This window comes from Bidens hawaiensis, unplaced genomic scaffold (assembly GCF_021521415.1).
Source record: "Bidens hawaiensis isolate Kalapana, Puna unplaced genomic scaffold, B.hawaiensis_p1.1 tig00001087_1, whole genome shotgun sequence".
Taxonomy (NCBI): domain Eukaryota; kingdom Viridiplantae; phylum Streptophyta; class Magnoliopsida; order Asterales; family Asteraceae; genus Bidens; species Bidens hawaiensis.
Genome location: NW_027491062.1, coordinates 1,835,055 through 1,907,143, shown reverse-complemented (window position 1 = coordinate 1,907,143; position 72,089 = coordinate 1,835,055). Strand labels below are relative to the sequence as shown.

The 72,089-nt window shown below is 39.6% G+C and overlaps 2 protein-coding genes and 1 pseudogene across 2 annotated transcripts in view; all 3 read right to left on the bottom strand.

Moving 5' to 3' along the window:
• Window positions 1-468, bottom strand: part of LOC143557199 (WRKY transcription factor 72A-like) — a 3,824-nt gene extending 3,356 nt beyond the window's left edge. The window contains exon 1 of the mRNA XM_077046330.1: window positions 135-468. Coding sequence (XP_076902445.1) covers window positions 135-221 — 87 coding nt within the window. The 5' untranslated portion in view covers window positions 222-468. The remainder of the gene's footprint in view (window positions 1-134) is intronic.
• Window positions 469-42,370: 41,902 nt separating this feature from the next.
• LOC143557757 ((+)-cis,trans-nepetalactol synthase NEPS2 pseudogene) lies at window positions 42,371-54,653 on the bottom strand (annotated as a pseudogene).
• A 274-nt stretch (window positions 54,654-54,927) lies between these two features.
• LOC143558527 (plasma membrane ATPase 1-like) lies at window positions 54,928-61,665 on the bottom strand. The gene is made up of 21 exons (XM_077047356.1): window positions 61,457-61,665; window positions 61,224-61,343; window positions 61,047-61,145; window positions 60,794-60,931; window positions 59,801-59,935; window positions 59,529-59,708; window positions 59,220-59,426; window positions 59,009-59,128; window positions 58,790-58,909; window positions 58,597-58,719; window positions 58,408-58,512; window positions 58,180-58,324; window positions 57,604-57,768; window positions 57,265-57,503; window positions 57,151-57,183; window positions 56,967-57,048; window positions 56,712-56,872; window positions 55,891-56,076; window positions 55,621-55,803; window positions 55,360-55,538; window positions 54,928-55,244 (listed from the first exon to the last, which is right to left on the bottom strand). The coding sequence occupies exons 1-21, from the start codon at window positions 61,511-61,513 to the stop codon at window positions 55,148-55,150; spliced, it is 2,874 nt and encodes a 957-aa protein (XP_076903471.1). The 5' UTR covers window positions 61,514-61,665; the 3' UTR covers window positions 54,928-55,147.
• Window positions 61,666-72,089: the final 10,424 nt, after the last annotated feature.

Sequence of the window (72,089 nt, the reverse complement as noted above, 5' to 3'; positions counted from 1 at the left end):
ATCTTTGAAGGTGCAACAAGTTTAATATTGAAATTAAGAACAACATATTCATAATTCAAAAAAAAAAAAAAGAATACATATGAACAAGATTAAACTTGGATGAACCATACTATGAACACTAATTAGCCACTAACCTCTTGTTTGCAGTCATCGCGATCGTCGAGTACTTCCTTTTGCTGTTCCTGCTTGATTTTGGTGGTCTTTCTTAGATCAACTTCCATGGCTGCCGTGTGCCAAAAGTATACTTTTGAATGAACTTATAAATAGAATTATAAATATATGAGGAAATATAGCAACTTAGATCTGTTCTTATAATGAGGGGGCCAGCAATGTTTGACTTGTATGTATATACGTTTTCAGCTTTCATTCAATATTTCCTTAATAATCAAACATGGAAAAATGTCAATGCCCTGGTTGCATGCCATCACCTACAAATTATTTTACTACTACTAGTATCCTTTTTTTATTCATAAATATGACTTAATTTATTGCTATCAACTAATTAAAAGTTTAAGACAGTACAAATATATAATTATTCATTGAAATTTATACTGTAGATCTTGAATATATAAACCTTAATTTTCCCATTTATTGATCAATATGAAATATTTCACCTAATATTAACCAAGTTTCCTTAGTGTTTCAACCAAAACATTCAAGGTACATTTAATGTTAGTTGATTTAAAGAAATATATATGAACTTGGTTACGGTTTAGTGATTATTATTCCCCATTTTGACTTAAATATATTAACCAACTATTAAACTTTATTATTTAGTGAACTCTTTTTTCACTATTGCCCTTCATTTTTAAGTTGATTTTGAAAAAAAAAATAGTAATTACTAAATATTAATCAATATTTATATACAGTCTGTTTATTCACTTATTATTATTATTTTTTCAAAAAAAGAATTGCACAACCTTGATACACATACTAGCGTTGAATTAATTTTTCCATATGCAATGCCAATTTCATCAAATGATAATATTATCAAAGGAAAACATAAATAATTTTTTAACAGTTATTTGGATCATTGGCGGACCATAAATAACCTACCCGATCATTTCCATTCTACCCCAGAAGAATCCCAGCATATGAAAACCCTATGATCCAGCCCGATCGAAACCGTCTATTTTTACTTATTATTGTCAATGATCACTCTACATAAGATCTAATTAAATTGTAATATTGTTTTTGCAAGGGGGAGAAATAATAATATTAACTAGATTATATTAATATAAATAGTAAATAAAAAAGTAGATAAGACGTGAATGAAGAACTTGAAGAATTCAACTTAACGTTTAGGTCTTTTAGATTATGGATGTTAGACCCGCAAGAAACGGGCCTATTTGCTGACTGCTAATCCATTATTTTATGTATTTTCTAATTGTTTATAGCCAATTAACAGCTACATATCATATGGTTGAAGTTTCCTGCTACAAAAGTCAAAGATATAAAAAAATTAAAAAAGAAAAATCAATCACGGCGGTCAGAGTTACGTCACCGTCGTTTATATTTCCGTTGGTAATTAGGGTTTCGGCTTCATACGCAAGTCAAGTTAATTTAAAAAGGCTACTGAAGAGACGTGGATCGACTCACTGGTAGACGATCTACTTTCCTCGGGTGTGATTATACTATTTCACCGATGGTTTTCTTGGATCTGTGTTCTTCCACCTACAAAATGAACAGCACCGTCAACTTACCCCTCAGAAAGGGACAGAGGGGTCCTCTTTGGGGTAACCCTCCGGTGTGAGAATAAGTATTTGTGGGAGAAGATAATAATATCAGAGTAAGGAAATATGGAGAGTATTGCTTAATAGCTGAATACTCTGTAATTGGATGTGATTGGATGTGATTGTGTATGTTACTGGCTGTAACTGTCTGTGATTGAATGTAATTGAATATGATTGAATGTTTCTCCTTGTGGAGTTGATGTGGTATTTATAGTGCTAGGGTTTCCACTGATTGGGCTCAGCCTTGTTGGCCTCCTCCAATTGCCCTGCGCCACGTGTCCTCTGGGACACCTGGTGCTTTCTCATTGGTTATAATAACGTGGTAGCACATGGGTTATGCTGAGTTGTCCACCTTTCATTTGGCAGCTGTCAACATCAGCATATTCTTATTCCTTAAAAAGATACCTTCTGGAAGGTTGTCTGACGTGCACAATCAAGGTTGCCCTAATCCTGATTTGGATAAGGACGAGGTTGATTATGTGCATGTGTGATATGCGCCTATCCTGAGGATGCGCGAGGTCTTCTCTTTATTCTCACGCGCAGATGTTTCATGCGCAGATGTGATATGCACAAGCATGTGATATGCGCCACGCGCGGATGCGCCACGCGCAGATGTGATGTGCGTGAGCATATGTGATGCCTGAGCATATGTGATGCCTGAGCATGTGATGCATGAGCATATTGTGATGCCTGAGCATGTGATGCCTGAGCATATGTGATGCGTGAGCATATGTGGTGCCTGAGCATATGTGATGCCTGGGCATGTGATGCATGAGCATATGTGATATGCGCCATGCGCATAGGTTTTGGCTTTGCGCCTTCATAATGTCTTGATTTCAAGCCTCTTGTCTATATCTTTGTGGGTTGACCCGCCTCGCTCGGTGTTGAGGCGGGTACATACCTCTTCAGCTACAACCCAAAACAGCCTGTGTTTTTTCTTTTGGACTTTGTTTTTGACTTCTTTTCATATCATTTACACTTTTTTTCCCTACATGATATTAAGGACTTTAAGATATGGTCTATATATAGATATATACTCTAAATATGATAAAAGATTCAATACGAAAATTGTTTATCGTACATTACGTACGCGGCACCCTTAATCTTAGATTTCAAAAACACATGGTGGCAACTTTGTAAATTATTTCAAATCGTTTCCATCCTAATTAACCGTTGCATCGATTCAACTATCGTCACCGGCGTCATTTGCAGACACATACTTTAATTGATTTTGAATTGAAATACGTCATTTGCAGAAACCCAGTTGCAGACGTTCCATATTTTGTTCATATGATCGAATCGATGATCAAATTGACGGTCGAATGATAATTGTTTGATGATTACGAGATTATATGAAGTGATTTCAGTGTTCAATTTCATGTTACAGGTATTTAATTTTTTTTGTTAGTTTAGAAGTTCTATTTAGAAGTTCAGAACTTCTAAATTTTTTTAAACACTCAGAACTTCTTAGAACGTATTATAACGTTTAAAGATGTTCATTTTTTTAACACCCATAACTTCATTGAATGTATTAGAACGTTTAAAGATGTTCATTTTTTAACACCCAGAACTTCATTGAACGTATTAGAACGTTTAAAGATGTTCTTTTTTTGTCAGAACATTTAAAGGTCTTCATTTTTGTTTCAGAACGTTTAAACATAATATTTTGAACCTTAATCAGAGCTCGATTGAGTGCATTATTTCTGCAATTCCATAATCAATTGATGAATCTAAATACTTCTACACATCAATTCGATTGATTAAATCATCATTTTTTGATCAATTTTGAAGATTTCTTAATGTTCAACGCCGTTCGATTTTGATTTGGTTTTTGACTTTAGAGATTTCATACTTTAAGCTGTGATTAGAGTTTAGAAATTGGATTAAATTGAGCGACGAGTTCCGAATTTGGATCAGAGTCGATTTGTAATCGACGAATTTTGATCGCGAACTACCGTTGGGGTATTTGCGAAATTGCTACTACCGCGTGTTTTTTAATCTAACGCTCTAGAAGGTCGCATACGTAATGTACGATAAGCTATTATTGTACGTTAATCCACCCCCTTTAAATATAACTACATTAATAGGTCTAATTTATACTTGTAGAAATCATAGGGTAAAAACTAGTTTAAAAAACTTAGGCACTCTTTGAGTATTTTACGAGGCCTAATTAAAAGGTCAGCTACACGAAATCATGAATATGATCTAACAATGAACTGAGTAAAAAAGAAAAATTAATACAAGAAGCCAAGGAATAAAAAGACGCAAGTTGAGTCATAAGGAACCATCGGAATTCGGAAATCAAAATCAGAATTGTGACAATTGGTAGAATCGAGGTTGCCATTTGCAAAACCAAAATCAAGTTCGATATTGTAGGTTCGCGATATTATTTGTTTATTTCTATCATTCAACTTGTTTTGTTATTGTTCTATTATTAGATGGGTTTATGTGCATTTGTATTGTTTGATAAATTTAGGATTTTGAATTTTAAATGTGAAATAACAAGGAATAATAAAGAAACATTATAAATTATTTTACTTTAGGGGTAGAGGTACACGCTTGACTTTCAAGTGCAAAACGAATCTCACTGTGTTTTTAAGAAAAAAGAATGTACCAACTTTTCTTGTTAAAGTTACCAAAATCAAGTAAATGGTCTAGTGATCATTCATCTATACTGTAATCAATTAGATATATACTTGTTGAAAATAGCTTATGTTATAATTCTGCTCAAACAAATGCATATAATGCCAGGGGCGGATTTATATAGTAGATGGGTGGTTCCACGGAACCACCCGAGTTTCGAAATAATAGTTATTTATATATATAAAATATCATAGGAACCATCTTATAAATTATGAATGAACCATCTTATTAATAATTCAAGCTCTTGTCCAACCGGTAGTTTGTTGGTTTTGTAACCTGATGGTCACGGGTTCAACTCCGTGTTATGGTGGTTTTTTTGAATTTTTTTTTTGTGCTAACTCAGCTTTATTATTAATTAGGGTTTTATAATAAACTAATAGAAGACAAAAACGACTGTATCTCCTTTACAAACTCAAGTTGCAGGCTGCCTATCTCCTTTTCAATTAACAATTAGGGTTTTATAAACGGATCACCCTCCTTCTCCGACCACCACCGCAACGCCGCTGCCCGCTACTTTTCCGAGCCTTCCGACCGACCACACTGCCACACACCTCCGCCCTTCTACTCTTCCTTGAAGCTCGATTTCTCGAATCCTCCCACTTTGAAGGTAAGTTTACATTCATTTGTTATATGTTAATTGTTCTTGACTTCTTGTTAATTGTTCTTGATTGCTAATTACCTAATTGTTAATTTATTTGTTAAATTTAGTTTTAATTTGTTAGTTTCTTAGTTTCTTAGTTTATCGTATGTATATTATGTAATGAACTTTTGCTCGAACCATCGAACCGACCAGAACCTCAAACCAACTCAGATTTTTTATGCCCGACTCTATGATATCGAAGCATCTAAAAGTAGTGCACCACCTGAAAAAAAATCCTGGATCCGCCACTGTATAATGCTTTAGTGACACCATAATTTGTGAGATCAGCTAAAGCATTTAATTTTTCGTTGCTAAGTTAAAGCATTTAATTTTTCGTTACGGTTTTATGGATTCCGATTATTCTTCAGATACGTTTTACAAATTATGTGTTCTCTATATGTTGATTTGTTGTTATGATGATAGCATCTAATCTTGTTTTCCATTATAACACAAAACATTTTGAGATATATCAACATTTTATGCGAAAGCACCGTCAGTTGTTTATTAAGAATAATGTTGTTACTTTTCCCGTTTCATTTGTGGTGTTCTTGCTTTGAGTTTATAAGAGTAGTTGTTAATCGTATGAGAGGCCTGTAAAATAAAACAAATATTGCTAAACATGCTGAACATTTATTTTATCTACGTGTATACCACATAAAATTATATTGTTTTAATTATTGTAACATACAAAAGCATTATGTTTAGATTTCTCAAATTTATATAATAGCATTAATTATGTGTAATATACACTAACATTATCTCAAATGCGTAGAATATGTAAATTTTATCATTTTATGTACTGTATACTTATTGATTTGACACGTTAAATACTTAAATATAACATTTTAATAAATTACATAGATCTACAATAATTTATTAAGTTTAAGAATATATGATATATGTAGTTGGCTCTTATCTTAAATTAAGATCAGTCAATATATATTACAAAAAGTCATCAAGAAAATTATACCAAAACTTGAAAATTAAAATTTCATACGATGATTTGACTTGCATTAATATGTTTAACTTGTTAGGAAATGACGACCTTGTATATAAAACGTTTGTTTTTCAAACCAAAACAATGTATAAATCATTGTAGGTATGTACGTAAGACCGATTAGTCTTACTACTTTTTGGAGTCATTATATATTTCAATCAAGTACTCCAAATAACTAATCACTACCAGCAAAAATATATGGCAATATATATGCTACTGCCTTCACAGCAAATTAAATAAACTAAAAATAACAATTTAATGATTCATTTATTTGTCGACTTGTGAAATATATAAAAAAAATGCATTACATAATCAATTTCTTATTTTTTTTATACATGGGTACCTTTTTCTTGGATCATGAGCGTTGACGTTTTTCTTTTCAAAAAAAGGCAATGCATTGGCAGACTTCAACAGTTCAAGGAAGGGTCGAAGGACCAAAGATGCCGAAATATACGTGTTCATATGCTTTTTATTAACGTTTAAAATTTCAACAACAGTAAACGAAACAAAAACCTAAGATGCATGTACCTACAAAAAATTCACCAAACTAGCTCGCTATAAGGCTAAAGAGTATTCATCAGTTGGCAATCCCCCACTGGTCCTGATGACAGCCATATGACTACCCACCCCTAAGCATTTCGTATTGTTTTATTTCTCAAAGACACAATTAAACTGAATATCATATAAATTAAAAAAGAAATAAAAATGGAGAATGATAATAAGTGGCGTATTTCCTTGATTGAAGAATGATGTTGAATGATTGGGGAAAACTGACGTGGTGAATGATGGGAATTGTGTTGAGAGGTGTGTACCTTTTAGCCTAAGAGAGAACTAGGCACCAATATGGGTAGGGTGTATGGCTTTTAAATCTATGGCAACGACGTCGTCACTCCATGTGGTTAAAGTGCATGGCTTCATTACATTGCAAAGATTTGCCATATAAAATTGATTCAAATTTTACATTTATTGTAATTGAAGAACCGAAAAACAAACAAAAAGTTATATCTATTTGTGGATAGGTGTTGTCAGTGATTTTATGGTTTGTGGGTACTTGAGATAGAAATGAGGCGGGAGTGTAGAATTGGGCGGTGTATGGGTAGTACCCATGAGTGCCAATTCCCCACCTATATTTCTATATTTCTAGTGCAGAATTTTCAATCATTAGGAGGTGGGGTGTGATGATTAAGATTTGAGATCTTATGATGTTTGAAACCTCATTTAAGAAGGTTGTCCCACGATGGTTTCCTTGATAGTGTTTCTGGATAAGTCAGGCATGGAGCGTCAAACTTAGCATTAACCGTTTACATCCCGTATCAAAATATATTCACTCGGGTATTAGAGGTAACGTTGTTAAAAAGAAAGAAGGTGGGTGTTTTACGGTGACTCCCTCTCCCTCTTTTAACAATATCACAATCTTTCTTAATTCTTTTTCTAAAAGCATGGTGACATCCCAAACTTTCTTAATAAAAGTTACAAAACAAAAGAAAAAGTAGTAAATAAAACCATATTAATTTAAAAAAATAGATAAAATTAGTCTCAACCCCAATGTTTGACGATCTTTTCTTTCATTTTAGTTGGCACGTAGAGATTCATAAATCTTCCTGTAATAAATCATTTAAATTCTACTATGTTATGCATTGATGCAATTTACCAAACACGTTAACACGTACTTATTAGGGTACGTATGTACGTATGCAATTTTTCTCAGATTTGAGACAAGATGGGAAAAAATGTATGATATTTGTAATATGCGCAATTACCCGACCCAATTATCCACAAATAATGTGTAGATTGTGATCTTAAAAAAAATAAAAAAATTCATGAATTCACACTATGAATGGATACTATTTTTCACATGTATTTTATGAAGAATGGCAGAAACTCAATAAAAAAACAATAGAAAACTATTAGACATGCCTCAAACCAAAAGCACGATCGATGTCATTTTCTAAGTTCACACTATGAATGTATATTTCGCCCAATAGTAACGAATCTTTCTTAGTAAGTCCTTCTAGTTTATAAAGGTTTAAATTAGATATGAAATTTTTACAGGTGTTACAACATAAGCATGTCTATATAGCGCTCGAAAAAAATGTTAGAATCCCATATATTTAAAAATGGTTTAAAATAGTTAATTTCATCTTTGAGTTGTTCTTCGATCGTATCTATTCTCTCCTGAGTTCATGAAAAATATACAAAATGTGTATATACGCTTATACATGTTCATATAGTGTACATGTTCATATACTGTATGTGTACATGCGTTTAGACAAAAGACTCTAAACATTATATTTGTTATAGTATAAATCTAAAATAATTAAAATCTATACGTAACTCAGTTTATATAAAAAGTTAGTACAAGATATAAATCGGTTTTTACAATTCTACAGTTTGGTTATGAAATATATGAAATAAATGTGTGTGTGTGTTTATCATTTTCATTAAGAGATAACGGTATGTTGACAACTGCACGGACCACATAATTTACTTATACATAACAAAGAAGATAATCAAAATAGTAAGAAAGAGAAGGTGTACTAGTTTTGTAATCGTCTTATACATCAGCACCACGCGATATTATTCGGTTCTCAAAATATTGTTGGTTCAAAAATAAGCGTGTGTATGTGTGCCATATATACATATCTTAAAGAATAACATAACTTTTCATCATTTTTGTAGTTTTTTACATAGGTTAGATTATTTCTCAATTATTATATATATAGATAAATAATGGTGCTTGTTGTCGTAAAGTTTTTATTAGACCATGTGTAGTCGTAAAGCTCCACATTCATGGGTTATGCGTCACGTGGCGCCCAGTCAGAGTTATGGTTTTATACAAAAACAGGCTGTAGTCATAACTCTCCACATCCAGGGGTTATGCGCCACGTGGCGCCCAGTCATTATAATTTTATTTGTTTTTTATAAATAATAATTCATTTAAATAAATTAACATAAAATTAAAAATTACATTAAACTTCCAAATAAAAATTACATTAAACTAAATTAAAAAAAATACATCAAATTAAAATAAAAAAACATAAATAATACTAATAAAACTAAAACTCATTTATATTTTTCTAAAATTTTCGCTCGTCGAGTGGCTTTTAGAGATTGGACTATTGGGAACCCGAACCCGCAAAAATGTTTGTCAATGGGTTTTGGAAACCGGGCACCGCATTTGGCATAGAGTTTTGTAGAAGTGCAAAGTACGTGGCCATTTGCGGGTCATACATTTGCGGGACGGGTACGGTTGGCGTCGGGGCGGTAGATTGGTTCGGTTGTGGATTTTGGTTGGCTTGACGGGCATATTGACCGAAACCGAGAATATTTTGGTTGTTGTTTGGAAACATGATGGTAGAAATATTAGTGTAAAAGATATAAATATTTGTGTAAATTGGTAGATTGGAAGGAATGTGTTAAAAATATGAGTTTGGTTTGTTTATATAGTATAAATATAATTAATTTTTTTTAAATCCAACGGCTCCAACCAATGGTAACTTTTTTTTATTCGCGTGCCATTCTCGCGTTTTAGATACAACACGCCCAAAAAAAACTTCAACATAACGCAAGGGGGGCGGTGTACCCCCCGCGTTATAGCCCTTCACGCTACACATAACGCACCCATTACGGGTGGTCTTAGGCAACATGACAGCATCACACGTGCCACGCTATCCAATTTTATTTTTGGCTTTAAATATGTAAACCTTTTATTTTAGTTCAATACCGTAAAAAGGCTAACCGATAAACTGACTTGTAGTTTTGATTATATAGCTATTTTTTTATAAGTTACACGTGTATCGTTGTTTTCTATGTTGATAGATTTCGCTATCGTAACGAACTTAACTCATATCAACTGGATGCCCATTAATGTACCATCGCAATGCAACAAGTACAAACATAGTTCAACATTAAAATTGCATAAGTTCATGTACTATCAACTTTTTTCTTGATCATTAGGTTTATTTTGGTGAAAGTAACAGTTTATCGTATCTTTTTTTAACCACGAATATCTTTTAATAATAATCGTCTTTTATCTCAAACCCAAATGTTTAAAATGCTTTATCCACAAACCCTAAATCAAGTTGCCAATTTTATTACCTTAAATGTGTCTTTAAGCTATCCTTAAATTCTTGACTTTGATGCATGTAAAAGACAAAAATATCCCTTCATGAACCCTTAAGGGCCCATACACACTTTAAACAAATAGGGTATTAAAAAAAGAAGAAAAAATTGAAATAATAGGATGAAAAAAAGGACAAGAGTTGAATTTAGAAAGTCAACTTTTGGGGTCTCCAAAGTCTATAAAAATGTATTATATGTTTTAATATTAAAGTGAGGTAGCATGTGACGACTGTCTGGCTCTGAAGGTTTGAACTCCCTGTTTAATTAAGCATGTGCGCATTTGTATTTCATTCATAAAGGTAACATATAATGGGTCGTTCATATTTGCTCAAATAACTTTTTATTGCCCCTAAAGACAAAATACCTCATCCAATAGCAGGATTCAATTAAAAATGTACCGTAAAATATTGGTGTAGTTAGACCGTCAGTTTTAATTTCACAGTCACATTTTAAGTTCTAGAACCATATCTAATGGGTTTTTGTTAGTTTGTTTGTGTTTGTGGACTATGCTTAGTGGGTATTTGGGATTTCCTTATTTCAACCTACTTATAACTTATTGACCTATTCCTCTTACAAATTTAAATTTATCCAACACCTAATTACTTTTTAGAAAAGTTATGTCATAAGTAGGGTAAAATATACAATCCCAAACACCCCTTTAACAAATATGTTACCTAAGGGCATTTGGATTATATTTCATACATTTTAACCTTCAATTTGTGTTGTTTAGTTTTTATGTTTTTTGACATGTATATATCACTAATATAAGCAAATACCAAAGAACATTTGGTCTAATAATATTGGTATATTGGATAAGACTTAACTTTGTATGTTCAAATGGTAACGTTTCAAGTTCCATGGTTGTTAAAATATGTAATTTATAAGTAGAATTAGAGAGTGTGTGTGTTGTCATTAATGAGAATATATATTGGAAAAACCTGAGTAAATTGTGTCATGATATTATTTGATTTGCCTCCGATTGATTACTTATCAACTCACAGTTTTGTTTTCACCCAATGAATTAATTACTCACCCATGCAAAGTGTATCCTGGTAGAGAAAGTTTTCTATCACCCTCTTATACGCATCCCATAACGCAATGGCATATTTCGTGGCATTCCGTGACCAGCTCTACAAATGAGGGATACCGATCTGACTTATAGTCCACATATGCTCATGGACACGACCACTTACATTACCCTATACCAGCCACACACATGTTGTGTGTTAGTCCATGACTGCCTTAAAGCATAAGGAATACCATTTCATGACCCCTTTCCACAAATAATTATCAAATGCACACATGCTTATAACCTTTCCTCATTCACATACTACCATATGCACAAAATACGTAAAACATATCACATTCTCTATAGTTAACCATTATACCCAACATTACCATTGAAGAGGTAGGTTCCCGCAAAGCCCAGTTGGAAAGACTCACCTTGAAAAGGTACGTCTACGCAAAGACCAACTGGATCCGCAGAACCCACCATGCTCAGAGAGATGAAGACCTTACACGCAGTAAGCCAGCTGTTCCCGCAGGAAAGCCTCCCTTGGTATAGTAGACTGCTTGTCCCCGCAGTTGTGGGTACAAGCCAAGAAGGAAGGCTACCCGCACTAACAGTAAGGCTACACGCATAAGGCACTAACTCTTATATTTCAGTAATGTCACCTGAAGAAGGAATGAGCAGGGCGGGAATATTCCCGCCCAAAAGAGCCAGTCCGTACGCTTCTAGAAGATCTTTTGTACTATACCTACCAAGGTATGGACAAATAGACAAGATCTGACAAAAGCAACCCATGAACCAATCACAGGGTGACAGCTCACTGACAATAGTATGAGGAGGAGCACGCTCCAGTACAAAATGTCACTATCAGCCGCTCCTACCCACCAACTCCCATCGTGGCACGAACGTAGCCCATAGTTGGTGGAAAAGGAATATTATATACAGCTGGCCGTACCTGCTTGGAAACCTACCTTCGGCTATAAATACTCCAACACCCTGGAACGGTATCATCATCTTCTCTCTAGCTATTTCTCTCTATATACACTTATATTCAGAGCAACCTAGTCTGATTCTCACGCCGGAGGGTGGTCACAAGGAGGAACCCCCCCCCCCTTCTCAGTGACGAGCTTACGGTGTCTGTTTTGCAGGTTGAGAAGAATAGCCATCTTTGCCGGACCTAACCCTCGTGGGAAACATTTACTTAACCCTAAGATTATCCTTAATCTGTCGGGGTCACTTAGTGTTTCTTCATTGGCGCCATCCGTGCATTAAGCTAGAACTCTTCTTTTTCTCAGTTTTTTCAAACTTCTGGAAAGATGGTTAAGGTTACTCCGATGCCAAAGCCACCGGGTAACCAAGAAACTCCGGTAACCACAACCCCAGCTACTGAGGGGAACACCGGTGAATACACGATTGTTACGAACACTACCCCAGTTACCCAAGCCGGGGCAAGTGCAGTAAACAATCCTCTCCTGGGATTCATTGATACCCAGTTGGGGAGACAACAGACGAGACTTCCCCGACAAACACCAGAACAAGTTAAAGCTTGGGCGGAAGCACGTCAAAAAGAATTCCAAGCCGAGTTGGACGAACGTTTACGTTCACTCCAACAGGCCAATGACAAATTCGGAAGCACTCGACAACAGCTCAACATGAGCAATGATTGCGAGTATGTGGATGATGAAGATTGGGAAGAATTGACAGTGACGCAAACCCACGTCATAAGGCGAAAGGGAAGCGTAAAGAAGCAGACTTCCACTCGAGAAGAAATTTCGAAGAAAATTTCAAACCAAAGAACACGGGGGGAAACCCACGTGACTTCTCCAAAACTTTCAGACCAACTGTTGCGAATGCGGGAACGTCCAAATTTGCAAGGGACATTGCGGAAGCAATCGCTCCAAGGAGTGCCAAACAGATGTCCAACATAGGCACTTACGATGGCATATCTGACCCGGACGATCACATGAACAGATTTATAGCGGGGGCAACCGTCAGTAATTGGACGGAACCCACATGGTGTTACATGTTCCAAATGACGCTCGTCGGGGCAGCCAGAGCGTGGTTTGATCGTCTACCGGTCCACCACATCTACGATTGGGCAGACTTCCAGCACAAATTCAGCCAGCACTTCAGTCAACAAAGAAAATATACTGAAGAGCAATGGACGATCCTTAACTGCATCCGAGAAGAAGACGAATCTTTGCTAGACTTCATCACTCGCTTCAACTCAAAGAAGCTAAGTCTGGGCACTATTAGCGAAGATCTTGTTCGCGCCGCTTTCATCCAGGGCGCTGAGTACCCAGAGCTCATCCGCATGTTGATAGGTAAAGACGGCATGCCACCCACGTGGGATGCCATCATGACGGCAGCTAAACGCTTTGCGGAAACGGAGAAGCAACTGGGTAGAAATCTTCCCCATAGCACAAACCTCTACACTCAGAGAACAAGAGAAAATAACGTCCGTACCGCCCGACATAACAAAAAGAGGAAGCTTGGTATTTGGCACTCAAGGGTAAACTTTGACACCTCATCCAGCTCCCGCCCTCTCTTAGGCGGAAGGGACAACATGCAGTCGTCGAACCGGAATCCCAGATGGACGCCACTCACCAAAAGCGTCACCGAGATATTTGCCACCGAGAAACTCCCATGGCCAAAGGCTCCAATAATCCGACAGCGTCATAACGCTGATCAGAGCAAATCATGTGACTTCCACGGGACAAAAGGCCACACCACGGAGGAATGCACATCCTTGAAGGATGTCGTCGAAACATTCGTCAAAGATGGGAAACTCACACACCTCGTGGCGTCAATCAGGAACGGAGGGAGGAAAGACAATCGGTACAAGGGCAATGGACGGAAGCCCGTCGACATCAGCATTCACATGGTTCACGGCAACATCAGAGAAAGAAAACGACGAACAACAGAGCCAAGTGTGTGGAAGGAAGCAGAAGTGCGCTTCCCGCGTGTGCCAGGGGGGGGCCCAACAAAGAAGGCCCCATAGTCATAAAACGCCAGCTGGGGCACTACATCACCTCCCGCACCCTTGCTGATAATGGCGCTTCATCAACGGTCATGTATAGGCAGTTCTTCGACAAGCTAGACGACGAAGACAAAGAACGCCTAGAAACAGTTTACGCCTCGATGGAAGGGTTCGACGGCAGCACAAACACCCCCTTGGGGATCATATCTTTCCCCGTCACTCTCACGGACGGGAAGTACTCCCGCACAGAAGACGTGGACTTCGTTGTAATGAGGAAGCCACACCACACATACGACATTCTCTTCGGGAGAGATGGGATGGCAAGATTTAATGTCGTGGTGTCTTCGGTCCATGGGATGATGGGATGGCCAACAGCCGAGGGCGTCGCTATGATCATGGGCATTCCCCAGGTATGCATCGCATCTGTCTCATCTAAACCCAAACCAAAAATGGCTAAACCAACCACCTATGAGCCAGAAGAATGGGCTTTCAATGGCAAATACCCTGACTAGGCCGTTACCATTGGCCCAACGATCACTAATCCCACACGCACCTTACTCAAACGCTTGTTGCAAAAAAATGCCGACATCTTCGCGTGGACACCAGCTGACATGACTGGTGTACCTCGAAGTAAGGCTGAGCATAAGCTCAAGTGTGACCCGGCGTTTGCGCCGGTCATACAAAAACGTCGCGTAATGGGTGCTGAGCAGGCTAACGCGTGTAGAACCCAAGTCAAGGAACTCCTTGACGCAGGCATCGTACGCGTTAGTAAATATCAAACATGGGTTGCAAATCCCGTCATGGTACCAAAATCCAACAAACAATGGCGCATGTGCATAGATTTCAAAGACCTAAACAAAGCATGCCCCAAGGATTGTTACCCGTTACCCGAAATCGACCTGAAGGTAGATTCATTAGCACCGTTTTGCTTTAAATGTTTCCTTGATGCGTATAAAGGGTACCATCAAATCCACATGGCTGTTGACGATCAGGATAAAACCGCATTTCGGACGCCCGATGGCACATTTTGTTACCAAATGATGCCATTCGGACTAAAGAATGCCAGATCCACATACCAACGCCTGATGGACAAAGAGTTTCATGCCCAAATCGGGAGGAACTTGGAAGTTTACATGGATGACTTGGTCATCAAAAGCCTCGAGCCAGAAGCGATGTTGAAAGACATCGAAGAAACTTTCAACACGCTCAGAAAGATAAACATGATGCTCAACCCGAGCAAGTGTTCCTTTGGGATGGAAGATGGAAGTTCTTAGGAGTCATCGTCACCAAAGATGGCTTTAGAGCGAACCCTGAAAAGGTTGAAGCCATTATGAAAACGGAATCACCTAATACCATCAAACAGGCTCAGACACTGAATGGACGACTAGTCGCACTTAACCGCTTTTTGGCAAACCATGCGGATAGGTCGTTCCCATTCGTGTCAACATTGAGAAATTGTTTGAAGAAAACGCACTTCCGCTGGACACCAGAAGCGGAAGCAGCCTTTCAAGAGATTCGGTCACGCTTGATCGAACTCCCAACACTCACAGCACCAGAAGTGGGAGAGGAATTAATTCTCTACCTCTCCACCACAGACAGAGCAACTGGGGCAGTCTTAATAGTAGAACGAAGGGCATCCAGATGCCCATCTACTATGTAAGCCACATCTTAACAGACGTGGAAACCCGGTACTCCACCCTGGAAAAATTAGTTTTAGCGCTTGTACAGGCTTCACGCAGGCTAAGACGATATTTCCAAGGCCACCCAATCACCATTCTCACCAACTTCAAACTTGCAAACGTTCTAGGAAAACCCGAGTTTTCAGGGCGCCTAGCCAAATGGGCAATTGAGTTGGGAGAATACGCGATAAAGTACAAGCCAAGACCAACCATAAAAGGCCAGGTCTTGGCCGACTTTATTGCAGAAGTCCTCGCTTCGCGGGAAAAAGAGTGCCAGGAAGAGGCTCAACCCTCTCCAGCACAAGACATTAACGATGTCTGGCGACTCTATACTGATGGAGCAGCCAACAACGAAGGTTCAGGCGCATGGTTGAAACTAACTAACTCAGCTGGCCAGGAATACACTTACGCTATTCGGATGGATTTTCCAAGTACGAATAACGAAGCGGAGTACGAAGCATTCTTGGCCGGATTAAGAATTGCGCGTAAGATGGGGGTGAAAAACTTGGAAGCCCACGTGGATTCCATGCTAGTAGCCAACCAGATAAACGGGACGTACACGGCCGTGAACGACACAATGGCCCTGTACCTCGCACAAGCAAAAACCCGTATGCGCGATTTCAACGATTGCAAAGTTGTGCACATCAAGCGAAGCGAAAACAAATCTGCGGATGCGCTAAGCAAGCTTGCATCGTTAGCCTTCACCCACTTGGGAAAGGACATCCGCGTTAAACTTCTGGAGCACCATCAGTCCCGCACAAGGAAATTTGTGTCATCCAAACCGGCATGGAAACATGGATGACGCCAATCATAAATTACCTTGCGACGGGTGTTCTACCAGAGTCAAAGACACATGCAAGAAAGATACGCTGTAAATCACTAAACTATCAACTTGTTGATGACATACTTTACAGGCGTAATTTTCTTGGCCCACTCCTCAGATGCGTTGACGACCAAGATGCCGACTACCTCCTAAGGGAAGTACACGAAGGCATCTGTGGAGTACACGCAGGTCCACGCGCAGTTGTAGCTAAGCTAAACAACGCGGGATACTTTTGGCCGGGGATGCACACGGATGCGCTGGCCTACATCAGAAAATGTAGGTCCTGCCAGCTCTACGCACCCAACACGCATCGCCCGAAGAACGAACTTGTTCCAGTCACTTCTTCATGGTCATTCCAGAAGTGGGCCATCGATGTTACAGGCCCATTAATCACAGCAGCAGGGAACGTTCAGTTCCTAGTAGTAGCCATCGACTATTTCACCAAGTGGATAGAAGCAAAACCCCTAGCCCAAACAACCGCAAAACATATCAAAAAATTTATTTGGGAATTTATTATTTGTCGTTTTGGACTTCCACAGAATTTGGTGAGCGATAACGGCACCAACTTTGCTGACCAGAAGCTACAAAAGTGGCTGAAAGAGCTTCAAATCACCCACACCTTTACCTCAGTGGCACACCCGCAGGGTAATGGTGAGGTGGAAAGAGCAAACAAGAGCATCGTCGACGGCATAAAGAAAAAACTCTTGGAGCATAGATCCGGCTGGGTGGACGAAGTCCCACATGTCCTTTGGGCAAATAGAACGCTGAAAAAAGCAAGCACAGGCGAAACCCCATTCAGCCTCACCTATGGCACTGAAGCCATAGTTCCAATCGAGATTGGTCTACCCTCACCAAGAGTCATAACTCAACCAGAAGACAATGATGCGGAAAGACGGTTAGACCTTATGCTGACCGAAGAGCGCAGAGACTTAGCCGCAACGCGTGAAGAGAACTACAAGCGACAAATGCAAAAGTACTACAACACACGGGTGAAACTCTGCAACTTCAATATCGGAGACTACAAACTGCGTAACAACGAGGCTTCGAACCAGGAGCACCCAGGAAAGCTGGCCCCGGTCTGGGAATGGCCATACATTATTAAAGAAGTTCTGGGAAAGGGCGCATACCGGCTCGAAAGGCTCGATAGCACCCCCATCCCAAGAACATGGAATGGAGCTCAATTATGCAGATGCTACATGTAGATCAATTCCAAACTTTTAACGAACAGGCCTAGAGCCACTTCTAATGGAAATGATTCTCCTTATCACATTGATGCTGATAGCCTTACCTTTATACTTATGATCTGACCACACTGATATGCCGGTATTCACCGCATAAATAAGTGAGGGAGGAAGTAAGTCGTTGCGTGTGGAAAGCGGCACAACCCGCATAAACACAAATAAACAGTAAAAATTTTTATATGTGATTGTGTTCATGTGTCTTGTTTTGATTGAAAGATGTATTGATTGTTGAATTGATAACTAGTATTGGTGTTATTGCATGTTAATCGTTTGTTTCTTGATTTTGAGTTCAAGTAAAACCCTAATCATGGATGTAATGTGTATTTTATGTGCATGGATAATAATTATGGTGTCTATAAGGTCATATGAACGGATTATGGTCCATAGATAGTTAATATGTTGAGTTTGGATGCAAACAGTTTCTGGACAGATTGTGTTATTGATGTTCAATTGACTGTACTGGGGTGTGAATGTGAAAATTGGTCGAGATAATTGATACTACAGTAAACTAGGTTGAGTCTAGTTTCTAAAGAATATAAATTTGCAATTTTTGAACGTGTAAAAGTTAACTTTTATGATTTTACAAAATCGTTGTGCAAATCTGAATTCTGAGACCTGCTGTTAGGTTGTCTTGTAAATATTATATCTCATGAACTACGAGACCAATTGGGTTGGTTCTACTTCTGGAAGTTGACTTGTTGAGTTAGGAACCTAACCCAAGTGGTCTTGCATTTGTTGGATTTTTCGTTTAACGGGAATTTCAAATAACATTCTGTTGCACATAAATTTGACTGTTGTGAGTTTGCTGTGGTAAATTGATCATTGTGAAAAATATATATGGAATAAAAATACAAAAAAATATGTTCGGGAAACCTAACACATACATGCTTTTGTTATGATTTTTGGTAAATTAATTGAGATGCTATGATCGGTGGAATAGACTAGTTTTTCAAGTAGAATTCTGTCGATAAGAAAACTAGTTGCTGAATTTTGCAAAAGTTGCATGAAACATGGTAATTGCTAATTGATTGTCGTGTTTTGACCAAATTGCCCTTGCGGGGAATAATTGCTAGTTAATTGTTATAATTTGACCAAATTGCCCCTGCGGGGAATAGTTGCTAGTGATGTACATTATTAATACATGACACGTAAATAATTGTTCACACATGTATCGTATCACAAATGTACTTGTTAAGTCACACACGATTCACAAACGAACACGAAACGTATCTTGTGCTTAGGAATTATGTGCCGGGTCTAGAGACTCGATATTAGTTCCGATACTTAGAAAATCTCCTTGTTGTTTTAGAACGCTAGAGAGAGTTTTCTGTGACGCGCATCACTTGGTGATTTATTTTGGGAATTCTTCGCAAACAGTGAGTTTCATTTACCCCTTTAAACTGTTTTTAAACGCTTTTCACTTGGGGGAGATAACATACTCCGAAAAAACGCATTTAAGTTTTTGTTAGTAGATTATATATCACTTGTAAAGGCTAAGTGGCAAACGAAACAATTGAAGTCCTACACATCGAACCGGTTAATATTTGGATAATAGCGAGTCACTGTTGAGTAGTACTACTGGGTTTGACAAACCCCACCCAACGCTAAACCCGACTGGAGGTCGAGTGGGTGTAATTTTGGCTAACACATTACCATGGTCTGGATGACCTGGTGGCAAGGCACTTGATAAACAGTCAGCTTCGGTGTCGAACACTTAGTAATACTTGTTGTATAGGCTAGCTACCTATCGATATATAATTGATTTAACACTATCTGATAACGCAAAACGCTAAACCCAAAACGCTGAACGCTGAACGCAAAACGCTAAACGCTTTATTTTATATAAACTTGTGAACTCACCAACCTCGTGTTGACACTTTTAGTATGTTATTCTCAGGTAGCCGAGGCGGGCGCGCGGTATAGGATCATGCATTGTTGAAAACGCTTTTGTTTATGCAAACTGATTTTAAACTATTGTCATTGGATTTTAAGTTGTCCTGCGTGACGCGACTTTTGTCTTTTGGTTTTTACGCTTCCGCACTTATTTTCATTTAAACGTTTTTATGGTTTGATTATAACTAATGATTCCGAGCCTATTAGTTCACTCCCTCTGACGGTAAAACTCCGTTAGTGGATTTTGAGGGTGTGACATATATATATATATATATATATATATATATATATATATATATATATATATATATATATATATATATATAAAAGTATAACGACGTCGACTTTATTTCGATTCCATATATCTTTATAGACATGATACAATCATTTACTAAGAGCTCTTTCTTTACATGTACCTGAGGTTTTTCAAGAACCATCATGTCTAATGTCTTTTAAGAGACCTTTTTATTGTACCTCGACTTGACCATCTTTATTACTTGCTCCAATTTGCGAGGAAATTTTACCTTTGGAATCGATTGGTCTACCATGTTACACGCGTGTATTAGACACATTATCAATATGCTTTTGTCCTTCTTAGACAACTTTAATTGGAGCATTAGCAGTTGGTATATGTGTCTTAGATAGACACTCTATTTTGGTCAGTGAATTGTCTGGTAATTGATTCATTAAGTTGTATACATGAATTATACTTTGAATTTTCTATTTATATAATTTAGTTTGAGGATCAATGATAATTCGTTCCAACTAAATTCATTTTCCAACTGCCTTATATCTCCCCCTGATGTTGGGAACATCGATTCACTAAAGTGAAAACCAATGAGCCATAAGCAAATATCTCATTAATAGCTCTAAGTATGTAATCATATATAATATTTAATACCGGCATAAATTCCCAACTTCCTTTGTGGTCTCATCTTTGTGTCTTGTGGTGGATTGATACCAGTATATAACACACACTAAATATTAGATGAGAAATATTTGGTTACTGACAAAAAACCAATTGCAATGGGGAGGAAGTATCATAACTTGTTGGCTTGATGTGAATTAGTTCAAAGACAGTAAAATCATATGTACTCAAATACAAACATGAACCCTTGCTCTCGTGATAATTGCCTTTGCAACGAATTATAGACGTTGAGTAATCGTCTTTAACAATACAATTTATGTAAGAACATAATATGTTATGAAGTTCAACACTTATTCCAATGATCATCATTAACTTGGGAATCAAATCCATTATTATAACCGAATGTAAATATACCAATTTGGAATAATATGCTTGCTATCTTATTAGCTAAGCCATAGATCATGCAAACATGAAGTTGCGATCTTCATAACCATTTAGACGATGCATCGATTTTCAAAACACCAAATGGTATCATTTTAGGATATACGTATCCTATCTCAATTCCATAACATCTAGGGATTTACGCCCACCTTCAATTGGTAAATAAATGATTTCCCTTGAGAGCAATATACATGTATAATTATTATGAAGAATAATTTGGTTCCTCAATATATTTCACATCATTGACTCAGTGTGGTCTAACCGGTCGTGCCATTAGATAATCATGATCCATAAAATTTAGGTTTATGATCGTATATGTAGTATGCTTCTTTAGTGCAAGATTATAAATATGAAAGAACATTGTATTATCGTTTCAAACGATCATGTGATTTCACTTTTGTATTTTCACATATATAATCAATCTTTTTGCCACATGTGGTGGTCGATCTCATTATTACTAATTATTAGCATGAACAACGTTATAATTCCAATAGTCGATCTCATTATTAATATAATCATTGTTACAAACTTTCTATTATGTCCATGATCGCAGCAATCAGTGCGTATTCACATTCACTTCTGGGAATGATATCAAAACAAACACTTTTCATCGTTTATTCATAATTTTCTCGAACGTAGATATAAAATCACTTCAAACGTTTCATACGTTTTAATGATATGCTACTTCAGGAGCATATTTGAGGCTTGACAAATGAAAATGGTCTTATTCATGTTTTTCCTCATAATTAATTTTCTCTTTATATAACAAGTATTGAGAAAGTAATTACATGAATGAGTCATGTAAAATATATCATGCAAATATTTTATAACCTTCAATAATGAGATTTGATGAGTGTGACACTTCGAGTGTCATATCTAAGCACGTTTATACTCGTTCATGACAGTCATAATAAGTATTAACTTTAATTTGGCTGTGCATATAAATAAACAATATATCAAATTACACATGAATACATGATGCACTAATATATCACTATATAAAACGAGTTATAATAAAGTTTATGAAAATGTTGTTCCTTAGATTTTATTGATAGATGCAAGGGGCAAATAAGAGAAACAAATCAAGAACTTACAAATTAATTTAAAAAAAACATATACACAAGTCTCGTGAAAATAGAGCATACATATACATACGTGCTACATCCTTTAGAAACTTAAAAAAAAACATCTTATTGGTTGCTTGAAAAAGAGTTTTAATCATAGAATTAAATCTGACCCATAAACAGGATTAGAAACAGTTGATCAAATTTTCCAAAAATAATTATTTAGACACCAAATCTAAATTTTAATCAAATATTCACATTTAATATCTAAATAAAATTATATAAGTTTCAGATTTAAATTTATCAAATCGTTAAGTCATCTTCAAAAAATCAAGTCATTAAATCTATTTTTGTAGATCTTTTATCAATTTATAAAATCTTCTGCAAATAAATATATTCATCTTAAGGATTCGACCTATTTGATTAATATAAATCTATGATGAACATATATATACATATTTTACTAAATTCAAATTTATATACAAAGAAAACTTTGTTTTTAAATCAACCACAATAATATATGTATTATTTAATGTGCTTTGGGTGTACTACATAACTATAGATATGACTAACTAATAAGTTGTAAACACAAGTAGAAAACGATAGTCAGTTTACAAGTAGAAAACGATATTCGAAAAAAAAAAACTAATTTATGTGATCACATACTCAACTAATAAGATTCAAGAATAAAAACGTTTATATGATCACCATAGTCAATAAAAGGGCTAATTTACACTATTTGTCCATAGTTCTTGAACAACAAAAATATTAACATGAAACTTTTGTAAAATACGAAATCAATTTTCCGAAGCTAATGGAAGAAAAAACGAATACTATATAAAAAGATATTACCATATAACTATCATATAATTCAATTGAAGAGATATTACCACATAATTGAATAACTATTTTAAGTTATGGGGTGGTGCAATTGAAGGAAACTACCACCTCCGCTATCTATTATGTACAACTATTTTCAAATAGTTGAGGAGAAATTCCACGAAGTTCTCATAACGCCTAGTTATATTATATATAAAAGAACAAAATAAAAGAAAAGTTTATTAATTACGTAACGACAATTATATTTCAAATAACATTATGTTATTTTAATAAAGAGCTTATAATCGCTTAATTAATAAGCGTATTGACTATTGAGAACATACATATAAATGTTGAATACCCCAAACCCGTATAGATTATAATATAATGAATTTAAGAGAAAACATAATGAATCTTTAATGCAACCCAAAATTACATTAATTATAATATGGTTTATGTTTGAGAAAATAAAGAACAATGATAAGTTAATATCGACATACCTTATGTTGTGTGATCTAACTTCAAAAGCAATTCGTGCTGATAACGTGTTGTGAAACTAGCCTAATAGCAAACCAATAGAGATGAACATGTAGGAAGACAGATAGAGATTTCATTAATTAGGTGTGTGATACAGGGAGGTACATTGAGATGTATATATAGAATAGGAAAACTTGGAAAGAAAGCTAATCTATATTAGGTATTAATAACCATAATATTAATATATTTATAACAGATCAATATATTTTTATGGATTTCCACATGAGCCAAACAAAATAATTATAAGCTTATCTAATATTAACCTTAAGCCCAAGTAAATTAATTACTTATAAACCCAAGTGTAAAATCCAATAATAAATCCAAAATAACATTAAAATTAAATCGAGCTCGCACTCCCGCGTCACCTAACTCGTTTAATCTCTAACGTTATTTCCTCGATCGACAAGTTAATTTAATAACATTAAAATAACCAACAATCCTCCCCCATTTTAGTGATATCCATGATTAACTTAACCATCATCACAAAACACAAACGCTACGCATAAATGAAAATGCCCTATGGATTGAATTTTCATCTTAGTATTTACGCGTTACAAATATTAAAATATCTTGGGTGTCACTATGGATTGAACCAAAGTTATCCATTTTTAATACTTGTAGGTAAATACACATGCGTTTTCAGATCCAAAATCCACTTGACACTATATTTTACTAGCCTGTGTTCTAATCCTTCAAAGAATATATCAAAGCTCAAGTCCAAAGCTTCTTGTAGCGGCTAAACTTCATATTCTTATAGGTAGTTCATTATTCTCGCACCTGCACTGCAATCGATCAACGAACTATTAAGAAGCTACACTTCAACCTCCTTTATCTCGCTGTCCGAACACATACCTTGGGATGATTATATTAATGTGTTCCAATATCGTGATAACAAGCTTGCTTCATTGAATTCGGCATCTAACGTTGTATTATATGTGAATTGGGTGTCTTGACATAAAATATTAAAATGGACATTAAACAGATCCTCATAGCTGATTTATTCACGGGATCTCTTCATAACCTTTTAGTTAGATCATCAGCAAAATTATACTCAGATATTATAAACTCAACAGATATCACACCTTGCATGATGAGCTTATGAATCATGCTACGTATAATATATAATCGTCTAGACTTTTCATTATACACCTGACTATAACTCTTAGTCAGCGTTATCACACCAAATAGATTTTGGTGATATCGGTTTATCATAATGGAATTTCTTAGTCATTCAACCACTTTTATCAATTGTTGCAAATGCTAGAAACTAGTATTCCATTGTCAAGTGATGCGCATTCGTTCCTTAATTACCTAAGAACTGAAACCTCCCTTTATGAAAGAATACATAGGATAATTTCAACTTCCCCCAGATCATTCATATCAAACTTAGAAGACAATATTTGTTTTGTCTTATTAATCACTCAAACCCGAATAAGATAACAAGCAATTGACATTTTCCGTCTAGATTCTATTTTTCTTTTCAGTCACACCACGCTTCTTATGGTATATATGAAACCTTAAATGGTTTTCTTGTAATTTTGTTAATTCACAAGTATGACAATTCTTTTAATGCGTATCAAAAGCCGGTAGATATTAAATTCATTTTAGACGTTACTTTTCACATGACCTAACCTGACATGTCACAATATATAAACGTAATATACCCTGCTTTATGATGATATCGTGCAAACGGATTCAATACCGAACGGGACATTAAAACTAATTTTAACATTTCATTATACAAATATCCAAATCCAAAAGATCTCATGTGTAAGATAAAATATCCAAACTAATTTTAACGTGTTTCTTCAGATATTATTTAAAACAACCCAGACAAGAGATTCTTTTTAATTCATAAAACGTACAACACATAATCTAAAAAAAAAGTTTTTCAAAAGTCAATACAAGTCAAACTTTTACATTTCACATCCTAAGTACAGATCCATCTTCATCTGATTTGAATTCTTCAAACCATCTCAGATCCTTACATACATGACTCATATCACTGAGTCTATTCACCATGCAAGCATGTCATCCTATACATAATAGGATTAAGGATTAAACAACAAATAATTCTCAACTGAATTATTATTAGAATCCATTGAACTTTTGACGTCCAATAACAAACTTGAAACTGGGCTTGGTTCATTTCACACCCAATGGGCTTTCCTTACTTGTGTACTTTTAGTGATTGATTCTTTTATTTCATTCAAATTACAAAATAAATTTTGTTTCCTTAAATCCAATCCAGTTTTTTTTATTTCACAAATAATTAACAAGTCCCTAGTGACTTATTGAATCAACTGCAAACTCATAGGTTATGTCAAATTTAAAGTAGAATTAATAAACATACATGTTGTAGCATGCGGGTCTTTTGACCCACTTCATTCGACAATCTTTTGAGAAGTCCGGGTTTGTCACATCTCCAACAAAACTAGTTAGGCTTCTTTTGAGATAATATTATCCGGGTTAAAGTTTCGTTTATTTTTCGTCGACCATACTCAATTTAATCCAAAAGTCAATAACCAAAATTAATATACGTTGATTAAAAACAAATTGGAACTCAAAGCCAATATGATTAAAAATTGAAAATAGGTTCGTTGACTTTCAAACAAAACTAATATTTGTTGAAATCTCCAATCAAAAGGCAGAACAAAACATAAATTATATAATGATAATTATAACCACCATTGACCAAAAAGTCACCATTGATCCACAAATGCTTAAATGCAAATGATGCTTCAGAATATAAATATATATTTGTTGTAAGCACACTACTCGGTAACCTTTTCTGGCCAAAAGTTTTAGTTTGATTTTGCTTTCATTTATTTCTTTCTTGCAAAATAATATTCGTGAAGAATCACTAACCAAACAAAGTACTTATTCTTATTTTTCATACACTTGGTTAATAATATTCGTGAAGAATCACTAACAAAACAAATAATGTAACTGGCTGGAAGTTTGGGCTTGAAAAATTTTTATTGCTTAATAATTTTTTACTAAGAAATTTAGGCTTGAATAATTTGAGCTTTATCATTTGACATTTGTAAAACTTCCACTAAATCTTGGTTATGGAACGGTTAAAAGGTAGTAGGCTAGGTCATTTAACCATAGTTTATAAAATCGTGGGTCGGTTTGATTTTGTCAGGTAAGTAAATGTGAATAACTATAGCCAACCTACTAATTTTGGTTTTCTAAAAGAGACAACGTATCCATAAGTTTTTTGTTAGGCTCGGTTTTAGCGGCGAAGTTAATTAGGTTATAGGTCGGATGGTTCGGTTTTAGCAATGAAATCTATACAGATTTATATATGTTGCAAAAAACGCACCAAACAAAATAAATTATATATTTTTCAATCTTAATAAATTAATAAGAAATGAAAATGATTACAATACATAATTAAAAATAATTGAAAGGACACAAAAAACTAGTTTAATAACTTTTTATTTATATACGGGTCGGTGTCATTGTCAATGATCCAAATGACCGTTAAAAGAATTCAATTGTTGTTGATATACGAAAACAATAATATATTTATAATAATCTGGATTTTATAGCATGGACATGGTGCTTAATCGAAATTTCTGGCAATCTCTTTATATCATATCTTCTTTATAAACAGTTTTCTCAAATGCCAAACGCATTATTAAATGATAATCAAACTATTTATAATTTACTATAAAACGATTACAATAAAGTGGCAGGCAAACGGGCAATAAGCTGCGCCGCAACCCCCTTTTGAATAGGAAAGCCAATCCTGCCAAAAACGAAGCTTTGAGACCTAGAAGCTGAGTACGGCGCACTGAACCCTACTCAAAAATTTCACAGCCTCTGGGGCCAGAAAACCAAATGTATTAAAAGCAAATGGTGAAAGACATGTTGATTATCTAAACAGTTTTTACCCTTTAAATACACACATGGAACCCGAATGAGAATTTCTAGCACGTCAATTTCGGGTGAGAATTTCTAACTGGTCATGTTAGAGGTGAGAATTTCTAACACCTCACAACTTTATAATTATTCATGTAGGTTTTAGTATTATCTAAACAAAGTCTAGCTAGAATGCTAGATTTGGGTAAAACTCATAATCATGTTTATTTTAAACGAGTGGTGTTCAAATTTATTTTCAATTTGTTCATTTTTATAATCTACAAAAGGATATGTTCTCTTATCTCATAACTTAACCGACCGAGTATTTTATGTCAAATATGAAAAATTGGTAAAGCTTCAAGAATTAGCTCCAGTGAAGATTGAAGAGGTATGCACCCGTCTTAACATCGAGCGGGGCGGGTCAACCCACAAGATATAGACAAGAGGCTTGAAATCAAGATGTCATGAAGGCACAAAGCCAAAACCTATGCGCATGGCGCATATCACATATGCTCACGCATATCACATATGCTCACGCATCACATATGCTCACGCGTATCACATGCTCACGCACCATATATGCTCACGCATATCACATCTGCGCGTGGAGCATCTGCGCGTGGCGCATATCACATATGCTCACGCATCATATATGCTCACGCATATCACATCTGCGCGTGGCGCATCTGCGCGTGGCGCATATCACATATGCTCACGCATGAAACATCTGCGCGTGAGAATAAAGAGAAGACCTCGCGCATCCTCAGGATAGGCGCATATCACACATGCACATAACCAACCTCGTCCTTATCCAAATCAGGATAAGGACAACCCTGATTGTGCTCATCAGACAACCTTCCAGAATGTATCCTTTAAGGAATAAAGAATATGCTGATGTTGACAGCTGCCAATGAAAGGTGGACAACTCAGCAAAACCCATGTGCTACCACGTGATTGCACATGGGTCAGGTGAAATACCTTGGTCAGAGAATAATCAATGAAAAAGCACCAGGTGTCCTAAGGACACGTGGCGCGAAGCAATAGGAGGAGGCCAAAAAGGCCCTAATGGGATCTGAGCCCAATCATTGGAAACCCTAACACTATAAATACCACACCACCTCCACAAGGGGAGGTAAGCAAGAAAATATACTCTAAATCCTTACTCACTCTCAGATTATTATTATTCTCCTACAATCTCTTATTCTCACACCGGAGGGTTACCCCAAAGAGGACCCCTCTGTCCCTTTCTGAGGGGTAAGTTCACGGTGCTGCTCATTTTGTAGGTGGAAGAATTCATACTCCGGAGAACCATCGGTGATATAGCATACTCATACCCGAGGAAAGTTGATCGTCTACCAGTGAGCCGATCCACGTTTCTTCATTGGCACCATCACCTGTTACAACGGCAACAAAACCACTATCTCATCAGTTCTCTCTGAAAATCTTCACCATGGTTTCCGGTGTTCGAAACAGCGATCAAGTTCTGGAGGATAATGAGCTTGAGGATGTTAATGAGGGACAGCAGTTTCTGAGGGCGCCGCGTGATACTGCGCGCACCACCAGTAACCATCCCTTCATCACAACACCTCATAGCCAGACTGAAACTCCTCCAGACAATCTCACGTTCCAGAATCTGACTGGCGCAAAACAAAAAGGACCAATGGGTCCGGAAGTTGAAACCAATGACCCTAAAGAATGGCTCATAAACGAACAACGGCGTTTAATGGACAAATACAATGAGCTGGTCAAACACAAAAAGCTAGCCGACTTAACACAAAGGCTCGCATTTGATAAGTAAACCATTCAGGGAACAACAAAAAGGGCGCGCGCGCCGGAAGATGGTCACTCTGTTCACACCGAACACACTGATTTTAGTGATGAAGAAGTGCACAGCATGAGGAAGACGCGAGATACTCATGCAGGAGGCTCACAGCTCCGCGCGCACATGAACATAGCGCCTGGAGCCAAAGCCGATATGGATCTGTACACACCGTACAACCCACCAGCGAGAGGGCAAGTGGACGTAACCACACCATACAGGCCAGCCATCTTGGTGAAGCATTCAAAATTCACTGAGCGCATCGCGAAGGCTCCCATTCAACACAAAACCAAGATGCCAAGTGGTTTGGGCAAGTACGATGGCACAACAGATCCAGACGATTTCTTACAAGGTTTTTACAACACTGGAAACCTAGAAAGCTGGATGATGCCAACATGGTGTCATATGTTTGCTCGCTGCCTCACGGGCGCAGCGCGTGTCTGGTTCGAAAGCTTGCCGACTGGACAAATCGATGGGTTCGAAGAGCTATTGGAGAAGTTCCAGGCTCACTTTGTACAGCAGCGCAGACACACGCGCGACCCCGATGACATCATGCACTGCGTGCGCAGGAATGATGAAACCATTGAAGACTACATAACTCGTTTCAATCAAGAATCTCTTGCAATTGGAGGTATCACTGAACAACTCTTGCGCGTGGCCTTTATACAAGGTGCGCGCAGTGATCAACTCCGCAGAGCTCTCGTGAGCAGAGATGGCATGCCAACCACTTGGGCTAAGCTTATGGAAGCATCGCGAGTCTTCGCGCGAAATGAAAAACAAATTGCCCAAGATAGAGCAAGAGATAGAGGGCATAAAACAGAAGCACCACGCAACAATGAAAGGAGGGGCAAACAAAACTCCGTATAGTCTAGGTTGCAACAAACCAGTTTTTCTCCCGCAGAAAAGCAGGCGCAACCAAGTTCACCCCAGCCCCAAAAAGACATTTGTAATCGCGGAGAAAGTGACAAGAGGGAAGGCGGCAGAGAGCCTAACAGACCTCTACCAAGAATATGGACTCCCCTCACTAAAACGCCTTCACAAGTGTTAAGCATAGAGAATGTCCAGTTTAAAAGCCCCAAGCCATTACTCCATAAGGGACCACCAAACAGTGGCAAGTATTGTGAGTTTCACAAGTCCACAGGGCACAACACCGATGCATGCCACCATTTGAAGGATGCGATTGAAAGAGATGTGAAATCAGGCAAGTTGGCTCACCTGGTGAAAAACCCAAGACCAGAGAATGAACAACCAGATGGAGCCTCAGCCAGTAAAAAATTCAAAAGAATCTGTGTGGCCGAGGGAGGAAGGCAAGGGCAAAGATCGAGAAAGAGAAGCGTGCAAGTCCAAGGAGATTGGCGCGAGCAACAAGTAATCTTCCCAAGAATCAGAGGAGGCCCGTCTATTAGCAGTCCTCTAATCATCACTACACACATTGCTCATTTTGAGGTGTCAAAAGTCCTGGTGGACACCGGCAGTGAATCAGACATCATGTATGAGCAATGTTTCAGGAAGTTGGATCCAACAGACCAAGCAAGGCTCGAAATTGTGAATGCACCAATCTCGGGTGTCTCAAATGAAATTATTCACCCCCTAGGTCAGATACAATTCGAACTAACTATGAGGGATGAGAAACACAAGCGAGCTGAAATTGTCAACTTCTTGGTCTTGCCCACCACTTCATGCCACAATATGATCTTAGGTAGAGGAACGATTGCCCAATTCAACGCCATACCGTCACCAGCGCACTGCGCGTTGGGGTTCCCAACACCAACAGGTGTAACATTTGTATACCGAGATCATTTGTGCGCAGTGACAAGTATACCGCGAGAGGGAAGAATGAGACTTTCAATGGCAAACAACGCGCCGGAGGAATGGATTCTCAACCCAAAATTCCCAGAGCAAACAATCACAATTGGAGCTACGATATCAGACGACACAAGGTTGAGAATGAAAAGATTGCTCACAACGTATATGTCGGTCTTCGCGTGGCAACATTCTGATATGACTGGGGTTCCGCGAGACCTGGCGCAACATTCTCTTAACACGTTCAAGTCTGTAGAGCCAATTGCTCAAAAGAAGAGAGTCATGGGGGATGAGAAGGCAAAGGCCATGAATGAGCAAGTAGAAGATCTACTGCGCGCAAATATCATCCGCCCAATACGATACCAAACATGGGTAGCCAATCCTGTGATGGTAAAGAAGAGCAACGGGTCATGGAGGATGTGCATTGATTTCAAGGACCTCAACAAAGCATGTCCAAAAGATTGTTACCCCCTCCCAAACATTGACGCGAAGGTGGACTCTGTGGCGCCATTTAAGCTCAAATGTTTCCTGGACGCCTATAAGGGCTATCACTAAATTCAAATGGCACCACAAGATGAGGACAAGACTGCCTTCAGAACTGACAAGGGTGTTTTCTGTTACACGAAAATGCCCTTTGGTTTGTAGAATGCAGGAGCCACTTACCAAAGACTCATGGATGCGGTTTTCAACGAGCAAATTGGAAGAAACTTAGAAGTCTACGTGGATGATTTGGTGATTAAAAGCAGGGAGGAAAAACAAATGCTCAAAGACATCGAAGAAACCCTTTGGCGCCTAAAGGAAGTAAACATGAAGCTCAACCCGAGCAAATGCACATTCGGCGTAGAAGAAGGGAAATTTCTAGGTGTAATGGTCACCAAGGATGGTTTCAAGGTGAACCCAGAGAAGGTGGAGGCTATCCTTGACATGCCCTCACCATCCACCATGAAGGAAGTTCAAAAGTTGAATGGTAGATTGGTATCAATCAACAGGTTCCTAGCGAACCATGCAAGCAAATCTACCCCATTCGTTAACACATTGAGAAATTGCTTAAAGAAAAGCCAATTCAAGTGGACGCCTGAGGCCGAGCAAGCTTTCAATGAGATAAAAGAATGTCTGATAAATCTGCCCGCACTCACAGCTCCACTACCTGGCGAAACTCTAACGTTGTACCTGTCAGCAGGAGAGCGCGCCATCGGCGCAGTGTTGTTGGTGGATCGCAAGGGAATCCAAACACCAATCTATTATGTAAGTCGGGTGCTGACAGATCCTGAGACGCGCTACTCCATCATGGAAAAGTTAGTTTTATCACTAACGCATGCGTCACACAAGCTTCACAGATATTTCAATGGTCATCCTATTGAAGTCCTGACTGGGTACAACATCCAGCAAGTCTTGCGGCGTCCCGCGCTCTCAGGAAGGCTGACAAAATGGGCGCTGGAATTAGGAGAGCACACGATCGCCTATAAGCCTCGTCCAGCAATCAAGGGACAAGTATTAGCTGATTTCATCGCAGAAATCCCCGAAGGAAAAATTGAAGAGGCTCAGCGCGAAGTAGACCCTCCGCAGGCCAATAATGAAGAAAATGTTTGGAGATTATTCACTGATGGAGCTTCAAACAACGAGGGGTCCGGCGCAGGCCTCAAACTGGTGGATCCAGAAAATCATGAGTATACTTACGCAATCAGGTTGGATTACAAGAGCACCAACAATGAAGCTGAGTATGAAGCCCTGCTGGCTGGTCTGCGCATCGCGCACAAGTTCGGAGTTAAAAAGCTAGAGGCTCATGTCGATTCATACTTGGTAGCAGCACAGGTCAATGGCCTTTATCATCCAAGGAGAACACTATGCCTCTGTATTTAGAGCAGGCGAAGAAGCTCACCGAGCAATTTGACTTCTTCAGAATCATACATATTCCGCGCAGTGAAAATAAGTCTGCCGACGCGCTGAGTAAGATGGCATCAACCAGCTTCGATCACTTTGGCAAAGATGTCAGGGTGGAAGTAATGAGCAACCCGTCGGTGGGAGCGAAGTCTGTCCTTGTAATTCATACAACACCTTCATCATGGATAACTCCATTAATGGAATTCTTGAAGGAGGGAAAGATACTAGACGATCAAGCACAGGCGAGGAAGATAAGACACAAGTCGCAAAACTACGAACTGCTTGATGGTACGTTATATCGGCGCTCTTATCTTGGACCGCTCATGAAATGCCTAGATGCTGAGGAAGCAAGCTATGTGATCAGAGAGATACACGAAGGAATCTGTGGAATACATGCTGGCCCGCGCATGGTGGTTGCCAAGGCAATGAACGCAGGTTACTATTGGCCAGGCATGTACTTGGACGCGTTAAAAGAGATCCAAAAATGCAAAGCGTGTCAGAGCTATGCGCCAAACACCATGCGGCCAAAGAACAACTTGATTCCAGTGACCTCCGCATGGCCTTTCCACAAATGGGCAATCGATATTGTGGGTCCCTTACCACAAGCGCAAGGGCGAGTAAAGTTTTTGGTAGTGGCAGTAGACTATTTCACAAAATGGGTTGAAGCCAAGCCACTAGCAAAAATCACAGCCGAGGCAATGAAGCAATTTATCTGGAGCCACATCATATGCCGTTTTGGCCTGCCAATGGAAATTGTGAGCGACAATGGCAAACAATTCACTGACAGGAAGATATCCAGTTGGCTCAAAGAATTGCGCATCAACCAAGTCTTCACTTCAGTATACCACCCTCAAGGGAATGGCAAAGTGGATCGCGCGAACCAAAGCTTGCTGAATGGGCTGAAGAAAAGGTTGGAAGGAGAATCCCATTCATGGGTCGAGGAGCTACCTAATGTCCTGTGGGCGCACAGGACATTAAGCAAAACCAGCAATGGCGAATCCCCGTTCAGCCTAACCTATGGAACGGAGGCTATGATTCCAGCAGAAATTGGATGCCCATCCTATAGAGTGCTCATGATGAGTAAGATAGATAACGAGCGCGAAAGGAGGTTGGATCTCAACTTACTTGAAGGGCGCAGAGAGGCGGCTATCATCAGTGAAGCCAAATACAAGAAAAAACTAGAAAAATATTATAATCAGCGCGTGAAAGAATGCCACTTCAAGAAGAATGATTTTGTCCTTCGGAACAATGAAGCTAGCCGCGCGATACCCCCGGGAAAGATGTCCCCCAATTGGGAGGGACCTTATCAAGTCTCGGAAGAATTGGGAAAAGGCGCATACGCTTTAAAAGATTTGAATGGAAAGAAGATCCCGCGCGCATGGAACGCAGCACAGCTTAGAAAGTGTTTCATGTAAAAATTGTCAAGTTTGTAATCAAGGCTTTTTAAGCCATTATGAATAATGATAAGCGCTATTTTCTCTTAATGTGTGTTCTATTACCTTTTGCATACATGTTTCACACTTCCCTTTATTAATTTTAAGCAATATGACAACATTGTATTGACATCAAAACTAAAAATAAAACGAAGTAAAACATACATGCGCGAGCTCCAAGCTCAAACGCGTTAACGAGTTTTAACTCTAAAACGTCAGGGCCTTAGCCCAATAATATGAGCCTTAGCTCAGGGCCTTAGCCCAATAATACGAGCCTTAGCTCAAATTACTCACAACATCCATCCTACATGCTGCGCAGCTAGACCATAAAAATACCTAAGCACAGCTAAGGCAAAGCACATGCCAAAACATAGTTGTTAAGGTCTCAGGTCGAGGTCGCGCATGGGATTGTAATGGATATCAGAGTAACACATGCTGACACGTAAAGGCTAAAAAACTCATAATTCCCTATAATAAATGTGCGATAACTTCGCGCAAAAGAGGTTTAATGAAACGCCAAGGCACGTGTCAGCATATTCAGGATATTGCAAAATAACTTGAAATACGACAAGGATTAAGTAAAATAATTTCCTTACAACCTTGTTCAAATCTCAACGTGCAAGCATATCTTATATTCAACAAGCAAACACATGCAATATAAAGAGATGAATTGGGAATGCGCAAGGTGCGAATAAGGGAAAAGCAAAATTTCATTCCAAAACATAGAAGTTTACAAATTTACAAAATGATGAGATAAAAACTACAAACAAACAAAAAAAAAAACATGAAGGGCTTCTCAGGTCTCTATATCAACATCAGCCTCTTCATCGCCCTCATCATTACCTCCCTCAGCATCTGGTGCAGCCCGCTCCTCGTCATCTCCAAACTTACCATAGTCAAGCTGTTCGTCTTGAATGGAGTCGTCTTCTATCACGATAGTGTCAGGAGCGGGTCCTTTGGCCACGCCAGAGCCGCTAGCAGAGGCAGCATTGCCCACGCCATCATCGCTGCCACCAGCCCCTTCACACTCGTCAAGTAATTTCTTTAGCGCGCCGAGATCGGGCTGGTCAGCAAGCGCGGCTATCTGCAAGTCACAAGGAAAAGTATGAGTACAAAAGACTAGGAAAATAAGTCAAGGTAAACTCATTAAGGATAAAATACCTGCTCAAGGATGGGAATGGGAGTATTCAAATACTTCTCCCCCACCTCGGCCATGTCAGCGCAGACAACGTCGAGCTGATAAGGGTAGTCGGATGGGTTCTTCTTCAGCATGCTATATTCACAACCATCCTTAAACCCTTCAGCTCGACCCACCAAGCGCGACGCAGCGTTGCAATCCATCACAAGGGTCTGAAACTCGTCTGAGTATTTCATCGCATAAGCGCAACGAGTCATACCCTGTGAGACTAGCCATTGGCGATCCTGCGCGAGGGAAGAAACAGACGTCTCAAGAGCAGGAATCTGAGAGTTTAACAACTCAACAGTTTCCTTGGTCTGTTTTAGCTCTTCTCTGTCGGACGCTGCTGCCGCCAAGGCCTCATTCCTTTCCGCTCGCGCAGCATCGAGCTCTTCGCTGTTAGACGCTGCTGTCGCCAGGGCTTCATCCTTTTCTGCCCGCGCAGCTTCGAGCTCTTTCTTCAGGCGCGCAACCTCACTCTCTAATAAAGATTTGTCAGTGATAGCCTGCACAAGAGTTTGATCACGCGCCTCTGCCTCTAACTCCAAATCACGCGCTCGCCGCGCGTACCTGGCTGCATCCGCCTCTGCCGCCTGCAGCTTCTCCCGCGCAGCCTGCAGCTCATGCCCGCGGTTCACAAAGGCAGCGTTGGCACTTGCTCGGTTCTCGCTGAGTTCTGCTTGGAGTTTCTCAGCTCTCTCTCGAGCGTCAGAAAGATTCCAAGCAGAAACCTTAGCCTCTTGCTTGGCCTCCACAAGAGCATCACGCACTTTTATATAATCATTGCGAAGCTCTTGGGAAGCAGCAAAGAACGCAGACCCAGCAAAAAGATGGTCGTTGAGCAAGTCCACGCGGGCGCGGTCCTCCAGAAACCTCCTTTCAGCCGGATGCACAGAGTGAGCCCAGAAGTCTTCACACACACCCATGGACTGAAATGAGCTATCCTCAGTAATATTCCATCTCGGGCGGTATATGTGATCGGCTTCCTGCAAACACAAAGCAACGTTCTAGTCATCTAAACACTAATATGGAAGTCCGCACAGCGGAGCAAAACGAATTTATACCTGCGGAGAGCAAGCAGAAAAGTCAGCGCCAGCCCCACGAGAAGGCTGCGCCACGAAATCTCGTGGCGCTACAGGGCTTGCGCGGCCGCCATCGGAGTCTTCAAAATTGACCTCCTCATCATCCTCTGTAACAGGTATTTTCTCCTGCGACTTGGAAAAATCAAAACCAGTCTCGCGAGGAGGGCTGCGCGCAGGAGGAGGTGAGGGAGGTCTCGACGCCGCTAGATCAACGCGTAAAATAGTCTCCTGCTCCTTAGTAATCCCAATGAGAGGAGATTCAGTGCTTGTCGGAGCAGGAGCAGAACTAACGGCGCCGGCGCCGGCGCCAGCAGTGCCGCCAGCAGCTTGCGTGCCAGCTATAATTCCTATGAAAAAACCAAAGAGAAATGATTCATGACTTGATCTAAAGGAAAAAGTCAGAAAATCAAAGCGCAATATATACCTTGGCGCACCGCCGTCCTCGAGTTGAGCATCGCCATGAAGTCCATTTTCCCCCTCTTCGAGGGTAAAACAGGGGACTTCAAAGCAACCTTCGGCGCAGCCTCGGTACCTTGCTGCGCCTGAGGTTGAGCCACCAAAGTCGCCGGCTCTACAAACATTTAAGCGAGCAAAGATTCATTAATAACTCTATCGGAATCACGCTCATAAAACCACAAAATATAAACAAAGTATACCTGTTGGAGAAGAGGAAACAGCAGGCGCAGCGCCGCTTCCCTTGTCCGCCGCGCGAAGAGATGAGGTGGCGGCACCATACCTCGTGTGGACAGGAGGACTGCCCACACCTCGAGGCAAGGAAGACGAGGAAAACTTGAAGGTAAACCCCTTGGTTTTCTCAAGTCCCTTCGCTTGAGTAGGAGGATCCTGAGCAACAGGGGCATCATTTTTCTTCTGTTTTTTACTGGCCCCTGCGCCAGTTTTGCCTTTAGCTTTGCGCTTGAGTTGTGGCGCCTCAGCTTCTTCCTCCACCTCATCTTCCGCGAGCTCCAGCTTATAGTTCTCGAACGCATCTACAATACGTGCAACAGAAATGTTAACCAAATTTGGTATTATAAAGGCATAAGCATAAGTACAAAGGCTTACCAGGCGCATCGCTGTCAAAGCAAAATCCCAAATCAACAGGGATGAACATATCGTCGAAGCGATCGGGGAAAGCAATTCCCCAGCGCCCAGCGCGACAGAGCCACTCTCCATATGCTCATCATAGGCGGCATGGACGTATTCCTTGCTTACTGCATAAAACAAGGCAAATGATATCAGCAAAACGAATTATATTCGCGCAGAAATAATGCAATGAGCTAATAACTCACATAAGCCATCAACTTGAATGACAGGCTCAGTCGCGCTGTCGGTCCACCTCTTGCTCATACCAACCCCCACCAGCGCCTCCTCGCAAATATTCTTGGCGGGGGATGGTTCAACAGTCAACTTATTAACCTATGCGCCAGTTGGGTTTTTAAGAACATTTTCATCCGCGGGCGCAGAAGTGATCGCGCGCATGGTCATGCGGATGGGAATCACACCAGCCTTAATATAAAAAAATTTCTCAGACCAGTCATGAAGGCTTTTGAAGAAAACAGTGCAGCACTTAACCTTCTGACTGCGAGGTATGAATGAAAACCAAGAATCTTGGATTTTTGGCTTGTAAAAATATTGAAAGCGCCGAGGGGTGGGCTCCTCGCGCTGAGCTTTGCACATGAACTCAAAATGAGTCATGCGCACTAGTCCACAAGGATGGACTTGGGATATGTGAATCCCATGAAACTGAAGCAACGCACCCATAAACCTTGTCATCGGGAGACGAAGGTTACAGTGAGTGAAAAAATGACAGTATAAGGAGATATAGCCGGTGGGCGGATCTGCCGCCGTTTGCCCGGCCGCCGGGAGCAGACAGCCGTACTCAGGGAGAAAACCCTGAGAGGCGATGAGATTGTCGAAATCAAACTGTTTCAGTTTGCAGGGAATCTCATCCCACCTCTTCACTGTTTTGCTCTTCCCCACCTCCTCCGACGAGGCCTCGGCAGCCCGTTTTCCCTTGCCGGTCTTCTTCAAAGTGGACATGACTAATGATTTTACACGGAGTTTGCTGGGGGAGATTGTGGTGTCTGGGTTATCAGACATACAACTGTGAATCAAACAGCGGTTACTTCAAGAACGGAAATCTGGAAGCAAAAGACAGGCTCTTAATCGGAATGAAAACGGAAGGAAAGAAAAAGCTCTGAAATAACAATGAAGATGAAGAATAACAACTCAAAAGGCTTGCTTTTATAGGCCCAGGAGAGAGAAAGAAACAGGTACTGATCAGAGTTCACGCGCCCCCACTCGCAGGTGCAGGCCAACACAAGCGCAACACGTGTTCCTGACACTGTGTGAGGAGACATGAAAGGCAACTGTAGCACCTCGAGCACACGAAAAGTCTGACACATGTCTCCATCTCTGACGCATGTCAGCACCAACCAACCACGTACATGGACGATTCATTTCAACCAAAAGGATAGAATTTCGCGCAACGATGAGAAATAAAAAAGAAAAGACAAACCCTATTAAAAGAGCAAACTATTAAGTCTAATATCTATCTTACCTCGCTCGCGCGAGACAAGACACACATTAGACTGGGGGGGCTTGAAGAGGTATGCACCCGCCTTAACATCGAGCGGGGCGGGTCAACCCACAAGATATAGACAAGAGGCTTGAAATCAAGATGTCATGAAGGCACAAAGCTAAAACCTATGCGCATGGCGCATATCACATATGCTCACGCATATCACATATGCTCACGCATCACATATGCTCACGCGTATCACATGCTCACGTACCATATATGCTCACGCATATCACATCTGCGCGTGGCGCATCTGCGCGTGGCGCATATCACATATGCTCACGCATCATATATACTCACGCATATCACATCTGCGCGTGGCGCATCTGCGCGTGGCGCATATCACATATGCTCACGCATGAAACATCTGCGCGTGAGAATAAAGAGAAGACCTCGCGCATCCTCAGGATAGGCGCATATCACACATGCACATAACCAACCTCGTCCTTATCCAAATCAGGATAAGGACAACCCTGATTGTGCTCATCAGACAACCTTCCAGAAGGTATCCTTTAAGGAATAAAGAATATGCTGATGTTGACAGCTGCCAATGAAAGGTGGACAACTCAGCAAAACCCATGTGCTACCACGTGATTGCACATGGGTCAGGTGAAATACCTTGGTCAGAGAATAATCAATGAAAAAGCACCAGGTGTCCTAAGGACACGTGGCGCGAAGCAATAGGAGGAGGCCAAAAAGGCCCTAATGGGATCTGAGCCCAATCATTGGAAACCCTAACACTATAAATACCACACCACCTCCACAAGGGGAGGTAAGCAAGAAAATATACTCTAAATCCTTACTCACTCTCAGATTATTATTATTCTCCTACAATCTCTTATTCTCACACCGGAGGGTTACCCCAAAGAGGACCCCTCTGTCCCTTTCTGAGGGGTAAGTTCACGGTGCTGCTCATTTTGTAGGTGGAAGAATTCATACTCCGGAGAACCATCGGTGATATAGCATACTCATACCCGAGGAAAGTTGATCGTCTACCAGTGAGCCGATCCACGTTTCTTCAAAGATATTGAATTATGTCAGCTTATGGTTGGGATGGATCCAAGAACGACGAGAGGTTACCTGCAGAAAAAAGAACACCAGTTAGGCACATCAAAGAACGAGAGGGTCTCTTCTCCGAACACCCTCTGGCATGAGATTAAGTAACTTTGTTTTATGGAGTAAATGAATCGAACAAGATGGATTGTAATTACCTTATTACAGTTTACTTGCATGGACAATTTGTGATCTCGCCTCCGGACTAGTCGCTATCATATTTTGTTATCAGACACACACTAGATGGGCCTATGCCCACCGTCCGTTTCTGATAAGTATCTTATAATGTGTATCAATGCGTTAACCACCGTCTCACATCAAATATAAATTCAGCCAACCGCTAAATGCTTAACCCATCTTTAATACACAGCCCAATATCATCAACTCTTGCATAGCTACAAGCCCATTACCATAAGTAAGCCCAATTACCAATATCAATGATTAGCATAATACAAGTTTCCTAAGTTGTTATACAAGTTTCCTAAGTTGTTATACTTATACAAGTCTCCTAAATGGGTGTTTGGGATTCCTTATTTTCATCAATAACTTATAAACTTTTTAAAAAATTAGTAAGGTGTATAAGGTGTTTGGCAAAGCATAAGGTCTTATGGTTTTTAACTTATGGGGAAGACAAAATAAAAGGGTTTTGAAAAGTTAGGAAACTCTAACGTATTAACTTAATGTGTTTGATTTACCTATTACACCCCTCTAACCCTCATAACTCATTACACTCATTTTAAAAAAAGAGTGACCTTTTTAGTCATTTTAGTTTTTCTCAACACATAAGTTAATCCAAACACTTTTTTAAAAATTTCTTTTAAAAAATTCATAAGTTAATAAGTCCTTATAACAAAAAGTCATTTTTCTTATAAATAAGCAATCACAAACACACCCTAAGTCCTAACGCACCTACAAGCTGCAACACGCCAATAGGGATGGCAGTTAAACCCGGACCCGATGGGAATACCCGAAACCCGACATAATTGGGACGGGTATTACCCGTCCCATTAGGGTTTGGGACGGGTTTGGGATTAGTTTCGAAATTTTTCGCGGGTCTGGGACGGGTTTGGGATTTATAAAATACCCGGTTACCCGACCCGATTACCCGATAATATTGACCCATTTACCCGATATACCCGACATAATTTTTATATATTTGTTATATATATGTTTAGTATATAATAATATTAAAAATTATATATATATATATATATATATATATATATATGTGTGTTTGCTTTTGTTAGTTCCGATAACTGGTCATCGTAACGTTTGAAAAGTTTAATATTATTCTATTTTATTTTATATATATATATATATATATATATATATATATATATATTGTCAAAACCCGATAGAAACCTGATGGGTTTAATTTGGGTGTGCCCGACGGGTATGCCCGAAACCCGCGGGTTTACCCGATACCCGATGGGTAATTACCCGATAAAAACCCGACGGGTTTGGGACGGGTCTGAGACGGGTTTTTATAATCGGGTTTGGGTCTGGGAATACCTAGACCCGTCCCAGACCCGACTCATTGCCATTCCTACACGCCAACACCCATCACACAATAAAAATGTTCACATAACTAATCAACTGAATTAATATTAACATTCTTAACAAATAACAATTCCCCACATTATGTGCAACTTTTTTTTTCTCATATTACCTCAAGTGCCATGATACTGTTCAAAGTTACAAATAAAACCTTACAGTTTGATTGGAATTGTAATCAACCTTAAGTAAAAAAGTGAAACAATATGAAAATCATGCACTAATGATAACCACTTGAGTTAACTAGATAAGCAAATTTTATTGTTGGCTTGACCAATAGAATTATAAGTGCTTTTTTTTCCCTTATTTTCAGTTTATGAATGTTTTATTTGGTAATATTTGTGTATTATTTTTAAAGGTGGCAATTGTGACCCATTGGGTTGAATGTGTTGTATCAAAATGTATATAATGGGTCAGAATGAGTCAAACTAAAAAAAGAAAATGATTGAAACGGATCAAAATGGTTGGCATTTCTCGAGGTTTTTTTTTACTTTTTGATTTATATTTCGAGTTATAATTTTTATTATTTTTTTGAATATTTGATTTAGAGGTTTTGAAATGGGTCAAAGTAGGTTGAGATTTCACATATTGTGTATACGTGGGTCTCATTCTGTTATAAACTCCGCACTAATAATAACATAAAATTCCGCAAATCGCCTTGCATGTAAGCTTGGCTCGGCCCTATCCTGTTACGCACTTTATCAATTTTGCGTGTCCGTGTTATTATTTGCTTCTTTCATTCGAGACGTAACAATGTAACATCTTTAACGAGAGAAGTGAATATTTGTGTTTTTCGTTTTGAATTTATTAAACTAAAATAAAACAACATTACATGGGCACGTAACTACCCTGAGCATCAACAATTATACATAACCATATCCTCCACATCCGGCAATTTCGTCAACCCACCATCGACCGCGAGGTCATGCCCAGTAATAAACCCTGAACCGTCCGATGCAAGGAACACCACCGCTTCCGCTACATCCTCCACACACAATTCCTTCCCCTTTAAACTCGACAGCGCCTCATACATCTCCATCGTCTTCTTCGCCGCCGCCGGAGACCGCCGCGACAACGGCGTCACCACCGCCGACGGCGACACGCAGTTCACTCGTATCCCGTACACTCCGAGCTGCTTACTCGCGGACCGCACCAACCCTAACAACGCGTGCTTCGTCATCACGTAGTCCGTACGCACACACGCGCCTCTACTCGCCGCCACGCTCGCCGTACATATAATGCTCCCTCTCACGCGCCGCTCCACCATCGCACGCGCCGCGTGCTTCACGCACGCGCCGCGTGCTTCACGCACGCTGCCGTTCCACGCGCGTCGAGTTGATTTAAATCCAGATCGAGAACGGTTTGTTTAGACGTGCTGATGATACTGGCGTTACAAAACATGACGTCAAGTCTGCCGTGAGAATTGACGGTGAATTTGACGGCGGAGATGACTTGTTGTTCGTCGGAGATGTCGCAGTGGAAGTAGGTGCATCGGCTTGAGCCGATGGAGTCGGCTACGAGTCGGCCTTGGTCGTCTTGGACGTCGGCGATGACAACGGTGGCGCCGTGGCGGGCGAAGAGCCGAGCCGTGGCTTCGCCGATGCCGCTTGCGCCGCCGGTGATTATGGTTACTTTGCCGTTGAGTGTTAACGGTGGTGTGTTACTACTAGTTAGTTATGTCATTGTTAATATTTATATAATAATATGTTATGCAATTTTATTTGAAGTGAATGTGGTGTAGCTAATAACAACAAGTGTTTTATGGTTATGGTCCTACATGCATGCAATAATGAAGAGGTAGGTTCCAGCAAAGCCCAGTTGGACCCGCAAGACTCACCTAAAAGAGGGACGTCTGCGCAGAAACCAACTGGATCCGCAGGACCAACCATGCTCAGAGACGTGACGTCCTTACGCGCAGTACGCAAGCTGGTCCCGCAGGAAATGCCTCCCGATGGTGAAGGACTCCGCCTGTTCCCGCAGCCTCGGATACAAGCCATCAGGGAAGGCCACCCGCGCAGCAAGGCTACACGCACAAGGCACGTAGCTCTCACTCAGTGTCACATGAAGGAATGAGCGAAGCCGGGAACAATCCCGCACAAGGGCGGGAGGGGGAATACTCCCGCCCAAATAAGCCAGTCCGTACGATACAGGAAGATCTTCTGTACTGTACCTGACGAGGTATGGGAAAAAGATCTGACTAAAGATACGACAGCTTATTGACAACAGTATGGCGAGCAGCATGCTCCTGCACTGTATCACTATTAGCCGCTGCCTACTCACCAACTACTGCCATACCACGTGCATAGCCGTCAGTTGGTGGAACAGGAATAGTATACAGCAGGCCTGGTCGCTATCAGCCGCTACCTACCCACCAACTACCAGCAGGGCACGTGCGTAGGCTACTGTTGGTGGAACAGGAACACTGTTGCAGCCGGCCATACCTCTTTGGAAACCTACCTTCGGCTATAAATACCACAAATGGTATGACCATCTCATCTTATCATATCTTATATCATCATAATATACCTGATATCTGCTCTAGCAATCTCTTAATATACTTTTATATTTAAAGAGCAATCTAGTCTGATTCTCACGCCGGAGGGTGGTCACAAGGAAGAACCCCCCCCCCCTTCTCAGTGACGAGATCACGGTGTCTGTTTTGCAGGTCATCAGAAGAACCATCTTCCAAGGGTCTAACCCCCAGGTGGGAAACATCTCTCCAACCCCCAGGTTACCAGTAATCTGTCCGGGGTCCGGTTAGTGTTTCTTCATTGGCGCCATCCGTGCATAAAGCTAGAACTTTATTTTTCTCCAGTTTTTTCAAACTTCTACAAAGATGGTTAGAGAAATTCCGGTAACCACAACCCCAGCTACTGGGGTGAATACCGGTAACACAGTTTTTACAAACACTACCCCGGTTACCCAAGCCGGGGCAAGTGAAGTAAATTTTACGAACACTACCCCAGTTACTCAAGCTGGGGCAAGTGCAGTAAATGATCGCCTACTGGGATCCACTGATACCCAGTTTGAGAAACGAAGACTCCCCCGCCAAACTCTCGATGAAGTTAAGGCATGGGCGGAGGCACGACAAAAGGAATTCCAGGCTGAGTTGGACGAACGCTTGCGTTCCATACAACAGGCCGACGAATTCGAATACTGGGAGGATGACTCGGAGGAATCCGACTCCGACGCGAACCCTCGCCATAGGGCAAAAGGAAAGCGTAAGGAAATGGAATCCCAACCGAAAAGGCACTTTGGACAAGCCTTCAAACCAAAAAGCACAGGTGGAAGTCCACGAGACTTCTCCAAAACGTTCAGACCAAACATTGCAAATGCAGGAACGTCTAAGTTTGCAAGGGACATTGCGGAAGCAATCGCCCCAAAGAGTGCCAAACAAATGCCTAACATAGGCACATATGACGGTATATCTGATCCAGACGATCATTTGAACAGGTTCATAGCAGGGGCAACCGTCAGCAATTGGACGGAACCCACCTGGTGCTACATGTTCCAAATGACGCTTGTTGGGGCTGCTAGAGCTTGGTTTGATCGTCTACCGATCAACCACATCTACGACTGGGCAGACTTCCAGCAGAAGTTTAGCCAACACTTCAGCCAGCAACGGAAGTATACCGAGGAGCAATGGACAATCCTCAAATGCATACGAGAAGAAGATGAATCTCTGCCAAACTTCATCACTCGCTTCAACTCAAAGAAGCTAAGTTTGGGCAATATCAGCGAAGATCTTGTTCGCGCTGCCTTCATCCAGGGCGCGCATGACCCAGAGCTCATCCGCACCCTAACGGGTAAAGATGGCATGCCATCCACATGGGATGCCATCATGACAGCAGCAAAACGCTATGCGGAAACGGAGAAGCAACTGGGTAGAGATCTCCCCCAGAGCACAAACCTCTACACTCAGAAAACGAGATAAGACAACGTCCTCACCGCCCGATTAAATAAAAAGCGGAAGCTAGGCATTTGGCAGTCAAGGGTAAACTTTGACACCTCATCCGGCTTGCAACATCGATTGGGCGGAAGGGATAATGTACATCCGCACCGGAACTCCAGATGGACGCCACTCACCAAGAGCGTCACTGAGATATTCGCTACTGAAGAGCTCCCATGGCCAAAGCCTCCAATAATCCGACATCGTCATGATGCTGATCGGAGCAAATACTGTGACTTTCACAAGACAAAAGGCCACAACACTGAAGAATGCATAGACGTAAAAGACATGGTCGAAGCATTTGTCAGAGATGGGACGCTCGCGCACCTCGTGGCGCAATAAAGGCTGAGCAGGCGGGTGCGTGTAGAACCTCAGCTGGGGAAAACACGAATAAAAGTTCCAGCTTCAATGTCGAGACTACATGCTGCGTAAAGAACGAGATCCCGAACCAGGTGCGTATCGGCTCGATGGCACTCCCATCCCAACATGGAAGGGAGCTCATTTACACAATTTGCATGTAAATCAATTCCAATTTGTAAAGAAAAGGCCAAGAGCCACTTCTAATGGAAATGATCCTCTTTAGAACATCAAAGCTGATGATTTTACTTTTCTGAACACTAGTATGCCGGCTTTCACCACATAATTACGTGAAGTCGTTGCGTGGGAAGGCGGTCCTACCCGCACAAACCCAATAATGTGAAAAAACCTTCACGCAGGTCAGTTGAAGGGAAAAGGTTCAGCACCCAAAAATGAAAGTGCCGGTCTATCCGCACGAATCATAATGAGGAAACTGAACAATAACCTGTTGACAACCACGCGTCGAACGGTTCAAAACAAAATTCTTAAAAGGATGAAGAAAACCTACACGCAGGTCAGATAAGGGTAAAGTTTTGCCATCCTACTAAGTGCAAGTGACGGTATTACCCGCACAATCACGAAAGAGGAAGCAAAACTTCACACCTATTATCAACCACGTTCAAAGGTTAACTTATCCTCAAAAGATGAAGAAAACCTACACGCAGGTCAGATAAGGGTAAAGTTTTGCCATCCTACTAAGTGCAAGTGACGGTATTACCCGCACAATCACGAAAGAGGAAGCAAAACTTCACACCTATTATCAACCACGTTCAAAAGTTAACTTATCCTCAAAGGATGAAGAAAACCTACACGCAGGTCAGATAAGGGTAAAGTTTTGCCATCCTACTAAGTGCAAGTGACGGTATTACCCGCACAATCACGAAAGAGGAAGCAAAACTTCACACCTATTATCAACCACGTTCAAAGGTTAACTTATCCTCAAAAGATGAGGAAAACCTACACGCAGGTCAGATGAAGGTTTAAGTTTTGCCATCCTACTAAGTGCAAGTGACGGTATTACCCGCACAATCACGAAAGAGGAAGCAAAACTTCACACCTATTATCAACCACGTTCAAAGGTTAACTTATCCTCAAAAGATGAGGAAAACCTACACGCAGGTCAGATGAAGGTTTAAGTTTAGCCATCCTACTAAGTGCAAGTGACGGTTCTACCCGCACAATCACGAAAGAGGAAGCAAAACTTTAACCCATTATCAACCACGTTCAACAGGTTAACTTATTCTACACTTGGAAAATTGCTAATTTAAACTAAGTATGCAAGTCATAAGTTTATAAAGCAAGAAACCCAAAGAAGGAAATAACAATCTTATACGCAAAAAGATTAATATTTCACAAACGAATTATTACAAGAATGGCCGGGTAACTACCCGCCTACGAAAAGAAAATAAATACATCTGTACAAGACTATCCTAGCAATGGGAAGGGATCTTCAGGATCAGGCTTCAGGGCCACTTCCACTTGGACCAGCGCCGTCAGTAGAGCGTGGCTGTTCAAGGTAAGCCTTAAGGATAGGTAGCCCATCATCAGCAGCAGCAATTTCATTCACCTTCTCCACCACCGGATGCGGGAAGGCTGCGTATTGATTTACTGCTTGGTCATATATGGCTTCGGTATCTACATTGTATAAAGGGAAGTTGGATGGCGGGACGCCTTTCTCAACAAACCCTAGACCAAGCAGGAAACCGACCCGTTCCCCATCCTCGTGAGAAGCGTTGAGGGCTGCGCTCATTGCATCATCGTAAGATGTCTCTGAAAAGACCCGATGCACAACCTACATAAGAAAATATACAAGTATCAACACCCTAATTACAAAGATAAGCGTGAAGACATAAAGCTAAAATACCTGAGGCAACGCTTCTCGAAGAAGCCATTCCTTGACAACCAGAGCTTGGGTGCAGGCGCGTTCAGCTTCGTTCTTATTAAGATTGGCGAGAAGCACATCCTTTGCAGCGGCCTCTTCAACGCCTTTAAGCTTCCGCTCGGTGTGCGCAAGCACACCCCTCTGGTCCAGGATCTCTTGAAGCTTCTTCGCATCCTCCATAGCCAAGGCATCATGAGCCTGTTGAAGAGCCTCTAACTTAGCTTTAAGTTCTTCATTCTCCAGGCGAAGAGGCTCAGCAACAGCTTCAGCCTTGGTGGCCCTCTCGGTCGCGTTCCTCGCAGTCTCTTTAGCTAGCCGAAGCTGTTCGTTAACAGCTTGGGCAGCCTTGGAGCGGGCCTCGAGTCGCGCTTGAACCTCAACCTCGAGGGCCTTGAAGGCCTTCTCCTTCTCCGCAGATGCTGCGGTTAGTTTTTGGTTCTCCTCCCGGAGAGCACGCGCCTGAGATACTTCTTTAACGCGAGCTGCTTTCAACTTGTCGTTTTCACGACAAAGCAGCTCGACGTGTGGCTGCATCCGGGCCAGGAGAACTCGAAGCTCGTTGGTTAGCCTACCCTCCTGGTAGCTAACCATGGCTTCCCCCAACGCACCATGGGGAGCAGCGTGGCGAGCCCAGTCCACGCACTCCACAGGTGTGCGAAGGGTTGTTCCTCGGCGTATGTTCCATCGCGGAACATACACTTCATTGGAATCCGACACTGCAAAAAACAAAAAAGCAGTTAGGAAAAGATGATAAAAAATAAAAGTGAAAAAGGGCCAAAGGAACCCTACGCACCTGTAGGGTCTATAACAGGCCGATAACCGCCGAACCCATCACCTGAACCCAAAGGAAACCCATCCAAAAGGTCAGGCAGATGGGAAGGTGGCAAAGATTGGCGAGTACTCCCATGTGTACCTGATGAGCCGGCCGTCGGTGCCGGTGGCGGGGGCATGGTGGCAGCCGCCGCAGTCGCTGCCGCAGAAGCCGCAGCAATCGTAACCGCCGGCTCGGTGAAGGACGCCGTAAAAATCGCACTCACGGCCGGCGGTGGCGTAAACTCGGCTGGAACAGTCGGCTCAGAGTGAGCAACTGAACCAGCGGGACCAGGCGCAGGCGCCTGGGTCGACACCTCAGGTAGGCTGACCAAGCCTACCGTCATCGGCGGAGAGATACTACTCGGCACTTCACCCTGGAATGCGTCAACATCCACGCCTGCACAAGAAGATAAGTGTTTAAATAAATTTAGTGAAATCTACAAAGATAAGGATGTTTCTACTTACGGGTTTTCTTGAGCCTGAACGTACGGACGGGCGGGGACAAGCCCAATGGGGCCGGTCTCTTGACGCCGGTCACCGTCGTCGTCGGTTCTCCGGAGGTAACAGTCGTAGCCTCCGGAGCAGTGGTCTTCTCACCACCGGGGTTCCCCGCCACCTCTTCACTATCTGACTCGGTGTCAGATAGAAGCACCGGATCAGCTGTGGAGGCCACCTTCTCCTTCCCTTTCCCGCCGGCAGCCTTCTTCTTCCGCACCAGCGGAGGACCATCTGCGGATTCCTCAGAATAAGACAGGATGTAAGGAAATTCAGCAGCGGGTACAGCATTGAGGGGTTGAGGATAGAATATCGCCTTACCTGGCCGCCGGGGGCTCAGGATCTCTTGGCCCGGCGGATAGACCTCCACAAACCGATCCGCCGTTTGCTCCAGGATGGGCAACTCATTCTCGTCTAAAGCACGAGTGCCCACCCGCACGGGACCGTCAGCTTCCCGCGGGTACAGGAGCGACTCCAAGTCATTCCCCTCTGAAAGAAAAGAAACAGTTAGAAGACAAACTAATATCAGCAAGAAAGACAAGACATACCATAAGGAATAGAGTTCAAACCGTATTCGAGAAGGATGGGAAACCGAGACGCCTCCTTCCATACCCGGCTCATCCCCAGCATCACCATCCCGGACTCCGCAAACCGGTAAACCGGAGATTGGACCCGGGATATCTTCGCGAACCATTCCGCCTCCTGGTAACTGGAAGCGTGAAGGCTCGGAAGCGCTTGACCCTTCTTAAACTTCATGGCAATGGGGATGGCGCGGGCAGAGATGTAGAAGAACTCCCACTTCCACGATCGGAGACTGCGCTCGGTCACGCAGATCTTCAAACCCTTAATACGGGTTGTCAGGGTGTACCACCCCTGGACGCACCTCCAAGTATAGAAGGTCATCAGGCGGTCCACGTAGGGCTCAATACCCAGAATCCGGCACACCCACTCGAAGTGCCGGACCTTGGCAATCGCCATCGGATGCACCTCGGTCAGGTGCACACCGTGCCTCTCCAGGACACGATACACAAACTTTGTCAATGGGAACCTAAGGTTCCCATAAACAAAGAATGCAGCATATACCCCGATCTTGCCACTGGGGCATCGTACACAGTCTGGTGGGATTCAGGAAACTCAGGCTCAAGAGACTCAAGCATGAATTTCCTGACGATATACTGGTACTGATCGACAGGTAGAGCACACTGGCACTCGCCAGCAGTACTCCTATCGTCGGCTACAGCTTCAGCATCATGGGAAGACATTTTGCAGAAAGAAGAAAGTGATTTCGGGAAAATGCTTGCCTGAAAAGGGGAGTATTTGCCGGAAATCACTAAGAAGAAGAAAGGTGAAAGTGTGGATTACAAAGAGGCATCTCCCCCTTTATATACTAATCGCAATTAATGCGGTGAATTTAATGCGGAGGAGAGAGAAATCGAAGATGCAATGAAACTATGACACGTGGCAAAAAGCAGGCTGGCAACAGCTGTTGACAGGACGTGTGCCAGTAATTTCGCGGCCACGCGCCCGAAAATCGCGCCCACGCGCCGTAAAAAGCGTCTGGAATGACCATATAATGTCACGTCACCATAACTTCCTGCACGTCCTGACACAGTCAGAAGAAACTGTCGCACGACGTTTCAGAGGTTTGGACTGTTCCTATCTTTCCACCAACCTTTTGAATTTCAAAATTCAAAATTTAAAAAGTAAGCGGGAAAATACCCCCTTACCTTGGCAAACAAGTAACAGTAAGACGGATGCGGGTACAGTGTAAAGGCAAAACCCTTCACATACCTAGCACCCGCATGGAATTAAAGCCAAGAAAACCTTGGCGAACAAGTAACCGTAAGACGGATGCGGGTACAGTGTAAAGGCAAAACCCTTCACATACCTAGCACCCGCATGGAATTAAAGCCAAGAAAACCTTGGCGAACAAGTAACCGTAAGACGGATGCGGGTAGAGTGTAAAGGCAAAACCCTTCACATACCTAGCACCCGCAGGGAATTGACGCCAGGAATACCTTGGAAGTAAAATAACCGTAAGACGAGCGCAGGTACAGTGTTAAGGCAAAACCCTTCACATACCTAGCGCTCCGCTGGGAACTGAAACCAAGAAGGATCTTCTGGGCAATGCTTGCGGAAACGGAAATAACATCCCCGCATAGCGGGAACGTCGAGAACTACGTTGTTCGAAGCTCTAGGATGGAATTGGTGGTCTTAACATAATTGATCACTATGTTCAAAACCACCAAAACCTCAAGGAGAATCCACACAAGTGGGACTCAACGCTCCTGACGTGCGAGGAGATTACAGCCTACCCGCATCATACCCAAAGACCAAGCAGGAAACTCGGGCATTTCTGCAAGTGACAAGGACTTCCGCGGGAAGAATCCCCATGGAAAACCTTAGAAAAACCCTTTTCAAAACCCTCTGCTTAAGTCCAAAAGTTCACCTCACTTTATTAAACACTCATGAGAAGAACATTGGACTGGGGGGGACTTGAAGAGGTAGGTCCCAGCAAAGCCCAGTTGGACCCGCAAGACTCACCTAAAAGAGGGACGTCTGCGCAGAAACCAACTGGATCCGCAGGACCAACCATGCTCAGAGACGTGACGTCCTTACGCGCAGTACGCAAGCTGGTCCCGCAGGAAATGCCTCCCGATGGTGAAGGACTCCGCCTGTTCCCGCAGCCTCGGATACAAGCCATCAGGGAAGGCCACCCGCGCAGCAAGGCTACACGCACAAGGCACATAGCTCTCACTCAGTGTCACCTGAATGAATGAGCGAAGCCGGGAACAATCCCGCACAAGGGCGGGAGGGGGAATACTCCCGCCCAAATAAGCCAGTCCGTACGATACAGGAAGATCTTCTGTACTGTACCTGACGAGGTATGGGAAAAAGATCTGACTAAAGATACGACAGCTTATTGACAACAGTATGGCGAGCAGCATGCTCCTGCACTGTATCACTATTAGCCGCTGCCTACTCACCAACTACTGCCATACCACGTGCATAGCCGTCAGTTGGTGGAACAGGAATAGTATACAGCAGGCCTGGTCGCTATCAGCCGCTACCTACCCACCAACTACCAGCAGGGCACGTGCGTAGGCTACTGTTGGTGGAACAGGAACACTGTTGCAGCCGGCCATACCTCTTTGGAAACCTACCTTCGGCTATAAATACCACAAATGGTATGACCATCTCATCTTATCATATCTTATATCATCATAATATACCTGATATCTGCTCTAGCAATCTCTTAATATACTTTTATATTTAAAGAGCAATCTAGTCTGATTCTCACGCCGGAGGGTGGTCACAAGGAGGAACCCCCCCCCCCCTTCTCAGTGACGAGATCACGGTGTCTGTTTTGCAGGTCATCAGAAGAACCATCTTCCAAGGGTCTAACCCCTCGTGGGAAACATCTCTCCAACCCCCAGGTTACCAGTAATCTGTCCGGGGTCCGGTTAGTGTTTCTTCAAATAATAAAAAACTTGTTACGTGTTGACAAATAATATAAGAAAAGTCGACTTAGGATTAATTGTTATTTAAAAGATAATTAAGATTTTTGACTTAAATGGTTCGTTAGAATATAATTATCAAGCTTAGGCCGGTGGGTAGAGATCGGTAAATAAACCGGTTAACTGAACCGATTTGAAAATCGAGTTGAAATCGAATCATTTTGAAACTGATTATATAGAAACCGGTTTGGAACCGACTGAAACCGTAGATTGGATCCGGTTTGTAATTTTCTCCACCAAAACCAAAACCCGAACCGAAACAGGTTTCAACCATGACCAAAACCGATGATAAACCGGTTTTGACTTTTGTTAACGAAACCGAACCAGTTTCAACCCAACACGGTTTGTGCACCTCTACCGATCATTCCTACGTGTGCATTTAAATTTGAGAATGACCTCATTTGAACACAACCCCTTTATATATCATCTCCCGCGTGAAATAAGGACAATAACTGTGGCTATTCATGTCATTCCTACCAAGGCTGGCCATGGCATATGACAGAGTAGTCGATGGCCATAGGCCTGATACCGGCTAGGCCCGGAATTGTTTTTTTTTTTAAATTATACGTACTGTTATCAAAAACTATATGTATACTTAATGTATTAACTCATTTACTTAACAACTAACTTGGTCTAGTGGTCAAGGGGTAAGATGCACAACCCAAAGGTTGTGGGTTGTAGTCTCATTCAAGGCATGTTAAACTTATATTTATATATTAATTTTTTTAAACAACTCAAATCATATCAAGGAAGCTAAATTAAAAATTAATTTGTTTAAACCCAACAAAATACACTTTTTACTTAAGACCCAAAATATTTTTCGCTTTCGGCCCAAATTTTTTTTTTCAATTCTCGAAGCCGGTCATGATTCCTACTAGCCTTAATAATCTAATCCAATCAATTTTTTTATCTTTATCATTTCGTATATTATTATATAATGAAATGGTGGAGAACGATGGAAAATGAGGAAAATAATCAATACCCCTAGATGAAGGGTGATATTGAATTATGGGAGAAAAGCTGACGTGACAAATGATAAGGAATGGTTCAAATGAACCATACATTTTAGCCTTACTTAGTAAAAACGGCAAACTACTTTTAAATTGAATTCATATAAACTCAGATTGGATTGAAATATCTCGAATTCATAGCAGACTGGATTTCGAAAAACGTCCTAAAATTTTCAAATCCAAAAAGTTTGATTGGAATAAGTGATGGGAGAGATGGTTTATGATGAGATACATATCATGGGGAGCACCATACATTGTGGATAAAAGTTGATAATGGTCATGAGCACCCGCATATGACTATCTAGATAAGTAACAACACTAGACCGTGCACTCACATGTCTTGTCTGCGGTTCGTTAGTCACGCTCGCTCTATATGAACCCTCGTTCACACCATAACAAGGGACACAAAACGTACATACACATAAAAGTAAGGAAGATTCTTTTTTCCCGACCTGAAAACACGTAAAATAAAATTATATTACTTTCTCTCATTTTATTTTCTTCTCTCATTAATAGTACGTGTTAGTCATTACCCTAGAACGAGCATTCAACTAGGAACCTAAAGCCGGGAATGCTTCCTTTCCTAGTTTTCTTCAGTTTTGAGAAAACGGAAACTATAGAGGGTTATCAACGCAAAATGTAGCATTAATGCTACATACTATACAATTAACACTTATTGTTACGTGTTAAAAGTTTGTGAGCAAACATATTGTGTTGAATTAACATGCAAACATGGTAAGGGGAGCATTTGAAACTCTTTTGTTCATAACCGTTATTGATCAGGGGTCTTTATTGGTTCTAATAACAGTTATTCAATTAGTTCGGATCAGATTATTCCAATTTGAAACTTTTTTGTTCATAACCGTGAACCAGTCCCAATTTGTCATTGTCTAACCGAACCAAATTCAACGCACCTTCATATATAGGATCTAAGCGAATTTCATTACCCACTCGATCAAAAGTTGCTTTTTAAACCTACTTGTTTACAATAATGTATACACTATGTGTACATGTTTATCAAGTTTGATAGTTATGGTTAATCAATGAGGTGAACATGCTGTGGACCTTGTTATCAAACAGAAACACATGGGTTGTGTGACCCGCCAACCAGACGAAAAAATCTGCAACAGCCTCGGGTTTTCAAATTTGGCCCGTTTAAAATAAAACACAAACCCATATGATTTTCTCATAAATGCGTCAAAAATGTCACATCTACTCTTAAGTATGAAGCCAAAGCCATATGCACAACATATTACGGGTTCTCGCTTTCCCAGTTCACAAGTACGTGGGTTCACGAGCCAACACGACACAAAATAAAATAAAATATAAAACCAAAAACGACTGTTCCATAATTAACCGACAGCCAACTGCTTCTCAGTTCTCACACGGTGTACGCTTGTTGGATCGTCTCTATGTCAAGACCCTTCAGTCTAACCACCGACTCCACGTGACCCTTCAATGTGTGCAATTCTCTCAACCTAACAAAAACCCAAACACCATTCACAAAATATAATAATAATAATAATAATAATAATAATAATAATATAATAATCCGAAAACATAATTACAAAAATAATATTATTTCGGTCATACCTTGCGATTTCAGCCCTTCGTTTAGCTTCTTCTGCCATTTGATTAAGTTCAGAGACATTGGTGCGGTTATCAAACATCTTAGTGTCAGGAACTTCAAGTCCGTGAAGGGTACGTTGCGCGTGGGCCCATTGAAGCTCACGTTGCTCCTTTCCAAAGTCCTTTTGTCTCGTGAACGCAATCTTAAAAACCCCCAAAATTAAAAAAATATCATTAGACAAAACAAAACATTTTCACCGAACTTTATACCACATATTTACATACCCTGTTCTCAATAACAAGGTCCCAGGCCCGCCCGCTAAGCGCGTATCGGATAAAGAACTTGATGAGATCGAGCGGGAAATAGAATACAATATTGTAGAGCCATATGACTCCCGCCCATCCCCACCCGATTCCTTCTACAGCCGCAAAGCTCCAGTTGGCATAAACCGCGATTAAAGTAGCAATCTGGGACAAACCGAAAACAATGATATTATTATTATTATTAGTTTATTCATGGTTATTTTAGAAAAAAAAATAAAAATATTAATTTACCAATTGGGCAATTGCAAAAGCGATAATGAGCAGCCAACCGGGGCGTTCAACAAACGACCAGCTTCTAGATCTCGTTACGAAAATAAGAGCTTGACTGATTGTGCTGACTTGGAGGTATATTGCTGACGCCAGCTTCCGGAAGTCATCGTGAGCGGTTTTTTCGAGTGTTGGCACGCCAAATGTACGCTGGAGATATATTAATAAAAAAATAAATAGGTATGACATGTCAGTGTGTAATCTGTACACATAGAAGCCCATGTAACATGTAAGTGATGACATAACAAATTAACAACTCATGCAGTGTCATTTTTTATAAGTTTCCGTTTTTATAACCGTTGTTTTTAAAGGTTTCGAGCCAGGTAGCGGTGTATATAATATAAGCCAAGACGCTCGTAAGCTAATCAAGATCGGCTCAATAAAAGTTCAAATCGAGCTTAACTCAAGCCTAAAAATAAGCTTGTTTAATAAGCTATCCCGTGCCCGATCTTCAAATATCGAGTTGGCTCACGTGCCTAAATGAGGCAATTATTTATGTAACTTTTATTTAATATATTAGTATGCATTTAGATAATAATAATTATTATGTGTAAAATTATGATATAAAAATAACTAAAAAATACTATGTAATTTAAAATATATAAAAAGAATAGATATTATAAATGTATATAAATTAATTAAAGAATAATAAACAAGCCGAGACCAAGCTCAAGCTTCAAAAACAGAGCTCAAAACGAGTTGAGATCGGGTTTGGCTCGGTTCGCCAATCTTGTGACTGGTAGAGAAGGCATAAGATAAGATGCCTAAATCATAAATGCACATACCGGAAAGAAGTCTGTTTTATAAGCCGCCCAGAAAAATATAACTGTCATCATGGCCAAATAACTACCAAGAACCACCCCCGTAGTGAAAATCTCAGCCAGTTTCCAGCTATCGGGAAGAGGCGACGGCTTCACTCTATCCTTTGATATAGTCATTATGGTTCCTGAAATGAAATATTATTCTTATTATTATTATTGTTATTATTATATCTTTTATCTAATAAAATGGATTTGAGAAGAGAAAAAAAAAACACGAACCATCATTCAGGATTGCGATGATAAGCACCATGAAAGGCGGGAAGTCAAACCTCCAAATCAAAGCCAGCAGCATAAAACCGAGCTGACACACGAAAATAACAATAAAAATATTAATAATAAAGTTAAAAATATCAATATTACACACAAAAACATTAAATTCACGAGATAATACTATATAACCTACCACAATACGGATGGTGATTGAAACTGCATAAATCTGCCAAAATAACAAATATTGTTAAGACTAAAACAAATGTTCTAAAACGAGCTAGAGAAGGCTTAACAGGTCGGGTCAAACCGTGTAGTTTTTCATCCTTTGGAAGATGGCCCGACTGGTCAAAACAGCGCTGATGATGACGCTTAGCCCAGGCTCAGTAAGGACAATGTCAGAAGCACTCCGGGCTGCATCGGTTGCATCCGCCACCGCAATTCCAATATCAGCTTTTTTGAGGGCAGGAGCGTCATTTACACCGTCTCCAGTCATTCCACATATGTGTTTCCTTGCTTGTAAACGTTTTACTATCTCGTATTTGTGCTCTGAAACAATATCACAAGGTTATGTAACATTGTTATTATGTATAATATTAAATATGTTATATAGTTTCTATTTCCGTCAACTTAAATGGAATATACGTACCCGGGAAAACACCGGCAAAACCATCGGCTTTCTCAATAAGTTCATCGATGGGTAACGCCGCGATCGACTCGTCTTTGTTTTGACCGAGCAAAGCTGAGGATGGATACATATTGGTTCCCATACCGAGACGCCTTCCGGTTTCTTTCCCAATTGCCAGCTGATCACCTGTTAAAAGATGGAAAATTTAGTATTTGGCGGAGGTTGACCAGGTTAACGGGTCAAACTGAGTTACTTTTTTAGTGCTTGAGCACTTACTTTTTCATCAATCTTTCTATCGATAATTCACGTGTTAGATATGATTAAGAAAATAACAAAAATTGTAAATTTTGTATAAAAATTAGGAGTTTGTACAAAGTTGACTTTTTGAGGTCAAACCTAATACCATTCAAAACCAAAACAGAAACCGATTTTCCAGCGAATTAAACCAAAACTTTACCAATTTGTAAATACATTCATTATGCTTCTTGTCCAGTTATCCTTGTCAATTTCTTGACTAAGAAACCATATTTATTGATTATTCATAACAATATGTTTGACCTCAAAAAGTCAAAACAAAAGCTTCCAAACAAAATGCACCTGTAATCATCTTAACATTCACGCCAAGATTCAACGCCCTCCGAATTGTCTCGGCGCTGTCATGACGTGGCGGGTCAAAGAGTGGCATTAGCCCAATAAACTGCCACGGCCCGCCAGGGCTCTCTTTCCGCCCCTCGGGGACTTCCTGTTTTCACAAAAACAAATATAAATAAAATAAACACTCAACAATCAAACCCTAAAACAAATATATATATATATATAGATCACCTGATATGCAACAGCAAGTGACCTTAACCCACGGTCTGCAAATTTATCAATGACAGCATGAACTCGGCGTTCTATGTCCGATTTGTTGTGTGCAAGATTCAAGATCTAAAATGATTTTGAAAACATATATTAATAAACTAAAAATTAATCTACCAAAAAAAAAATACACAATATTAAAAGAATACAGACCTGCTCAGGGGCACCTTTGCTGACTCTATGCATTTTACCGTCCTTGTCCAAATAAGTTAAAGCCGTACGCTTATCAGTTGGATTAAATGGCAAAAAGTGCAATTCTTGAACGTCAGCACGCGCCTATTAAGATACAAAATAAGTTACTTAAATAAGTTTTAAAATTATATAATTTTTAAAATAATATGCTTACCTCTTTCGGGTCAGCCAGCATACCAACAATTGCAGCATCGATCGCATCCTGGTTTTCGGTTCTGGAGGCACGAGCCGCCATCAGAACAACCGTATCAGCATCTACACCTTTAGCAAATACCTGACAAATAAATTCAACTCAAAAAGTCAAACCAAAAGTCAAGAACATAAAACTTGTTACAGAAAAAGAAATAAGATTCTTGTCAACTGCAAAACTGACCTCAATAAGATTCTTGTCAACTGTAAGCTTGTTCAAAGTCAACGTCCCGGTCTTATCACTACAAAGCACGTCCATTCCCGCCATTTCTTCTATTGCAGTCATTCTTTTTGTAATCGCACCCTGTAATAATAATACAAAGTTATAAACGCAATGTTAAGTTATCAACCATAAAAAATCTATAAAAATGTAATGCTTTAGGAAGTCATGAAACCTGTTGAGCTAGCCGATGGGACCCGATTGCCATCGTGACAGAAAGAACGGTAGGCATAGCGATCGGGATGCCTCCGATTAATAGCACGAGAAGATTATCAATCCCAGGCCGGTATTTTCGATCTTGAATCGGGAACATTACAATGATTTCAATAACCATTCCAACAGCAATAGAACAAATGCAGAAGTTCCCGATCGCGGTCAACACCTAGCAAGAAAGTCAAAAGTATGTGAAATCTTGAGGACCCGTTAACGAAAAACAAAATCTTGAAAACCCGGAATGTAAAGTTTGAATCTTGTTCGTGCTTACTTTTTGAAAGTGGCCGACTTGGTTTGTGCTATCGACAAGATGCGCAGCTTTACCGAAAAACGTGTGGACCCCGGTTGCAATCACAACAGCCTCGATCTCACCTTGTTTGCATGTCGAACCAGAATACACACCATCTCCGGGACCCTTTGTGACCGGGAGGGACTCACCGGTTAGAGCCGACTACAAAAGACGGTTTGGTTCATTCAGTACAAAATAATATAATATAATAGTTATAGAGAACCACAGATGGTTGACTATCGTTGACTGCTGACCTGATCAATCTTTAAAGGATCACCATCGAGCAAACGAGCATCAGCAGGAATAATGTCCCCTAATTTTATGCTAATTATATCACCGGGGACCAACATCGAAGCATCTTCCTCATTCCATTTCCCATCACGTAAGATCTTTTAACAAATTCATGAATATAATTAGTTAATCAAGAACAAAAGTGTTATTTCCAAATTGCTGAATTATGAAAAAACTAATGATATGAAAATAACTTTATAAAATTCATTATAATAATTAGTTAATCAGGAACAAAAGCATTATTTCCAAATTGTTGAACTATGAAAAAAATAAATGATATGAGAAATATTTTATATAAATTACTAGTATTAATTAATAAATCAAGAACAAAAACATCATATCCAAATTGTTTGAACTATGAAATAAATGACATAAAAAAACATTTATAAATTTCAGAGTAATAATTAATAATTCATGAAAAAAAACATCATATGCAAATTTTGAACAATGAAAAAATAAATGACAAAATTTTTTTTTTTATAAATTTCATAGTAATAATTAATAATTCCAGAAAAAAAGCATCATATCCAAATTGTTGAAACTATGAAAAAATAAATAACATGAAAAAACTTTATAAAACTTATAATAATGTTTAATAAATCAAGAACAAAATAATCATATCCAAACTATGAAAAATCTTTTGGTGGATGTAAAGTGGGAAAAAAGCTGGCTGTTCAGAAAAAAAAATGAAAAATATTTTATTAACTTCATAACACTAATTAGCAAATCAAGAACAAAAGACTCACATCCAAATATTAAAAATTATGAAAAAATAAATAAATTAAAAATCTTTTGGTGGATTTAAAGTGGGAAAAAAAATATTGCTGTTCAGAAAAAAAAAAATGAAAAATATTTTATAAACTTCATAACAATAATTAACAAGTCAAGAACAAAAGAACCATACCCAAATTTTAAAAATTATGAAAAAAATAATAATAATTAAAAACAAAAAATACCTTTGCTTTTGGAGCAAGACGAGCCATAAGAGCAGCTGCTGCATTACCAGCATTATTTTCTTCAATAAAACTAATTGTGGAGTTGATAATCAACAAAGTGATAATACCCACAAAGTCCTGCCAATCAGGAGGCTTTCCCTACAAAAATTTGAACCCAGTTAGGGTTTTCAAAAGGGTAAAATGGTAATTTATAATTTAAAATTTTCAAGAAAATCTTGAAATTCAATTTGGGTTCTTGGTTTTTAGCTCTTACTCCTCCATTAGCAAGTGCAATAGCCATAATAGCAGCAGCTTCCATCACCCATGATAAAGGGTTCCACATAAACCCCAAAAACTTCAAGAATTTGCTTTCCTAAACACACCCACATCATAAAGTTAACAAATTTATAAAAAAGTTCAAAACTTTTTTAAAAATCTTTAAAAAATTAACCTTTTTTTCTTCAAGCTTGTTATGGCCAAAAATGACCAATCTTTGTTCAGCAGCAGCAGTAGTGAGCCCATCTTTGGTACATCTCAAAGTCTCAAAAACCTCCTCAATGGGTATACTTTCCTGCAAAAAAAAACACACAAAAAAACAGTAAAAATCAAAACTTTATAACCAAAAACACAAAATTATGTAAAAATAATAAAAACCCAGATCCAAAATCATCCAAAAACCATTACCAAATCAACAGTTTCCTTCAAGACAGCTTCAAGAACCTCAGGCTTCTCTTCCCCCATGTTTCTTGAAAATTGAGTTGAAAATCAAGAAAGTGTAAAAGATTGTGAAAAGAAAAAAAACCCAAATGTGTGTGTGTTGATGAATTGTGGGTTTGGGAAAATAAAAGAGGCCACCTATACCAAATCTACAAGGCTGACTAGAGAGAGAAAGAGAGGTTACTAGTAACAGACAAGCCGAATGTTTTTTTATATAAATAAATTGTATATTGTTTTGGTTTATAAAACTGATGAACTAATGTTTGAATTAGAATATGTTATGGTGATTTAGGTTATCAACATCCTCAAAACAAAGTCAATAGATAGGTTTTGTTTGATTATTACAGATATAAAGCTCAATATTTATCATATAACTTAAGGAAAAAAAGTTGATTTGAATAATTAAAACTATTTATGTTCGCTAATATTCATCTCTACTAACAAGTCTAACAAATCATTAACTCCGTTAATTTTTTAATGACGTGATATGTTCATTCCCCAATCCTCATTCCAACGGCGACTCCCATGGCCTGCCAGCCACCATCATCACATGGTTTTTGCTACCCTATAACACACGAAGATGATAACTCATAGAAGATTAAGGATGTATGTTGGATATGTATAACTATTCGAAACTAAGTGAATGAATGGATTTGTTTATGGCTCAATATACTAACTTTAATTTCAACAAATCAACATGTTTAATAATAGTTAAGATAAAAAAATGAAAAATCAGCTAGAATAAATTATCAATGTCTCGCATTGATACTCAAACTAACTAGCATGAATTGTGATTTAAAGCGTAACTCATTTACCAATACTAGTAAGTTAATGACCTTATACATATTGAATAAGCCGCATATATGAATTGTTAACCCTCCAACCAAGACTAGTGTACTAAAAGGATAACAATATTGTGTAAACACGTGTATGGAACGTGGTAGATCAATCGATTTCAAATATAAGTTTTTATCTAACAAAATGAGTCACACAATGAGCATAATCAGGTTAAGGTAACAGTCATAGGGTTTCTTGAAGATACACTAGACATGATGGTCCTAAATGAACCTCATAAACTGAAAAATAAAGAAATCTCAATAAATTGTATCATGTCTAGAAATGTATAAAGTTGAAACAAAATTGACGTTGATGATAATTTTGTGTGTATTGTAGTGCTATAAATTATGGAAACAACATAAGCACGATTTGACAAGGAATATTTCATATAAACGATTAGCCAACAAGAAAAAAAAGTTACATAATTGAATTCTATCATGAAATATAAAACTTTTTGAACTAATAGTCCATCAAATTTACAACAAAACTCAAATAGAAACTAGTATAGCAAATTTATGTCTCAACTATACATCAAACGTTTGTATAGTGATATTTTTAATCATTAATTAAACGATATCAAAAGGATGTTGATACATACAGTACATACAAAGCTCTCCCTCTAAGCACATGAAAGGTTTTTAAGTTATCTGACATGGAAATTACCCTTTTTAAATAATGGTAAAAACTTGGTATGTGAGTACAGTTAAATGCAATTGTTATATTAATGTTTACTTTTTTTTTCTAGCTGTACACAACTAGATATATCATATTTAAATTAACCGACAAACTATAGTTCATAGTTCATGTCCAGTGAAGAGACATTGAAATGAGATATAGCAAATACTCTGATAGCTTTAAAGTATGAAATATATGAGTTTTCATTTTACTTGCCTAATGGAAATGTTTGGTTAGTCTTATAGAAACATGAAATGTATCCTAACACAATCTTATATCATGCTACATGTGTACGAGAGGAGTCACTAAATTCTTATATGAGCATAATTATACAACTCTGCTCGCCCTAAAGAATTGTTCATCAAATATCAAACGACATGTTTTAAGTGAGCTTCATATTTGTTTATGTGTTGATGCACTCGAAGTCATTAAGTATACAAGTTTTGAGCATTTTTTTTAAAAGATAGGCAGTGTCACACACGCACACACACATATATAGTAAATTGACGCGGTATTTATACATATTACACTTATTTCTCTTCAATAAATTATATCGCACCGATCTTTTTTGGTAAAATGTTTAATTGTAACATCCCGAAATTTCAAAGTGATATTAATTATATTACTTACTAATAGAGGGAAAGTTTACTCGGGTTGTCAGGAAATAAATAATAGAGTAGGAGTTGGTATGAGTCGGGCTAGTGTTGGATTAATGGAGACGGGTTAAATGAGAATGGGCCTTAGGTCCATGGGATTTAAGGGATATAAATATCCCCTAAACCCAAAATATCTTTCATTCCATTTGTTTTCTAACACCCCAAAACACACACACCACACACCACAACTTCGCCGGCCGGGCCAAGGGAAGAATCGGGCAGATCCGAGAGAGAGAGAGAGAGCGGTTGGTTGTGATTAACAAGTAAACAAGATCCAAACAAAGCTCAAAAAGGTATGATTCTTGATCTTTGAAGTTTAAAGATCCAAGCTTTTAGTGTATAAGCGACCGAAAATGGTCGGGAAGCGTAGTGGGTGATATTGAACCATAGAAAGGGTGTTAAAATCGCTCAAAATGCTGGAAAGAAACCGAACAGCGGCTGTCTGGGCAACTTCGCCTGCATCTGGGCAACTTCGCCTTCAAAGCGATGAACTTCGCCTGCAAGCTAAGTTCGCCTGATGAACTTCGCCTGCAAGCTAAGTTCGCCTGATGGCAACTTCGCTGTAAATTTAAGTTCGCCTAACTGGTAACTTCGCCTGAGGCCAAGTTCGCCTGATGACAACTTCGCCTGAAGCCAAGTTCGCCTGATGACAACTTCGCTGTAAAGCTAAGTTCGCCTAAGGTTTAACTTCGCCTAAAGCCAAGTTCGCCTGAGGTTTAACTTCGCCTAAAGCCAAGTTCGCCTGAGGTTTAACTTCGCCTAAAGCCAAGTTCGCCTAAGGTTTAACTTCGCCTAAAGCCGAGTTCGATTAGGAAATAAATTAAAAGCGATAAGTTAAAGTAAGCTAATACTAGGCCACCAGATTAGATCAGGCGAGTATTGATACGTGTAACTTGTACAGTCAGCCGAGCTCAGTTAAAGAAGGGATTTACAGCTACCAGAGGAAGAAGCAGAGTTCAGGTGAGTTTCTAGCCCCATTCCTTGTTATGTTTTCGGGGTTGTGTGCATACTCAATATGTTTGTTAATACACTTATCCTAAGAGATAAGTGTATGCCTTATGTGGATAATGTGAAATGTATGAATGATTGCTTGATGGTACGTGAACGATCTTCGGATATTGCACGTACTGTCAGGTTGTAACGCTATGTATAAGGTAAGTATGTTATGTATGTTTATGTGTATGAACATGATAGAGATAATAGAAGAAAGAAATGATAATGTATGGTTGTATGGTTACGAAAAGGGTACCGAGCCCTAATAATACTCGAGGTATGATGTATGGCTGTATGGTTACGAAAAGGGTACCGAGCCCTACTAATACTCGAGGTATGATGTATGGTTGTATGGTAACGAAGAGGGAATCGAACCCTACTAATATTCGAGAACTAAGGAACCGAACCCTACTAATATTCGATATTGCACGTACTGTCGGGATATAAATAAAGATATTAATATTGTATGTAATGTAAGGATGATGTATGAACATTATGAATGAAAGCTTGTCGGTACGTGAACGATCTTCGGATATTGCACGTATCGTCAAGGGAAGTGAATAGCTCCTTACATGGATATTAAATAATAACTTATAGATAGTGTTCCTTCTATGGAAAGTATAGTGTTCCTTCTATGGAAAGTATAGTGTTCCTTCTATGGATAGTAAAGTGTTCCTTCTATGGAAAGTATACAGAGTGTTCCTCCTATGGAAATTATATATAGTATGGTAATGGTAATGGTTCTTTTAATAGATATTACGTGACGATCCTCCTATGGATATTTATACGAGGTTAAGGTAGTAATATGTGTCTTCGGATACGGGAAGAAATATATGGGAATAAATTGTATGTTGCCTGATTAACTAGAACTCACTCAGCGTAGCTGACTTTTAGTATGCACGCAGGTGAGCTGATTATATAGTTAGCATGAGGTTGACACACGGCATGGATTGAACGGCTGGCATCTGAAGAAAGAAGTAAAGATGTTTTAAATATAAAGTTTTGTGTTATGGTATCAAAGAAAAGATTTAATGTTTTGTAACAAATGATTGATGTTTTATATTCCGCGAAAAGTTTTAATAAACTCTGATTTGAAGAACTGTGTTTATGAGTAAATCCGACGCTAAAGTAGGGTCACCGGGTTCGGGGCCTTACAAGTTGGTATCAGAGCAAAGTTCGAGAGATTTAAGCATCCTACATGCTTAGACTCGAACAGAGAATGGGATTAAAGTAAGAAATGAAAGAAGATGCCAGTTCAAGATAGCCATGTGTCACACAAGCAAGCTCGGTAAAGGTAAAAGTATATGATTAATTTCATGTATAACGTAAGAATGTGTAAGGAAGTTAGCTTAATTGCTATAGAAAGAATGTTTGAATGTTAGCTAAATTGCTAAAAAAGGAATGTGTGTATGCTAGCTTAATTGCTAAGGATAAGAATGTAGGTTATATGTATGATTATGGTTGTGTGTGAAGTAGAAACTAGCACAAGTGAAATCACAACGGGAAATATGTAGAACCTGAGGAGTAATGTTAAGAGTTAATTACACTTGGCCACTGTCATTAACTATTTACCTTACGAATCATGTGCTAAATAATTCCTAGAGAGATAACGTTTGTGTTTCCTTAGAGATAAGATAAATGACCGATACAAAGGAGGTCGTACTGGACGCTGTGGTAAAATACGTTCCAACCAGACACCCTTTTTGAAGAGGGTGACAAAGCGATGTACGAAAGCAGCAGGACTTCAACTTTAGGAAGTATTGAAGAAGGACCACACTTGGAGCTTGTAGTAAAATATTAATAGAGTTGCTAAAATTGTATCGCACTACAATGCCAAAAATGTTCTCTGAAGCATCAAATGCAGCTCGAACTGGGAAGTCCAAGTGGAGGCAACATGAAAGAAACGGAGATAAGCCAACTAGAATGAGTAAAGAAATGTAGTATGTCTGCAATGGTTAACTCCATAAAGGAACTTGCTGGGATCGGGAGTAACGAAGCGAATGATGAGGAAGCGGAGGTGATTGAGAAGGACGGTGATTGTCAAGATATCCTGAGTAAACATGCATGAAAGGATGAGGCTACATAGTGTAGTGAATATGAAAGAAGACGCTAAGAAGAATCTAGTTGTGTACCTGAGACCATATGGAAGAGACCACTAGCGATACTTTCGTTAAAATATGAGGATGGTTAAGAATTGTAAGGTAGAATTAGAAGGATGTGAGTTCCTTGCTACTCTTTATGATTGACCTTAAGATAGTTCGATGTCGTTTGGGACTGGATTTGACGTTTGAGCTTAAAGCTCGTATAGAAGGTAAGAATGAGTTGAAAATGTTTAAGTCTTTGGGTGACGGTACAGTGACGGTTTATGATATTAAGGAAAGTTCAAGGCTTAACGTCATTCCGATAAAAAAAAAAAAAGATGAAAGTATGAGGATGTGTATAGATTTCTATGAGTTGAACAAGCTTACTGTGAAGAATATATATTGCCACAAATGGATAATTTGTTTGATCAAATGCAAGGTGCGAGTTGGTCCTCGCAAATAGACCTCAGAGCAGGCTATCATCAGTTGAAAGTGAAAGAGGCAGACATCCCTATGACAACATTTCAAACGCGATATGAATACTACGAGTTTCTCGTGATACCGTTTAGATAGATGAATGCTCAAGCAACATTTATGGTTATGATGAATTAGGTATGTCATCCGATATTAGGACAAATATGTCGTTGCCTTCACAGAAGATAGTTTTGATTATTCAAGCGATAAGTCCGACCATGCTGAACACTTGAGAGAATAGTTGGAAACGCTGAAGAAAGAGTAATCGTTGGCTAAGTTTTCAAGGGGTACCATTGACACATTTCATAAGAAGCAGAAGGAACGGAATACGAGGCAAGAAGATGAGTGAGGCTGATAAAGGATTATGACTGTGGAATCAAGTATTATCCTGGTGAGGCTAATATGGTTGCTGACGGCCAGAATGTGGAGAAGATATCACGACATTTAAGTAGTATAAATTAATTAGTACTCCGGATTGCATTAGCAAGATCCACAAGGTACCTTTAAAAGTTATAAAGGATGAGAGCAAGATAAAAAAATAAATAAATGAATTCCCTAGTTACACCGAGAGTTGAAAGATAATACTTATGATGTGAAAATCAGATTTGGTCACCTGAGGATTCCACGTCATGGGTATCCTCGAGGCCAAATCCTAGATGAAGGTCATAAGTCTAGATGTCGGTTATAATGAAGGCGTATACTAATGGAAGTCACATGCTTAAGTAGAAGTCAAATGAAGATGAGTCCATGGTATGTGACAGCTATGGATATACTTGATACTTTGCATACACAGATAAGAACAACCCCATGTGTTACGAATATGGAGCCGACGGTCACACCGCAAGAGGATGCTAGAAACCAGGGACAAAAGGTGGAAAGACATGCAAAGAAAGCGTAGATATGGTTTAGACGAGTCTTGGCACAAATGATTAGTGAGTAATTGATAATCATGTGATCATGGAAGGAAGTCCTCTGGAACGGAAAGGATAGAATGGTATTATAAAAGAAAGTGAAGACATGCCAGAAAGGAAGTCGGTTAAGGTAATTGGTTACGATAGGTCAGGCAGCCTGATATGCAACGGCAAACAACAATGGATTCATAGGACAACGCGAGGCTTGATTAGTCAAGAAAGAGGGAGATGTATCATCATGGACTTCATGATCAAGCTACCTTGGACAGCTATAACTCATGAACCTTACATGTTGATGCAGAGCTGAAAATGAAAGAAGGTATAAGTGGTGACTTAAGGAGTTCTCCGACAAGTTATGCAATGGATGCGCTTAAGAATTGCAAGAAGTGTTCTCTCTCAAGGAATAGACAAAGGGATTTCTAAGAAGTAACCATTAAGAAGAAACTGAAGAGGTTTCTTTTCTTTTTTGGAATTAATATGTTTTGAACGTATTGCAAAGCAGTATATTTGCTAAAGGTTGTAATGGGACGGAATGATCATTCAGTGCTAAGTGTAATGATAGTAAGTGCAATGTTTCTATTTAAAGGACAAGAAAGAAGAGTATGCTTGTGGAAGCGATATGCACTTGCAAAGTCTGGATAAGAAAGTGTATCACCAAGGACTTCATGGACAGGCTACCTAGGAAGCTAAAATTAATTAACATCACTCGTTGATTGTAAGACAAAGGATAAACCGGTAAGTTAGGGAGCTAAGTCGGTTCAAGAAAGAATGTGAATACAGGAAGTATTCCTTTTACAAGGATTAAGCAGGTTTCGAGGACGAAACCTCTTATAAGGAGGGTAGACTTGTAACATCCCGAAATTTCAAAGTGATATTAATTATATTACTTACTAATAGAGGGAAAGTTTACTCGGGTTGTCAGGAAATAAATAATAGAGTAGGAGTTGGTATGAGTCGGGCTAGTGTTGGATTAATGGAGACGGGTTAAATGAGAATGGGCCTTAGGTCCATGGGATTTAAGGGATATAAATATCCCCTAAACCCAAAATATCTTTCATTCCATTTGTTTTCTAACACCCCAAAACACACACACCACACACCACAACTTCGCCGGCCGGGCCAAGGGAAGAATCAGGCAGATCCGAGAGAGAGAGAGAGCGGTTGGTTGTGATTAACAAGTAAACAAGATCCAAACAAAGCTCAAAAAGGTATGATTCTTGATCTTTGAAGTTTAAAGATCCAAGCTTTTAGTGTATAAGCGACCGAAAATGGTCGGGAAGCGTAGTGGGTGATATTGAACCATAGAAAGGGTGTTAAAATCGCTCAAAATGCTGGAAAGAAACCGAACAGCGGCTGTCTGGGCAACTTCGCCTGCATCTGGGCAACTTCGCCTTCAAAGCGATGAACTTCGCCTGCAAGCTAAGTTCGCCTGATGGCAACTTCGCTGTAAAGTTAAGTTCGCCTAACTGGTAACTTCGCCTGAGGCCAAGTTCACCTGATGACAACTTCGCCTGAAGCCAAGTTCGCCTGATGACAACTTCGCTGTAAAGCTAAGTTCGCCTAAGGTTTAACTTCGCCTAAAGCCAAGTTCGCCTGAGGTTTAACTTCGCCTAAAGCCAAGTTCGCCTAAGGTTTAACTTCGCCTAAAGCCGAGTTCGATTAGGAAATAAATTAAAAGCGATAAGTTAAAGTAAGCTAATACTAGGCCACCAGATTAGATCAGGCGAGTATTGATACGTGTAACTTGTACAGTCAGCCGAGCTCAGTTAAAGAAGGGATTTACAGCTACCAGAGGAAGAAGCAGAGTTCAGGTGAGTTTCTAGCCCCATTCCTTGTTATGTTTTCGGGGCTGTGTGCATACTCAATATGTTTGTTAATACACTTATCCTAAGAGATAAGTGTATGCCTTATGTGGATAATGTGAAATGTATGAATGATTGCTTGATGGTACGTGAACGATCTTCGGATATTGCACGTACTGTCAGGTTGTAACGCTATGTATAAGGTAAGTATGTTATGTATGTTTATGTGTATGAACATGATAGAGATAATAGAAGAAAGAAATGATAATGTATGGTTGTATGGTTACGAAAAGGGTACCGAGCCCTAATAATACTCGAGGTATGATGTATGGCTGTATGGTTACGAAAAGGGTACCGAGCCCTACTAATACTCGAGGTATGATGTATGGTTGTATGGTAACGAAGAGGGAATCGAACCCTACTAATATTCGAGAACTAGGGAACCGAACCCTACTAATATTCGATATTGCACGTACTGTCGGGATATAAATAAAGATATTAATATTGTATGTAATGTAAGGATGATGTATGAACATTATGAATGAAAGCTTGTCGGTACGTGAACGATCTTCGGATATTGCACGTATCATCAAGGGAAGTGAATAGCTCCTTACATGGATATTAAATAATAACTTATAGATAGTGTTCCTTCTATGGAAAGTATAGTGTTCCTTCTGTGGAAAGTATAGTGTTCCTTCTATGGATAGTAAAGTGTTCCTTCTATGGAAAGTATACAGAGTGTTCCTCCTATGGAAATTATATATAGTATGGTAATGGTAATGGTTCTTTTAATAGATATTACGTGACGATCCTCCTATGGATATTTATACGAGGTTAAGGTAGTAATATGTGTCTTCGGATACGGGAAGAAATATATGGGAATAAATTGTATGTTGCCTGATTAACTAGAACTCACTCAGCGTAGCTGACTTTTAGTATGCACGCAGGTGAGCTGATTATAGAGTTAGCATGAGGTTGACACACGGCATGGATTGAACGGCTGGCATCTGAAGAAAGAAGTAAAGATGTTTTAAATATAAAGTTTTGTGTTATGGTATCAAAGAAAAGATTTAATGTTTTGTAACAAATGATTGATGTTTTATATTCCGAGAAAAGTTTTAATAAACTCTGATTTGAAGAACTGTGTTTATGAGTAAATCCGACGCTAAAGTAGGGTCACCGGGTTCGGGGCCTTACATTAATGAGCTAACATAATTAGTCAAACGTATGAGAGACAAATACGTGTCTTGCTTTCTTCCCTAGATATGGTTTTGTCTTGCAGGATTTTTGTTGCCTAGGTTTTTAATAAGGCGTTGCTCCAAACTTATTAAGTTCACAACTAAGGGTAAAAAAACCATCCAAAAAATATTACATGTAAAAAACACATTTTTATGTCATCTATTTTTGAAATTTTACTATAAACACATATAGAAGCTGTTTTAATTAAATATTAATAAAATTAAATCAGGTAAAAAAAGTTTTATTATAGTGTCTTTTACATGTATTTATATGCCAAAACTCCAAAAAAAAATTATGCTAAAATTAATTTTTTACATGTGAAATCTAGTGTTATCATTGTCGCATCAGCCTATCTTGCGGCAATGCGGTTTTCATACTACTTGGGTCTAACTAGTATGATCATCTGTATTTGTATTTTATAGCTTTTTATTTATTTTATACTAACCAAAAGTTGGAAATGCATTTTAATAAATTTTATATATAAAAAATTCTACAAAATGAAATATGTTGAATATAACAAATTTGGTTTAAACTATAAACCGATAAGATTATAAGAATGTACATTTCATTTTCCAATTCACAGGCAGCCACACAAAGCATTTGAACAAAATTGATGATGCACCTAAACATATATGTTTTATTTCTTTCTTGGCAGAATTATATTTTTAATGGTACGTGCTCCGACATTTTATGCCCAAACAAATGACAACTAATCATCAAAAAGAAGACACAAGATGTCAAACTTTGTTTTGTTGCTTTCTTGGTTAAAATCTACTTATTTCATTAATAAGACAAATACTTATTTTGGTTTAAATGGTGTTTATGATTAGAAAATAAATGGTTTTAAATTATAATAAAGGCTTACTGCAAGTTTTATAAAAGTATTTTATTTCTCAAATAAAATATCCTATGAAAATCTAATTTTTCTGTCT

Bases quoted from the DNA above. Each gene is read 5' to 3' on its own strand.
- LOC143558527 (XM_077047356.1), bottom strand. From the start codon at position 61,513: ATGGGGGAAGAGAAGCCTGAGGTTCTTGAAGCTGTCTTGAAGGAAACT. The intron at 61,146-61,223 runs GTTAATTTTTTA...GGGTGTGTTTAG, and splicing joins ACAAGCTTGAAGAAAAAAAG to GAAAGCAAATTCTTGAAGTT. The intron at 57,769-58,179 runs GTGCATTTTGTT...ATCTTTTAACAG, and splicing joins GAATGTTAAGATGATTACAG to GTGATCAGCTGGCAATTGGG.